A 72,089-nucleotide genomic window follows, 5' to 3' on the forward strand; every position below is an offset into this window, starting at 1 on the left:
CAAATGGACAAACGGAACGAGTCAATCAAGATCTAGAGACTTTTCTTCGGTTGTATCTCTCTCCTTCACAGGACAACTGGGTGGAGTTGTTGCCTTGGGCGGAGTTTGCCCATAACCATTTGTTTCATTCTTCCACTGGGGAATCACCATTTTTCGTCAACTACGGGTTCCATCCCCGTGTTCCGGAATTTCCAAGCCTTCCGATAATAGAGGTTCCTGCTGTAGCGTCCACTCTACGACACTTTGGACAAATTTGGAGAAAGGTTCATGCTAATCTTAAGCAGGTTTCTGTTCGGTACAAGTTCTTTGCAGATAAGAAACGGCAAGCCGCACCTCAATATAAAGTTGGGGACAGGGTATGGCTGTCCACACGGAATCTCCGGTTGAAGGTGCCCACCATGAAATTCGCTCCAAGGTTCATCGGTCCTTACCCTGTGCTACAAGTCTTAAATCCTGTGGTCTGTAAACTGGGTTTGCCTGCCCATCTTCACATACCTAACGCCTTCCATGTTTCTCTACTCCGTCCCCTCATACTGAATCGATTCCACTCAGCACTCCCAAGGCCAACGTCCGTAGTGGCAGAAGCTGGAGCGGAGTTTGAAATCAAAGCTATTCTGGACTCTCGTTATCTTCATAAAAAATTACAGTACTTGGTGGACTGGAAGGGTTATGGACCTGAGGAGAGAAGTTGGATTGGGGCTACTGAAGTAACGGCTCCTCGTCTGATTCGGATCTTCCACTCCAGACATCCGACTAAGCCCGGGAAGTGTCCAGGGGCCACTCCTGGAGGAGGGGGTACTGTCACGAACCTCGGGCAGCGGCGACCGCGCTTGTCCCTGCGGGTGGCCTGGTCTGCCCGGCGCCTCTCTTCCCCTGTCAGTCTCCGGCTTCAGCGGCGGGTCGGCGCTGCTCTCCGGCGGCTTCCCGGAAGCAAGGGCGCCGCCATCACAAGCAAGGGCAAGGAGGCGGAGCAGGTCTGACGTCACCTGCCTGCTCCGCCAATCAGGCTAGGGCGGGGAATTTAAAATCAGATACCAGGCAGAGATCCGATGCCTGAGTATCTTCGTTTCTCCTGTGGAAGCTATGATCCAGAGCTCCCTCGTCCCTGCAAGCATCCTGTGCTTCCAAGCATCCTGTCCCTGCAAGCATCCTGTGCTTCCAAGCATCCTGTCCCTGCAAGCATCCTGTGCCTACAAGCAACCTGTGCTTCCAAGCATCCTGTGCCTACAAGCACCTCCGTGCCTCCAGTTACCTCCGTGTCTCCAAGCACCTCGTGCCTCCAAGCACCTCCGTGCCTCCAAGCACCTCCGTGCCTCCAAGCACCTCGTGCCTCCAAGCACCTCGTGCCTCCAAGCACCTCCGCGCCTCAAGCACCTCCGTGCCTCCAGTTACCTCCGTGCCTCCAGTTACCTCCGTGCCTCCAGTTACCTCCGTGCCTCCAAGCACCTCCGTGCCTCCAAGCACCTCGTGCCTCCAAGCACCTCGTGCCTCCAAGCACCTCCGCGCCTCAAGCACCTCCGTGCCTCCAGTTACCTCCGTGCCTCCAGTTACCTCCGTGCCTCCAGTTACCTCCGTGCCTCCAAGCACCTCCGTGCCTCCAAGCACCTCGTGCCTCCAAGCACCCCGTGCCTCCAAGCACCTCCGCGCCTCAAAGCACCTCCGTGCCTCCAGTTACCTCCGTGTCTCCAAGCACCTCGTGCCTCCAAGCACCTCGTCCCTCCAAACACCTCGGTGTCTCCAAACACCTCCGTGCCTCCAAGCACCTCCGTGCCTCCAAACACCTCCGTGCCTCCAAGGGTCTCCCAGCACTCCCTGTACTCCCAGTACCTCAGTGCCTTCAATACCACAGTGTCTCCAATATCTCAGTACCCCAGCCTTCATTATTTCTACAAGTCTTGTCTTACAGGAGACCTACAAGAATTCCTCTGGGCCTCCCGCCTGCCGTCTTAGTTCTGCATGAGGAAGACCTACATCCGGCCATCTCTACTACGACCCAGTGGCGGTTCCTCTTCCCGGTCATCGGAAGAAGCCCCGAGTCCACAACACTCCCAAACCAGGTCAGTGATACTTTCTTACTAGAGATAACATATAATGTGACATGTACTGTGCGTGGCTGCTGTGTTCCGTTATATATAGTATATGTACCTCCCTCCCATTCACCCACTCCCCCTGCTGTCAGAGGACCATGTGTGACACTGCAGCACCAGCACAGAAGCCCCTGCTGCACTTACAATGGACAGGTATGGAGGTTCCCCAGTGTCTGTGTTTACAGTGGAGACCCAGGACCACCAGTCTCCCCACTGTCCTCCTCCCATAAGAAAGAGGGCATCCAGGGGCAGGACGCTGATTCAGCTGGTCCTGGTGGCACTTACTCTACTGGCACTGTGCGGCGCAGCATCCCAGATCTACTACTTAAGGAGGATGCAGAGCAATCTAGATGCCGCTCAGGAAATGGTAAGTGTGTTCTTTCTATAGTGTTGGGGCAACTCAACGGGTGTTTGGTGATGAAGCTGTTAAGATTGTCCCTCTGTTATCCGAATTGTTGAACGTGTACTAAAAGGAGAAGGGGAGGTCTGCAAGTAGTAAGGAGAGAGTGAGAGAGAGGGAGAGAGAGAGAGAGAGAGAGAGAGAGAGAGAGAGAGAGAGAGAGAGAGAGAGAGAGAGAGAGAGAGATGTGGAGAGAAAGGGAGAGGGAAAGAGAGAGAGAGAGAGAGAGAGAGAGAGAGAGAGAGAGAGAGATATGGAGAGAAGGAGAGGGAAAGAAAGAAAGAGAGAGAGAGAGATGTGGAGAGAAAGGGAGAGGGAAAGAGAGAGAGAGAGAGAGAGAGAGAGATAGAGATATGGAGAGAAGGAGAGGGAAAGAGAGAAAGAGAGAGAGAGAGAGAGAGAGAGAGAGAGATGGAGAGAAGGAGGGGGGGAGAGACAGAGAGAGAGAGAGAGAGATGTGGAGAGAAAGGGAGAGGGAAAGAAAGAGAGAGAGAGAGAGAGATGGAGAGAAGGAGGGGGGGAGAGACAGAGAGAGAGAGAGAGATGTGGAGAGAAAGGGAGAGGGAAAGAGAGAGAGAGAGAGATGTGGAGAGAAAGGGAGAGGGAAAGAAAGAAAGAAAGAAAGAAAGAAAGAAAGAAAGAAAGAAAGAAAGAAAGAAAGAAAGAAAGAAAGAAAGAAAGAAAGAAAGAAAGAAAGAAAGAGAGAAAGAAAGAAAGAAAGAGAGAAGGAGAGGGGGAGAGAGAGGGAAGGAGAGGAAAGAGGAAAAGAATGAATGAGGGGTGCAGAGGGAGTTGTGGAGTGAGAGAGAGGGAGACAGAGGGAGGGACAGGGAAAGAGAGAGAGAGAGAGGGAAAGAGAGGGAGAGAGAAAGAGAGGGGGAGAGAGGGAAATCAGTTTTACCCATTGCTACAGAGAGTTAAGAGATTAGCCACATATTAATATACCAGTAAAAACCTCCTTCACATACAGTACATGCTGTGTTGTCAGTTTGTGCATAGGTTCATAAACCCAGTCCTCAGAATCCCAAACAGTTCACATTTTCCAGGACACCTAGCAGGTGCACAGGTGTGTACATTGGGGGTTATCCCGAGTTGATCGCAGCTGTGCTAAATTTAGCACAGCTACGATCATTCACACTGACATGCGGGGAGATGCCCAGCACAGGGCTAGGTCCGCCCCGCATGTCAGTCCGCCCCCCCCCCCCCCCACGCAGAAGTGCAAAGGCATCGCACAGCGGCGATGCCTTTGCACTTCAAGAGTGGCTCCCAACCAGCGCAGCTTTAGCGTGCTGTCCGGGAGCTACTCGTCACTCCCCGGCCCGCAGCGGCTGCGTGTGACGTCACGCAGCCGCCGTGGCCCACCCCCCCAACTGTCCTGCCACACCTGCGTCTAGCCCCCTCCAACCCAGCGACCGCCTCTGCCTCAGAAGTGATCGGTAGGCAATGACGGCTGGCACCCGCCGGTGCACTGCGGCGCCGGTGCATGCGCAGTTCCGACCTGATCGCTGCGCTGCGAGAAACTGTAGCGAGCAATCGGGTCGGAATAACCACCATTACGCGCTAACACATTTTAAAAGATCCACAGGTGCAGCTAATTATTTCACTTGTTATTATGTGATGAGACCTGGAAAACACAAACTCTCTGGGGTCCTGAGAACTGAGGGGTTTATGATGTCTGTATTTACTAAGACTTGGAGAGAGATAAAGTACCAGCCATTTTGCTCCTAACTGACATTTTTCAAACACAGCCTGTAACATGGCACTTGGGATCTGATTGGATGGTACTTTATCTCCGTCTACGTGGATGTAGTTACGAGACCGGCGTTTGGAATCCTGGCGGTCAGCATAGAATGTCGTCACGGGGCAGAGTGCTATTCTCACTCGTGGGTGTCCACTACACCCATGGAGTGGGAATAGAACCTGTGACGAGCCCGCAAGGGGCTTCGCTGCACTCGCCTCGCTGTCGGCATTCTGGCAGTTGGAATCCTGGCATCGGTATGCTGACCACTGGGATCCCGAACACCGGTCTCACATACCCAGCGCTGTCTACTTTATCGCTTTCCAAGACTTAGTACATTGGGGGTCATTCCGACCCGATCGCTTGCTGCAGTGTGGAAATGCGCATGTGCCGGCACCACAGTGCACCGGTGCATGCCAGCCGTCCTTGCCTAGCGATCGCCTCTGAGGCAGAGGCGGTCGCTGGGCGTGAGGGGGATGGACAGCGGCGATAAGCTGCCATTTAGGGGGCACGGTCTGGCCAACGCAGGCGTGGCCGGACCGTTGGGGGGGCGGGCAGCTGCAGCAGCGTGACGTCACACGCAGCCGCTGCCATCCAGGGCAGCAAAGAGGTTCTCCTGGCCAGCCGCAGGGGCTGCGCTGGCTGGGAGTAACTCCTGAGATGCAAAAGCATCGCCGCTGTGCAATGCTTTTGCATTTCTGCGGGGGGGGGGGGAGGGGGGCACTGACATGCAGAGGGGACTAGCCCTGTGCTGGGCGTCCCCCCACATGTCTGAGTGCCTGATCGTAAATTTAGCACAGCTACGATCAACTCGGAATGACCCCCATAGACCCCTAAGTGTGAGAACCAATGAATTTGTGGATGGCGTTCCAACAGACAAAAAAAAAAAAATTGCGGCACAGTAATTTGTCCTTGCTCCACCGTCTGAGCTGTTGCTATACGTTATGGAACTTTCAGAGATACAGGCCCACAACTTGCATAGATTTTTTTCGCTGTATAGGATTTTTGCTCTTTAGTTACACACGTGTCATGTCTAAGCATTGTCTTCCTGTGTTGTTTTTTTCTAATTTTTGGGTTAAAAGGCAGCTTTAGACTTTTTGGGTGCTAAGCCGTCCTATCCCAAGTAATAGAACCTCTTCAGGAGGGGATGCGTTTGGAATTCCGGCGAGTGGGATGCCAGTGGTCATGTCACTGACGCTGGAATCCTAACACTCAGACTCAGGAGACCGACGCCAGGACATCAAAGGTGAGTATCGGGGTGGAGGTTAGGCCCTGGGGGGGGAGGGTTAGGTTTAGGCACTAGGGGAGAGGTTAAGGTAAGGCATTAGGGGGTGATTATCTATAGCCGACACTCCTGGAGGGTTAGCCGTAGCCGACACTCCCGGAGCGCTAGTGGTAGGGGATGGGTGAGGGCTAAAATACTTACCCCCATCCGGTGTCGGGATTCCCACTGTCAGGATGCCGCAGTCGGTCATGTGACCATCAGATCTCTGCCACCAGCATTTCATACCTAACCCTGCAGGAGATCTCCACCAACCTGACAGTAAAACTGGCATATAATAGCTGATTGGAAAACTCATTCTCGCTACCAATGTGACAGAGCATAAATAAATAAATAAATAAATAGATTAAGGATCTTTACATCTGTACAGGACGCAGCCCCAAGGCAATTCAAGAATGTAATGGGATCTGTTGCCTAGGACAGAAAATACACCTAATTAAAGGTTTTAAAGTCATGTAGTTTAAGATTTATTTGTAACTTGCCACTCTAGAGTAAATTACATCCAGTATAAGTGTGAATTGGCCTAATTTTGAAAATAGCAGCTTCAGGGCCTTATTCTGGTTTGTTTCCAAACTAAAAAAGCACACTAATGGGCAAAACCATGTTGCACTGCAGGTCAGCTGACACTATTACAGCCATTCACAGATACATATTTTTCACATGACTGCAGTGTCCAATCCTGGTGCAGAGTACCCTATATAAACCATTCCCAGGCACATGTGCTTTGCCAGTTCAACTTGTCTCCTAGGAGATTCCTGGCACCTGTATCTACAACGCCAATCCCTTGCAGTTTCCAAATTGATAGCACCTAAAGGATGCTATTCAATTTCAGAGGTGAACGCTGTTTTGCAAGAATCACAGACAGACGATTTTCGTCCATCTGCGCTTGCGCCACGATCGTATTGAGCGTGCACAGGCTTTCAGTATTCGACCACATCCCGAAATTATACGATCACATAGTTATTGACAGGCGGTGGACGATGCTACACATGCTGGACGGCCTTGTCCTGTGATGGGCAGCCCCCGGCATGCTTTTATCGGTAGCAGTTGTTACTATTTTAGCAAAAACTGCTACCAACCCTGAATAACCCCCAAAGTTCCAATCTACAATCTCTGGCAGTTTCCATCTGCAAGTATGTACAGCCATGGACAAAAGTTTTGAGAATGAAATTTAAAAAGTTTTCACAAAGTTTGCTGCTTCAGTATTTTTAGTACTTTTTGTCAGATGTTACTGTGGTATATTGAAGTAAATGTGCAAGAATTTCATAAGTGGCAAAGGCTTTTATTGACAATTAAATTAAGTTTATGCAAAGAGTCAATATTTGCAGTGTTCACCCTTCTTTTTCAAGACCTCTGCAATTCGCCCTGGCATGCTGTCATTCAACTTCCGGGACACATACTGACTAATGGCCACCCATTCTCACCTAATCAATGCTTGGAGTTTGTCAGAATTTGTGGGTTTTTGTTTGTCCACCCGTCTCTTGAGAATTGACCACAAGTTCTCAATGGGATTAAGGTCTGAGGAGTTTCCTGGCCATGGACCCAAAATGTGGATCTTTTGTTCCCCGAGCCACTTAGTTATCACTTTTGCCTTATGGCAAGGTGCTCCATCATACTGGAAAAGGCATTGTTTGTCACCAAACTGTTCTTGGATGGTTGGGAGACGTTGCTCATGGAGGATGTTTTGGTACCATTCTTAATTCAAGGCTATGTTCTTAGGCAAAATTGTGAGGGAGCCTTCTCCATTGTCTGAGAAGCAACCCCACACATGAATGATCTCAGGATGCTTTACTGTTGGCAAGACACAGGACTGATGGTAGCGCTCACTTTTCCTTCTCCAGACAAGCATTTTTCCAGCTGCCCCAAACAATGTGAAAGGGGATTCAACAGAGAAAATGACTTTACCCCAGTCCTCAGCTGTCCAATCCAAGTACCTTTTGCAGAATATCCATCTGTCCCTTGTGTTTTTCCTGGAGAGAAGTGGCTTCATTGCTGTCTTTCTTGATACCAGGCCATGCTCCAAAAGTCTTCCCATCACTGTGCATGCAGATGCTCTCACATCTGCCTGCTGCCATTCCTGAGCAAGCTCTGCACTGGTGCTGCCCCGATCCCCCAGCTGAAATAACTTTAGGAGATGGTCCTGGCGCTTGCTGGATGTTCTTGGATGGCCTGAAGCCTTCTTCACAACTATTGAACCTCTCTCCTTGAAGTACTTGACGATCTGATAAATGGTTGATTTAGGTGCAATAAAAACTGAGGCAACAAACTTTGTGAAAACTAGGTGCAATCTTACTAGCAGCAATATCCTTGCCTGTGAAGCCCTTTTAAAGGTATGATGACTGCACCTGTTTCCTTGCAGGTAACCATGGTTAACAGAGGAAGAACAATGATTTCAAGCACCACCTTCCTTTAAAAGCTTCCAGTCTGTTATTCTAACTGAGGGCCTAATTTAGACCTGATTGCAAAAGCAAAATCTTTCTCTAATGGGCAAAACCATGTGCACTGCAGGTGTGGCAGATATAACATTTGCAGAGAGAGTTAGATTTTAGAGGGTTATTTTGTTTCTGTGCAGGGTAAATACTGTCTGCTTTAGTGTTATACTGCAATTTATATTTCAGTTTGAACACACCCCACCCAAATCTAACTCTCTCTGCACATGTTATATCTGCCCCACCTGCAGTGCACATGGTTTTGCCCATTAGAGAAAAATGTTGCTGTTGCGATCAGGTCTGAATTAGGCCCTCAATCAGCATGACAGAGTGATCTCCAGCCTTGTCCTCATTAACACTGTCACCTGTGTTAATGAGAGAATCACTGACATGATGTCAGCTGGTCCTTTTGTGGCAGGCTGAAATGCAGTGGAAATGTTGTTTTGGGGATTATGGGGCTAATTTAGTAAGGATAGCAGATGCTGTTAATCAGCAGAATTTGCTATCCTTTTGGTCGCATGCTGGGAGACGCCCATCGCTGGGCAAGGCCGCCGAGCATGCTGACCAGCGCCTCCCCACCTTCAACAAGCAGAAAATAAGAATTTACTCACCGGTAATTCTATTTCTCGTAGTCCGTAGTGGATGCTGGGAACTCCGTAAGGACCATGGGGAATAGACGGGCTCCGCAGGAGACTGGGCACTCTAAAAGAAAGATTAGGTACTATCTGGTGTGCACTGGCTCCTCCCTCTATGCCCCTCCTCCAGACCTCAGTTAAGGAAACTGTGCCCGGAAGAGCTGACACAACAAGGAAAGGGTTTGGAATCCAGGGTAAGACTCATACCAGCCACACCAATCACACCGTACAACTCGTGATACTATACCCAGTTAACAGTATGAACAATAACTGAGCCTCAGTAACAGATGGCTCATAACAATAACCCTTTAGTTAGGCAATAACTATATACAAGTATTGCAGACAATCCGCACTTGGGACGGGCGCCCAGCATCCACTACGGACTACGAGAAATAGAATTACCGGTGAGTAAATTCTTATTTTCTCTGACGTCCTAGTGGATGCTGGGAACTCCGTAAGGACCATGGGGATTATACCAAAGCTCCCAAACGGGCGGGAGAGTGCGGATGACTCTGCAGCACCGAATGAGCAAACTCAAGGTCCTCCTCAGCCAGGGTATCAAACTTGTAGAACTTAGCAAATGTGTTTGACCCCGACCAAGTAGCAGCTCGGCAAAGCTGTAAAGCCGAGACCCCTCGGGCAGCCGCCCAAGAAGAGCCCACCTTCCTTGTGGAATGGGCTTTCACCATTTTGGATGCGGCAATCCAGCCGCAGAGTGAACCAGCTGAATTGTGCTATAGATCCAGCGAACAATAGTCTGCTTCGAAGCAGGAGCGCCAACCTTGTTGGCTGCATACAGAATAAACAGCGAGTCAGACTTTCTGACTCCTGCCTTTCTGGAAACATACATTTTCAAAGCCCGGACTACGTCCAGCAACTTGGAATCCTCCAAGTCCCTAGTAGCCGCAGGCACCATAATAGACTGGTTCAAATGAAACGATGATACCACCCTAGGAAGAAATTGGGGACGAGTCCTCAATTCTGCCCTGTCCATATGGAAGATCAGATAAGGGTTTTTACATGACAAAACCGCCAATACTGACACACGCCTAGCCGAAGCTAAGGCCAATAGCATGACCACTTTCCACGTGAGATATTTTAGCTCCATGGTCTTAAGTGGCTCAAACCAGTGGGATTTAAGGAAATCCAACACAACGTTAAGATCCCAAGGTGCCACCGGTGGCACAAAAGGAGGCTGAATATGCAGCACCCCCAGAACAACGTCTGAACTTCAGGCAGTGAAGCCAGTTCATTTTTAGAGAAAATGTATAGGGCCGAAATCTTGACCTTTATGGATCCTAATTTTAGGCCCATAGTCACTCCTGACTGTAGGAAGTGCAGGAATGGACCCCGCTGGAATTCCTCTGTAGGGCCTTCCCGGCCTCACACCAAGCAACCTATTTTCGCCATATACAGTGAAAAAGTCTTGAATAACCTCATCCGGAATGCCCTTTTCCGCTAGGATCCGGCGTTCAACCGCCATGCCGTCAAATGCAGCCGCGGTAAATTTTGGAACAGACATGGCCCCTGTTGCAACATGTCCTGTCTGGGAGGCAGAAGCCCTGAGTCCTCTGAGAGCATTTCCTGCAGCTCCGGGTACCGAGTCCTTCTTGGCTAATTCGGAGCAAAGAATATTGTTTTCACTCCTCCTTTTATTACAATTCTCAGCCCTTGGGTATGAGAGGAAGAGGAGGGAATACAGAGACCGACTGGAACACCCACGGTGTTACTAGTGCGACCACAGCTATCACCTGAGGGTCCCTTGACCCGGCGTAAAACCTTTTTTAGCTTTTTATTGAGGTGGGACGCCTTCTAGTCCACCTTAGGCAGTTCCCATCAATTTGCAAACTGCGTGAAGACTTCCTGATGAAGTCCCCACTTTCCCGGGTGGAGGTCGTGCCTGCTGAGGAAGTCTGCTTCCCAGATGTCCACTCCCGGAACGAACACTGCTGACAGTGCGCTTACTTGATTCTCCGCCCAGCGAAGAATTCTGGTGGCTTCTACCCTCGCCACCCTGCTCCTTGTGCCGCCTTGGCGGTTATATGAACCCCTGCGGTCTGACTGGATCAGAACCGGTTGGTCGCGAAGCAGGATCTCCGCTTGACTTAGGGCGTTGTATATGGCCCTTAGTTCCAGGATATTGATGTGAAGGCAAGTCAGTTGACTTGACCACAATCCTTGGAAATTTCTTCCCTGTGTAACTGCCCCCCACCCTCGGAGGCTTGCATCCGTGGTCACCAGGATCCAGTCCTGAATGCCGAATCTGCGGCCCTCGAGAAGGTGAGCACTCTGCAGCCACCACAGGAGAGACACCCTGGGCCTGGGGGATAGGGTGATTAACCGATGCATCTGAAGAGGTGATCCGGACCTCTTGTCCAGTAAGTCCCATTGGAAGGTCCTCGCATGGAACCTGCCTAAGGGGATGGCCTCGTATGATGCCACCATCCTTCCCAGGACTCGAGTGCAGTGATGCACTGACACCTGTTTTGGTTTTAATAGATTCCTGACCAGTGTCATGAGCTCCTGAGCTCTCTCTATCGGGAGATAACCCTTTTCTGGTCTGTGTCTAGGATCGTGCCTAGGAGAGGCAGATGAGCTGTAGGAACCAACTGCGACTTTGGAATATATAGAATCCAGCCGTGTTGCTGTTACACTTCCAGAGAAAGTGATACGCTGTTCAGCAACTGCTCTCTTGATCTCGCTTTTATGAGGAGATCGTCCAAGTACGTGATAATAGTGACACCTTGCTTCCGCAGGAGCACAATCATATCCGCCATTACCATGGTGAATATTCTCGGGGCCGTGGAGAGACCAAACGGCAACATCTGAAATTGGTAATGACAATCCCGTACCGCAATTCTGAGGTACGCCTAATGAGGTGGATAAATGGGGACCTGAAGGTATGCATCCCTTATGTCCCGATTCACAATAAAGTCTCCCCCTTTTTAGGCTTGCACTGACCGCTCTTAGCGATTCCATCTTGAACTTGAACCTTCTCAGGTATATGTTCAGGGATTTTTAATTCAATATGGGTCTGACCGAACCGTCTGGTTTCGGGATTACAACATGGTCTAATAATAACACCCTCTTGTTGAAGGAGGGGACCCTTGACCACCACCTGTTAAAGATACAGTTTGTGAATTGCAGATAACACTGGCTCCCTCTCTTGGGGGGAAGCCCGCAGGGCCGTCGGTGAGGGGGCATCTTCTCACAGTCCAGCTTGTATCCCTGAGACACAATATCTATTGCCCAGTGATCGAACAGGGAGTGAACCCACTTGTGGCTGAACATACGAAGGCGTGTCCCCACCGGGCCTAGCTCCGCCTGTGGAGCCCCAGCGACATTGGTGGATTTTTGTAGGGGCCGGGGAGGACTTCTGTTCCTGGGAACTAGCTGCCCGGCTCTGACAAGAAAGGACGCCCCTCAGACTTTCTTGCTTCTTTATACGAAAGGCTGCATTTAATAATGTCGTGCTTTCTTAGGCTGTGCAGGAATATAAGGCAAACTAGCAGAATTACCAGCTATAGCTGTGGAGACCAGGCCCGAGAACCCTTCTCCACACAATCCTCAGCCTTCCATATGCCTCTTAAGTCGGCATCATCTGTCCAATGCATATTCTACAGGACACGTCAAGCAGAGATCGACATAGCTTTGACTCTAGGACCCAGTATACTCATGTCTCTTTGGGCATGCTTTATAACTATATATCTATCACTTAAGACCGCATCTTTAATATATTTATATTGCATACTAGGGTCTCATCTCTGCTGATAAGGTACCTGTCCACGCTGCCACAGTGCTATAAACCCATGCCGACACAATCGCCGGTCTGGGTAGTATACTAGAATGTGCACGCTATCTGCAGGATCCCTGAGAATAGCAAGTGCTACCATCTGTGCAAACAGGACACCCCAGGGGAAGATTCTCAACATATCCTGGCCCTAGTGGGGAAAGGATACAGCCTGAAAATTCTCTTGTGGGAAGCTGCCGTCTCTTGTCTGGAGATTTCCGCTCTTTTTCCTCATGAGAGGAGGGAAATTTACCTCAGCATTCTTCCCCTTAAACATGTGTACTCTCGTGTCAGGGACAGATGAGTCATCAGTGATATGCAAATCATCTATTATTTCAATAATCATATATTGAATACCTTATAGCCATCTTGGCTGTAACTTTGCATTATCGTAGTCGACAGTGGAGTTAAACTCCATGTCGATACCAGTGTTTGTTATTATGGATAGTGAGCATTGAGAGACTCTGAAGGTCTCTGTGACATAGGGACAGACATGGGTAGATTTCCTGTCTGTTCCCTAACCTTTTGTGCAATAAATTCACCTTAGCACTTACACATATCCAAACAGGTGTCGGCATTGTCGACGGAGACACCCTCTCACACACATATCCGCTCTATCACCTTCTTAGAGGAGCCTTTTACCTCAGACATGTCGACACACGCGTACCGACACACCACACACACAGGGGATGCTCTATTTGAGGACAGTTCCCCCACAAGGCCCTTTGGAGAGACAGAGAGAGAGTATGCCAGCACACACCACAGCGCTATATAACCCAGGGATTACACTACAACTCAGTCTTTACCCAGTTGCTGCTGTATATACAAATTTTGCGCCTAAATTTATGTGCCCCCCCCCCTCTCTTTTAACCCTTTGTGTACCAGGATACTGCCGGGGAGAGCCTGGGGAGCTTCCTTCCAGCGGAGCTGTGAAGAGAAAATGGCGCTGGTGTGCTGAGGAAGAAGGCCCCGCCCCCTCAGCGGCGGGCTTCTGTCCTGTTTCTGACTAAAAATGGCGGGGGGTTTACACATGTACAGTTTTCCAGACTGTATTATGTGTATATATTGCCAAAAGGTATACTTATTGCTGCCCAGGGCACCCCCCCACCAGCGCCCTGCACCCTACAGTGACCGGAGTGTGTGGTGTGCAGTGGGAGCAATGGCGCACAGCTGCAGTGCTGTGCGCTACCTTAATGAAGACCGGAGTCTTCTGCCGCCGATTTTATCTCCTTCTTCTGTCTTCTTGCTCTGCAAGGGGGACGGTGGCGCGGCTCCGGGAACGGACGATCGAGGTCAGGCCCTGTGTTCGAACCCTCTGGAGCTAATGGTGTCCAGTAGCCTAAGAAGCACAAGCTAGCTGCACGCAGGTAGGTTTGCTTCTCTCCCCTCAGTCCCACGTAGCAGTGAGTCTGTTGCCAGCAGATCTCACTGAAAATAAAAAACCTAACAAATACTTTCTTTCTAGCAAGCTCAGGAGAGCCCACTAGGAGCACCCAGCTCTGGCCGGGCACAGATTCTAACTGAGGTCTGGAGGAGGGGCATAGGAGGAGGAGCCAGTGCACACCAGATAGTACCTAATCTTTCTTTTAGAGTGCCCAGTCTCCTGCGGAGCCCGTCTATTCCCCATGGTCCTTACGGAGTTCCCAGCATCCACTAGGACGTCAGAGAAATTGCGTTCGCTTCGCAATTTCTACTTGTCAGCAGAAACTAAGGATGGCTCCTGCAGGCAGGAGTCCTGGCGCCATCTTACCCATCGCAGCGGCTGCGTGTGATGTCACGCAGCCGCCATGATCACGCCCCCGTTCGCGCAGCGCCGTCCACCATTCACATCACCCCGTCCCCGCAGCGCTCCGTCTCCTCCCTGGAAAAGGAGCGTTGCCGCCCCCCCTCCTGACCTGCGACCGCCTCTGCCTGATTTTCTGTGCCCCCACAGAAAATGCGGGCGCAGGACGGGCTCTGCACATGTGCCCGCATCTTTTCAGGAAAAATTCCAGTTGGATGGCACACTGCGATCCAGCCTGAATTAGCCCCTATGTTCATTGTCCTGGCAAAGAGGGGCTATGCAATTAATTGCAATTCATCTGATTACTCTTCATGACATTCTGGAATATGTGTAAATTGCTATCATAAAAACTGAGGCAACAAACTTTGTGAAAACTAATACCTGTGTCATTCTCAAAACTTTTGGCCATTGCTGTACATCTCCACTCTGCAAACCAGAGCAATTCTCGCATTGCTATCTCCTAGCTGCCATCAGCAATTTCCCATAACCAGTGTGCTGTCTGCTTCCTGCAATATATCCAGCACTTCCAATACAGGGGCCTGATTCAGGTTTGTTAGCAAAGTAAAAAAGCACACAACTGGTCAAAATCATGCTGCACTGCATGTGGGGCAGATGTAACATGTGCAGAGAGATTTAGATTTGGGTGGGTTATATTGTTTCTGAGCAGGCTGCTTTTGCATGTAGCCCACAAACGTTAGACAGCTTTATTTTTACACTGCAATTTAGATTTCAGTTTGAACACACCCCACCCAAATCTAACTCTCTCTGCACATGTTACATCTGCCCCACCTGCAGCGCACATGGGGCCTAATTCAGATCTTTTCGCTCGCTACTGTTTTTCACTGTGCAGCGATCAGGTAACTACTGTGCATGCGTATGGAAAAACGTAGGCGTGTCGAGGTGTTTGCAGGGCGGGTGTCTGACGTCAATTCCGGGCTCGAATAGGCTGAAGTGATCGCAGCAGCTGAGTAAGGTCAGAGCTCCTCAGAAACTGCACAAGCTGTTTTTGTACAGGGCGGCTGCCTATAGGTGGCGTCTATCTGTTCGCAGCGCTGCAAAAATTAGCTAGCGAGCGAACAGATCTGAATTAGGCCCATAGTTTTGCCCATTAGAGAAAATGTTTGCTGTTGTGATCAGGTCTGAATTAGGTCCTGACTTACAACCAGAATTACCAACTACAATCTGCAATACTTCTCTATTACTTCAATCAGCACTTCAGTCATTACCAGTCTGCTTCTAAGCCTCCTACATGCAGTCTCCTCACTTCGGCCCTCATTCAGAGTTGATCGTTCGCTAGCTACTTTTTGCAGCCGTGCAAACGCATAGTCGCCGCCCACGGGGGAGTGTATTTTCGCTTTGCAAGTGTGCGTATGCATGTGCAGCCGAGCGGGACGAATGGATTCGTCACTAGAAGCATTGCCCAGCAACGATGCTGTTTGTACCCGTACGACGCGCGTGCGTATTGCTGTGCATACGCATGCGCAGTAGTAACCTGATCGCTGCGCTGCGAAAATCAGCAGTGTGCAATCAACTCGGAATGACCCCCTTCATGTCACCTGTGCTCACTGCTGCTGACTGTCCAGGATGTGCAGTTGCTATTGCAGACACGTGTTCCAGCGTGTTATAACTGAATCATCCTGTTCTCCACATTTCCTGCATTATCATTCAGCACTGCTACTACAGGCTGCTACTCTGACAGCTTCCAGTGTGCATTCCCCAACATTACCTGCAGTAGAAGAGGGCCCAGATTTATCAAGCCTTGGAGAGTGATAAATTGAAAGGTGATAAAGTACCAGCCAATCAGCTCATGTCTGTCATGTTACAGGCTGCTTTTGAAAAAATGACAGCTAGGAGCTGATTGGTTGGTGCTTTATCACTGTGCAATTATCACTCTCCAAGGCTTGATTAATCTGGGCCTAGATTTGATATTCTTCAGCACTGCCATCATCCGCTCAGAGGTGGCCTTGCTGTGAGTGAAAAATGTGAAGTTATAATGTCAGATGAGGAGGCAGAGCCACGAGGAAGAGGAAGTAACTGACAGCTCAGAACGTCGGTAAAACAATAGGGCAGCTTTGTGGTCATGACAAGGATTAGGAGGAAGTAGTTCTTCACCATTAGCATCCTTAGGACATTCCAGATTAGCTCTACAGTGCTTAGCACAGCAGCGGTGAATAGATGCTGTGCACATGCGCACAGCGTCTATTCACAGGACACAGAGGGAGAGAGGGCATGCCAGCGGCTCAGAGAGCGCTGGGCATATCCCCTCAGTGACAAAAACAAGGGGCAGGTCTCGTGATCGTGGGTCCTCCCGTGAAGCCAGAGTCCCTTTACATAGGCCACACCCATTTTCAGGCGCGCGCACAACGTTGTCCCTCATTCCACTGATCAAATGTCGGATGGTATGCCAATGTCAATCTTGCTGTGGCTTTGGGGCACTGCGAGCGAGATCACAGACAGAGATTGGCACATGTGTAGTACAGATACTGTGCATGTGCCAATCGGTAAACATCGGAGTTGTGCGTTAACCATCGGGATTACATAGAACTCTGAAACAGGCCCTTACTGCGCAAATATATGCTTTTAAAATAGCAATACATTTTTTAATCTTAAAATTTCAGTTTGCTGTCTGTTAACTATAAAGTCCTGTATGACATCATCCACCCATTTCCTGTGCTTTTTCTCATTATGAAGTCGTAATCCTGTAGTGACTCAGCGTCCAGTATGACAGTATGTGTGGGAGGTTTGCATTGTCCAGAGTCACAGTATATAAGAGGTTTTGCAATGTACAGTATATGTGATAGGTTTGCGGTGTACGGTATTGTATTATGTGTGAGAGGTTTACAGTGTACAGTATCACAGTATAAGAGGTCAGGGGAAAATGCAGGATTTTTAGGGGGACGGTCTTTATGTATATAGAGAGAGAGAGAGAGAGAGAGAGAGAGAGAGAGAGAGAGAGAGAGGGGTGGGGGCATGGGGAGAAACCATACCTCCCAACTGTCCGGATTTTCGCAGGACAGTCCCGCTGTCCCACCCGCGGGCCGCAGTGTCCCGCGGTGGGGGGGGGGGGGGGGGCAGTTGGGAGGCTCTGTCTGTCGCTGCCCTGCTTAGCAGAGCAGCGGTGAATAGACGCTGTGCGCATGCGCACAGCGTCTATTCACTGAAGTCAGAGGGAGAGGGGGCATGCCAGTGGCTCACAGAGCGCTGGGCATGCCCCCTCAGTGACGAAAACGGGGGTGTGGCTCGCGATCGCGGGTCCTACCGATAGCCACACCCCTTTTCCTTAGGCCACGTCCCTTTTTCGGGAGCGCGCTCGCCGCGCGTGTGTCCCACTTTATACAGAAGAAATGTTGGGAGGTATGGGAGAAACAGAGGGGGGCATGGGGAGAGAGGGGACATGAAGGGGGAGAGAGGGAGGGTGAATGAGGGGGCATTGGGGGACAGAGTGAGGGAGGGAGGCATGGGGAGAGGAAGTGGGGCATGGAAAGGGAGAGGCATACAGAGAGAGGAGGGCATGGAGAGAAAAAGGGGCATGGTGCGAGAGGGGGCATTGGGAGGGAGAGAGAAAGAGAGGGAGGCATGCTAGAGAGGGGCATGGAGAGAGAGACAGGTATGGGGAGGGAGATAGACAGGGGGAAAGGGCATGGGCAGAGAGAGTGAGGGAGAGAAGCATGGGGGGAGAAAGATTTCAGCAGCAGCCTGATTATGGCCCTCATTCCGAGTTGTTCGCTCGCTAGCCGCTTTTCGCAGCAGTGCACACGCTCAGCCGCCGCCCTCTGGGAGTGTATCTTAGCTTAGCTGAATTGCGAACAAAGTTTTTCGCAATATTGCGAAAGATTTTTCTTAGCAGTTTCTGAGTAGCTCGAGACTTACTCTGCCACTGCGATCAGTTCAGTGGTTGTCGTTCCTGGTTTGACGTCACAAACACACCCAGCGTTCGCCCAGACACTCCTCCGTTTCTCCAGACACTCCCGCGTTTTTCCCAGAAACGGCAAAGTTTTTTCACACACACCCATAAAACGCCCAGTTTCCGCCCAGAAACACCCGATCTCCAGAACGATGAAGAAACCTTGTACTGCCGTGAGTAAAATACCAAATTTACTTGGCGCAGGCGCAGTGCGAACATTGCGCATGCGCAGTTTGCGACTTATCGCACCGATGCAGTGTACAGTATCACAGTATATGTGACAGATTTACAGTGTACAGTATCACAGTATTTGTGAGAGGTATGCAGTGTACAGTGTTGCGGTATGTGTGAGAGATTTGCAGTGTACAGTATCACGGTATATGTGAGAGATTTGCAGTGCACAGTATCACGGTATATGTGAGAGGTTTGCAGTGTACAGTATCACAGTATATGTAAGAGGTTTGCAGTGTACAGTATATGTGAGAGGTTTGGACTCTACAGTATCACAGTATATGTGAGAGGTTTGCAGTGTACAGTATCGCAGTATATGTGAGAGGTTTGCAGTGTACAGTATCACAGTACATGTGAGATGTTTGCAGTGTATAGTATCACAGTACATGTGAGATGTTTGCAGTGTACAGTATCACAGTATATGTGAGAGGTTTGAAGTGTACAGTATCACAGTATATGTGAGAGGTTTGCAGTGTACAGTATCGCAGTATATGTGAGAGGTTTGCAGTGTACAGTATCGGAGTATATGTGAGAGGTTTGCAGTGTACAGTATCACAGTATATGTGAGAGGTTTGCAGTGTACAGTATCGCAGTATATGTGAGAGGTTTGCAGTGTACAGTATCGGAGTATATGTGAGAGGTTTGCTGTGTACAGTATTACAGTATATGTGAGAGGTTTGCAGTGTACAGTATCACAGTATCTGTGAGAGGTTTGATGTGTACAGTATCACAGTATATGTGAGAGGTTTGCAGTGTACAGTATCACAGTATATGTGAGAGGTTTGAAGTGTACAGTATCACAGTATATGTGAGAGGTTTGCAGTGTACAGTATCGCAGTATATGTGAGAGGTTTGCAGTGTACAGTATCGGAGTATATGTGAGAGGTTTGCTGTGTACAGTATTACAGTATATGTGAGAGGTTTGCAGTGTATAGTATTGCAGTATATGTGAGAGGTTTGCAGTGTACAGTATCACAGTATATGTGAGAGGTTTGCAGTGTACAGTATCACAGTATATGTGAGAGGTTTGCAGTGTACAGTATCACAGTACATGTGAGAGGTTTGCAGTGTACAGTATTGCAGTATATGTGAGAGGTTTGCAGTGTATAGTATCACAGTATATGTGAGAGGTTTTCAGTGTATAGTATCGCAGTACATGTGAGAGGTTTGCAGTGTACAGTATCGCAGTATATGTGAGAGGTTTGCAGTGTATAGTATCACAGTATATGTGAGAGGTTTTCAGTGTATTGTATCGCAGTATATGTGAGAGGTATGCAGTGTACAGTATTGCAGTATATGTGAGAGGTTTTTGCAGTGTACAGTATTGCAGTATATGTGAGAGGTTTGCAGTGTACAGTATCGCAGTACATGTGAGAGGTTTGCATGTACAGTATCACAGTATATGTGAGAGGTTTGCAGTGTATAGTATAGCAGTATATGTGAGATGTTTTCAGTGTATAGTATTGCAGTATATGTGAGAGGTTTGCAGTGTACAGTATCACAGTATATGTGAGCGGTTTGCAGTGTACAGTATCACAGTATATGTGTGAGGTTTGCATGTACAGTATCACAGTACATGTGAGAGGTTTGCAGTGTACAGTATCACAGTACATGTGAGAGGTTTGCGGTGTACAGTATCGCAGTATATGTGAGAGGTTTGCAGTGTACAGTATCACAGTATATGTGAGAGGTTTGCTGTATACAGTATTACAGTATATGTGAGAGGTTTGCAGTGTACAGTATCACAGTATATGTGAGATGTTTGCAGTGTATAGTATTGCAGTATATGTGAGAGGTTTGCAGTGTACAGTATCACAGTATATGTGAGAGGTTTGCAGTGTACAGTATCACAGTATATGTGAGATGTTTGCAGTGTATAGTATTGCAGTATATGTGAGAGGTTTGCAGTGTACAGTATCACAGTATATGTGAGAGGTTTGCAGTGTACAGTATCACAGTACATGTGAGAGGTTTGCAGTGTACAGTATCACAGTATATGTGAGATGTTTGCAGTGTATAGTATTGCAGTATATGTGAGATGTTTGCAGTGTATAGTATTGCAGTATATGTGAGAGGTTTGCAGTGTACAGTATCACAGTATATGTGAGAGGTTTGCAGTGTACAGTATCGCAGTATATGTGAGAGGTTTGCAGTGTATAGTATCACAGTATATGTGAGAGGTTTGCAGTGTACAGTATCACAGTATATGTGAGATGTTTGCAGTGTACAGTATCACAGTACATGTGAGAAGTTTGCAGTGTACAGTATCGCAGTATATGTGAGAGGTTTGCAGTGTACAGTATCACAGTACATGTGAGAGGTTTGCAGTGTACAGTATCACAGTATATGTGAGAGGTTTGCAGTGTATAGTATTTCAGTATATGTGAGAGGTTTGCAGTGTACAGTATCACAGTATATGTGAGAGGTTTGCAGTGTACAGTATCACAGTACATGTGAGATGTTTGCAGTGTACAGTATCACAGTATATGTGAGAGGTTTGCAGTGTACCGTATCACAGTACATGTGAGAGGTTTGCAGTGTACAGTATCACAGTATATGTGAGAGGTTTGCAGTGTACAGTATCACAGTATATGTGAGATGTTTGCAGTGTACAGTATCACAGTACATGTGAGAAGTTCGCAGTGTACAGTATCGCAGTATATGTGAGAGGTTTGCAGTGTACAGTATCACAGTACATGTGAGAGGTTTGCAGTGTACAGTATCACAGTATATGTGAGAGGTTTGCAGTGTATAGTATTGCAGTATATGTGAGAGGTTTGCAGTGTACAGCATCACAGTACATGTGAGAGGTTTGCAGTGTACAGTATCACATTATATGTGAGAGGTTTGCAGTCTATAGTATTGCAGTATATGTGAGAGGTTTGCAGTGTACAGTATCACAGTACATGTGAGAGGTTTGCAGTGTACAGTATCACAGTATTTCAGTGATTTTTGCTTTCAAGTTTATGTAGCTTTTACATTGTTAATGTGAGACTATGAGATTCAAAGCAGCAGATACTGGCCCTCATTCCGAGTTGATCGCTCGCAAGGCGAATTTAGCAGAGTTGCTCATGCTAAGCCGCCGCCTACTGGGATTGTATCTTAGCTTCTTAAAATTGCGAACGATGTATTCGCAATATTGCGATTACAAACTACTTAGCAGTTTCAGAGTAGCTTCAGACTTACTGGGCATCTGCGATCAGTTCAGTGCTTGTCGTTCCTGGTTTGACGTCATAAACACACCCAGCGTTCGCCCAGACACTCCCCCGTTTCTCCGGCCACTCCTGCGTTTTTTCCGGAAACGGTAGCGTTTTTATCCACACGCCCCTAAAACGCCCTGTTTCCGCCCAGTAACACCCATTTCCTGTCAATCACACTACGATCGCCGGAGCGAAGAAAAAGCTGTGAGTAAAAATACTATCTTCATTGTAAAATTACTTGGCGCAGTCGCAGTGCGAATATTGCGCATGCGTACTAAGCGGAATTTCACTGCGATGCGATGAAAATTACCGAGCGAACGACTCGGAATGAGGGCCACTGTACGTCACAATGGAATCCTTTCAAACTAACCTTATCTTATCTCTTTCAGATTAACACACATTTCCATGAACAGAAGATGATCCTTAAACCAGGTATAAACCATACTTGCCTACTTACCGGCATTGTAAGTGTAGGGGGGCTACTATGATGCGATTTAGCGCAAATCGCGTCATCATCCTGGGGGTGAGCAGATGAGGAGGGGGGGGAAGGGGTGCGGGCCTGGGGGGTGGGATGCGGGAGACTTGCCCACTTCCCCGGGGGGCTGGGAGTGTCGCACCGTTTTCCGGAGCCTCTCAGCTATTCCAGGACAGTAGGCAAGTATGGTATAAACTTAATAACTATAAGAAAGTAAAATGGGTTTAAATAATGCATGGTAGAGTTAATGCTTGTCCATAGGTGCCCGCATATTTGCGCAAATGTGTGCTAAGAACTTCAATTATACTCCATGTTAATTGTGAGGGTTTATATAAATTATTTTTACTATCAGTGTTCTTAGTGCTAAGAGTGTGCATCTGCATCTCTCTTCCTCCACATTGGAATATTGACTGTTTTTATTTATTGAAAGGTAGAAAGTCCTTTTTCTCGTTCTTCAGTCTTGGCTTTTGAAAAACGAGTATTCTTTATACAGTAATCCTGACATCAGATCACAACCACAGCAGATTGCCAACATTTACAACCTTGAAACTGGCATTTGACGACGCTGGAGAAATGTGTAACAGTCATACATGTTCTTATTGTGTATGTGTATGTATGAATTAACAAATGTGTTCAGCTGTTTATATTATATGGGGGGGGGGGGGGGGGCTGGACTGCGCACCCTGACTCTAAGCATAGCAAGAGGTGCTACCATGCTGAGACTTTTACTGCCACACAGAAAAGAGAGAAAATGCAGGTGCACACTCTAATATATAAGTACTAATATAATTGTTAATCAGAACAATTATAACAAACTCTGAAATTTAACATAGAGTAAAACTGAGTTTCTTACCATCATTTTGGCCATCTACCATGACCAGGTGACATTATCAGGAGAGTTCCTAACATTTCTGAGGTTCAAGTCCAGAGCATGGGACCCCCCTGGGTCAGCACAACCCAACCGCCCAAAGGAGCACACTACGAAGTAGCAGTTATGAAGGGAATTCAATTAGCTGTGGTAAATTACTGCATCTAATTGTCCGCCAGTGACTAATTCAATTACCCCTGATAAGCCGACAGCCTCTGGGATTTCTTCTTACAAATCCCCAATATTTAACTTGTTTTCACGTCCACGAATACAAAAACACATAGATTCTGAAACTTATACCTGATATATGTGTTTTTCGGACACAAATGGGTCAGCGCACCTGCAAAAAATGGGGCCACAATTGAATAGACTGATACCACTACCGGGCTTAACATAGCGGTAATTGAATTACCCCTATGTATTAGTAAGTGTTACATTAATAAAAAGTAGCAGCTGAGCGCTAGAAGTGTTCAAAAGTTGAGAAGTAGAAGTTAAGGTGTTAAGTGTTACATAAATCAAAAGCAGTTTGAAAAGGTGTTAACATTAGTGTTACATTTAAGTGTTACAATAATGATGCCCTGAAGCCACATACATTTTGTCTTTTTTCTGTACAACTGGAGGGCGGAAATTTAATTGGGTGTGAGGTTTAGCGATTTAAAAACCTTTTCGTACCTCACGCCCAATTTGGAATTACTGCAGGTATGTGCACTCCCAATACCCGCGGTATCCAGTTATTTAAACAAAATGTTGCAGGCCTTTTAAAGCTAAAAATCCAGTGATGCATGTAAAAAAAAATACTCACCTGCCTGGAGCTCTCCAGTGGTCTCACCTCCATTTTGTACACTGGGGAGGGGGCTTCTGGGAGGCTCTGAAGCAGCTTGGAGGCTCAAAGGCTGCCGGTAGATGCAGTTTGCCAGTGGCCAAATCTGGGGGGGGGGGAGTACACACACACGGGGGTGGGATAGAGGTGGGGGGGGGGGGGTCACACAGATTCTAGACTAGTTAAGCTATTTGGAAACTTCCAATGGCTTAATTGGTCCTCAGAGGGGGTGCCGCCGAGGTACCAGAGCAAGTACCGGTGATTTTTCCTAAAATTAATGACACCGGACGCAAGGTCTCCTAGTCCCCACCCGGTGCCTAGCAATAGGCAGATGCCGGGTACAAGGTGTCCTGGTCCCCGCCCAGCACCTAGCAACTGTACTCCTAGCAATGGGGACGCCACAGGCAGACTGGGTTTCCACGTTGCTTAGGAAATAGGTTACGTGTAGCAGGGCAGTAGTACTTATTTTGCAATTGGGGTTTTGATTGGTTGGAGGGCATTTATATGCACTTCCAGTTCACTCCCCAAATCACTGGTGATAGTTCCTGCTCTGGTGAGAACCTGTCAGCCTGTGAACACCCGTGATTCTGAGATCCTGTCTGACTGTTTTCCTGATCGGATCTAGCTAGCCTTGTATTCAGGTTTTGGTGTGGAATTTCCACACAGACATTTTCTTTGCCTATATTTCTTTATTGTCTCCACCTTGTGCATTGTTGCATTTACATTTGATTAAATTGCTTATTACATCCTGTGCATTGTTACATTTACAAATAATTTGTGTTATGTGTATTCAATCCTGTGCATTGTTGCATTTGCAAGATCATCTGGGTTCATTTATCTGTGCATTGTCACACTCACGTGCAGTCCCTATATACCCCCCATCTGTGCCTTAGCATTGTGGTAAGGTTGTGTCTGGTGAACGTCTCACTGTACTGCATTTACCCCTGCCCAGCCTCCGATAATCGCCTTGTCCATACTGAAGTCCTGGGGGCATCTGAGTATGAGGAGGACTTATTCCACCCTGGAAAGATGGTTGCTATAGGTGAAGTCTAGCTTGCAGGAGGCTAAAAGACTGCTGTGCAGTGGGTAATTGCGTGAGCGTCCCAAGGCACTGCCTATAAACCTACAGAACTGAGTGTTAGCATAACACATTGTCATTGTGGCAATTGAATAGCAAAACCCTGAGGTTATGGGGAAAACCCTGTACTAAAAGTTTTTTTTTTACATTTCCCACCCTTAATTTAATTCCCCCACATATATTGTATAGAGTTCTTTTAATAGAAGGCATAACTGCCAACAGCTAAGCGGAGTGACCAAATCCACAATGGCCTCAGCCTGAATGGTCCTTGTGTAGCTCGGATGAGTGAGAGGCTTGGTTGATTTTTTTCCCTGAATTTCCAGCCTGGTATAGAGGCAGCTGTGGGTGTACATTCCTACTTTGGAGATAAATTTCATACAGATGTTAGTTTGCATACTGTTGGAGCTGTAGCAGATAACAGTGATATGTGGTGAGGTGAATGGCTGGGGAGGCACACATGGGGATGGGTGTGAATACTCACTGTAACTCTCCCCTCACTACACAAAGCTACAGTGTCCACTGAGTCTCCTACCTGCATCCCAGTGTCTTCTCTTGCTGCTGCTGACTGAGCTCTAACTACATTGCACTTCCTGGTCACATGACACAAGTGTCCATCAGTGCACAAGGCCCGGCCCCACACTCAGAGGCATGCTTCTATTTGCCCCCTTTCTGTGCAGTGTTACTGCCTGTGGCGTGGCCCTACCCCCAGCTCTGCACAGAAGTGTCTGACTGTAGCACAGAGGCCACATCTCTTGTCTCCCTGCAGGTCCATGGATCCCCACACAGCTGCTGAGTGTTAGCTATAAAAAGGATTACACTAAACAAGGAAGATGTTTATGTTATAAATATCTTCTGTGTATTATTCTATTCATCTTTATATAAAGTTTGACAGGGTGTATGACAGCGTGGGGTCTGCCTCCCTTGTCTACCATGACTGCACGTCCGCGCCAAATCAATATGTTTCTTTTATTATGCATAAATAATCAGCTCAGCAGTTTCCAAATTATTTGTAAATACCAACCATTTATTTCTTTATTTTCCAGATGGTCGCCCCATTCCCTCTGCTCATGTTACGGGTATGTATGCGGAATAGATAAAGTGTTTAAGTTGGTTTTAAAAAGTAGCAGTGATGATGGGATGGTCGTAATATTGGTGGGTTAGAAAAAACAAAGGGCTGTTTTAAGTTATCACACATGTTCATGACTATTCATTATTCTGGTTGACCAAAAATTAGGGACCCTCCCTAATCCAGCCAACAACACCATTGCACCCACTATTTTTATTATGTTTTTAAACTTTTTTTTATTTTTATTCAGGGGTAATTCCAGATTAATTGGCAGTGTTATGACTAGCAGTCAGTTGGCCAATTTCAATTAAATGCAAAATTGAGGTAATTTACAGCGATTGCAGTTTTTGCAAACTTCACAGCCTTTTCTGCAGCAAGAACTGACTTTTTGTGGGTATGCACGCTCCCACAAGTCACCTATTCAATTACAAATTTGCAAAAATGGGATTACCGTCAAAATTGCTGCCGGCAATGAAAAGGGAAAAATGGGTAAATCTGCCTGTATCCTCCCAAGAAAAGCTAAACTAACATCACATATAACTCCCTAGACAACACCAGAGTGAAGGCACTGAGGCATTTAGCTGTCAGTAGTAAATGCTAAATAGTAGCAGTAAAAAAGAGGGTGCGATAATCTCACCCAATGATGTTACTAGTAGAGATGCGTGCGGACCCCCGTATTTTGGTTGTAATTCTAATTTCATCCTTGTGTTTTGGTTTTGCAAAACCACCCTCAAGTGTTTTGGGTTAGATTCGGATTTCGGTTTGGTTTTAAAATTGGTAAAAAAAAAGCGATAATCACTGATAAAAATCAGTAATTCTGCTCATATCATGAAAATTTTTGCAATTCAAAACCTGAAATTCAATTTAAAATCTGAATTCCGAACTGTGGGAAGATCTGAACCAGCATTCGGTTCAGAGCAGATCTTCTTGGGAGATCCATACCGGGTTTTGGGTCGGATCTACAAAATTTGTGTGGATTTGGATTCCTAGAGAACCAAACAGCACGTCTCTAGTTACTAGTGGATTAGGCATTCAAAATAGTTTAGATATTTGATCCCCAAAATACTAGCTGGATATGAGCTTGGCTGGGAGGACTGGGGGTATTTTTTGGGTTTATCATGTTTTATTACATTTAAAATATTGGGCTGTAGACTAAGGTCAGTATGACACATTCAATAAGAGTGCATCTCAGCTACATAAGTTCCACCAAACCCAAGAAACCAATTGGCAGTTAGCTTTCATGCCAAGTGCATGTTAGACAATGTTACGAGGTGTCTTATTGGTTGATAAGGGTAAATACTTCTTTGACACCTAAATATTGTTTGGTAATATATTAATTTCTTTAATTCTGATCATGAAATAGAAATGTTATACCTATTTAACATAAGACTCTGTAACTAAAACAACAGAACTTACAATGACAGTCAATTCTAAAAGACTAGTAAAGGTCTAGTAAAGCTAACATTTTTAAGTTGTTGTTCTTTGGTATAACTTTCCCTTAGTAAGCTATAGTAATTATTGATGCATATTCCCCTATCATTATATCTCTTTCCAGGTCTAACAGTTGCAGACTACTCTTCCAGCGTTCCTCTACAGTGGGAGCCCACCAGAGGTCTGGCTTTCCTCCATGACGTAGGATACAGCAACGGGTCACTTCTCTGCAAGACGAGTGGACTATATTTTGTGTACTCCAAGCTGCAACTGGGCTTATCAAATTGCCCCCAAACCTCTGACACTTCAACATTTATTCATGGGGTGTACACGAGAAGTACTGACAAACCACTGATGGAGGACAGGAGAAGGTTCTGTGACACTGAGGGGTCTCCCTTATGGAAGGGAAGCAGCTTTATCGGGGCCGCTTTCATGTTGGAAAAAGGAGATGAAGTCTATGTCAGGATGTCTCACAAAAATCTCATACGCGTCGATAGGGACACTGTGACCTTCTTTGGACTTTTTGGGCTTTAGAGAACTCAAAAGAATTGCTTTCTCCAGCAACTGGGTCACAAAACATGGAAAAGAGTTACTCACCCGTAAAGTAAAATGTCCTCTTGATGAGACTAAAAAACAAAAAAAAATTTTTACTTAAACTTTAAAATCAGATTTCCTCAAGCGAGCAAGACCTTGCATCTTCCATCGTTCGGCGAGTCTGCTCTGCGTCATTGGAGGATATGTTTAGACAGAAGCAATGAAATTAATTTTACTTTTTTGGGGCCATTGTTTTGTTAAATCCATCTGATATTTTTGCCGGTATGTACCCCGTCTTTGCCCTGCCTCTTTTTATAAAAGATTTCAGAAATTGGATATTCAAGATGCTCTTTGATAACAAAGCGTTGATAATAAATATGTTGTGTTTTTTTTTACGTTCTAGAGGTAACTTATGACATTGGGACTTTATTTATTATGAGATGCAGTTAGTTTATCAACAGTCCCTAAATGTAGCATTTTATTCACATTACAGAGTAGCCGCATACAAAGTCGCTTATTGTGTCTGATTCATGTCCGGCTGTTGTATCGGCGCATGCTGCAAAGTAACGATGTTCGGTAATTAGTGCATGTGCTGGACCCATACTGATCATGTGCAATATGGGTCTGCAACGTGACGTCGGACGTGGATCGTCAGCAAACTGACAGTGATTGACAGTTTGATGCCATTTGGAGGCGTCGCTGGCCTCTGTTCCTCAAAATGGAGGCGTGTCACCACCACCATTGCGGGGGAGGGACGAGGCCAGAATCTACGTCCAGGGATGGAGATTTCCTGGCCTCTTTGTGTTGCTGTGGTGGCTATCCCAATGGGTCATGCGGCCATCTGATGAGTCGCAGATGAGCCGTTTCTGTGTCCCAGGATGCAGTTCGGATCAGTAATGTAGCAGCATGTGTGGCGCCCCCTGCTGCATTACCATATTAGTGCGGTCGCTGCTCCTTCCATGTAAGTAACAGCATGGAGTGTTCCTCCAACCACACCTGAATTAGGCCCAAAGTGTACTGGGTGCTATGGATTAGTACTTTTTGTGACAGAGGAATTAGTATAAAGTCGCAGACTGAGTACAGTAATACATGGCGCAATGTAGCTTCACATTTTTTCTCAGGTTAGCCTCCAGGCAGCACACAGCGGCGGCGCACTGTCAGCGCCAGTGTCCAGGCTACCCGTGCATTGTAATTAAAAAAATGTGATGAGATGCATGACGCGGCTTAGTCGTAAAGTCCGTGGCTCGCCAAATGCGAACTGAGGACCCTTATGTGACCCTGGGGAAACCATGTTACCGTGGTTGACGCCTTTACAAAAAACAACTGGGACAGCACGGACGGTGTAATGGTTAGCTTTGTTGCCTCACAGCACTGAGGTCATGAGTTTGATTCCCACCACTGTGTGGAGTTTGTATATTCTCCCCGTGCTTGCGTAGGTTTCCTCCAGGTACTCCAGTTTCCTCCCATAATCCAAAAATATACTGGAAGGTTAATTAATCCTAATGTGTATGAGTATGCGTATATGTGTAATATAGATTGTAAGCTCCACTGGGGCAGGGACCGATGTGAATGGCCAGATACGGTAATATATGTAAAGCGCTGCTGAATGTGTGCGCACTATATAAAGAACTGGTAATAAGTAAATAACTGTGTGATTGTTTGAATAAACACTTTTTTCTTCACCAAAACTAGAGTGTGGTCATCCTTACCTTAAATGGGGGTAAGTGCTTGTATGACTTATATTGCGGCTCTTGCTCTGCTATACTGTGTATATGTGATAGCCCCAGGCTCTGAGAGGGCGAGAGTGGGTACTGATTACACGGGCCTGTTGAGGAGCCCTTCGGGGGGCCTGGCCCAGCTGCTAAGGGCAGGCAAAAATTCCCCTTTGCAGTTCACAATATGAGGCATCACGCATAGTATTATTATTATTATTATTATTATCCTTTATTTATATGGCGCCATAAGGGTTCTGCAGCGCCCAATTACAGAGTACATATGCACATAATCAAAACAGAAAAACAATGACTTACAGTTGAAGACAATATAGGACAAGTACAGGGTAACTAAGCATAACTACACCTGTAAACGACATAGAGATAAGTTCCAAGGTGGCCAAAAAACTAAAGTAAGACAAAGGATAAGCACATGAGGGAAGAGGGCCCTACTCGTGAGAGCTTACATTCTGAGGGGAGGGGTAGACAGACATGGGTGACACAGATGGGGTACATAGAGAGTGTGGAACAGAGGGTTAGGATGAGATTTGGCTGGGTTTGGTAAAGAAGTGGGTCTTAAGAGCCCGTTTGAAGTTTTGTAGAGAGGTGGAGAGTCTGAGGGGGAGAGGTAAAGAATTCCAGAGAAAGGGATAGTAATGTAGCTTGGTTTTTTTTTAAAGAGGGCACAGCCACGCCTCCTAGATTTGTCCACACCCCCCTCAGCAGCTAAACCTCGTGGATGTGCAAATGGTCATGCCTGCAAACATACAAACTTTAGGTATCCGGACTCCAGGTCGACAACAAAAAGGTCAACACACCTTAGGTCGACGCCAATTGGTTGACACACCTTAGGTCGACATGGGCAAAAGGTCGACATGGACAAAATGTCGACAGGAACAAGGTCGACATGGAAAAAGGTCGACATGAGTTTTTTATGTTTTTTTTCTTTTTTCGAACCTTTTCATACTTAACGATCCACGTGGACTACGATTGGAACGGTAATCTGTGCCGAGCGGAGCGGAGCGAAGGCACCATGCCCGAAGCATGGCGAGCGAAGCGAGCCATGCGAGGGGACGCGATGCACTAATTGGGGTTCCCGGTCACTCTACAAAGAAAACGACACCAAAAAAACATAAAAAACTCATGTCGACCTTTTTCCATGTCGACCTTGTTCCTGACGACATTTTGTCCATGTCGACCTTTTGTCCATGTCGACCTAAGGTGTGTCGACCAATTGGCGTCAACCTAAGGTGTGTCAACCTTTTTGTTGTCGACCCTGAGTCCCAGACCCCAAACTTTATCTGAATGCAGAAAGCCTTGGTCCTATCCCTGGCAAATTAAATAGCTACATAATGTGATTTATACAGAGGGGAAACAAAAGCTAGACATTAGTATAACTATTGCTGGAAGGGTGACTGACTTATGAATCATAATTGGGCCAAAGAGTAGTGAACCTCCCCCCCCCCTCTTCCTTTCTCTATTCTATGTAAAACTCATTTGTCTATTACCGCAAAGCAAGTAAAAGTTAACTATAGAACTGAAAAAGCCACAAGAGAAGAGCAAGCAGCAGGCCAGCCCTTCCTACTACAGCTAGACCCAGACGCTGCATCCTTTTGTGGCTGCACTTAGCTCAATGTTCTGCAAATGTGCCTGCTTCATCTAAACAATGCACTGTCAGCCATCACACAGGCAGGAAGCTGTGACAATAGCTAAACTAGAGATCACTTGTATATAAAAGACAAATGAATAACGGTGTTATATATGCATACTAAACTTCCCACGGGCTGTTAGAAATTAGGGGTCTGCTTACCAATGGCAGGAAATGGGAGTATTTGTAGGATTAAAGGTTCTGTCTGTTTACCAAAGTCCCCTATTTGTAAAAAGACTATTTAACAATTAATATTTGCAGGATATCTCCTAAACAGACACATTTTCAAGGGGTACCCACAATTGTTATCAGCGGCACCGACAGCTGGGCCGGGCCCAGGCACTCAGAGGAGGCATGGCCAATGCAGGGAGGTGTGGCCAGAAACGTTTCTGTACCGGGTGATCAGCATGATTAGCAGGGGGTGGTGGGGACGGCTGCTAGAGGGGGGTGGGGCTGCAGGGGCGATCGCTCACCTCCCTGCCCATCACACTGGAGAAGGGGGGCAGCGGGCCCCTCCAACAGGCCCGAGTAAAGGGTACCCGCCTCCACCCCTCCCGGCGCCTCTAATTGTTATGCATCCCTTGGTCCATTTGCTGCGGTCCCCTGTTATCCGGCCCCTCCATTTTAGACTACAAAAGCAGTCCCCATATAAACCTACGGGGGCTGCTTTCTTACTGAATTTCTTGCTTGGTCCGTGCCAGCCAACGCCATCTGTAGATGGCATTAGCCATTGTAAACTATAGGCTAGTGATTGCAGAAAGCACCATTTGCACATGTGTAGACAGCAAAACGCACGTGCGCAGTAGTGAGGCAGCCCCCAGGAAGTGAATTGCAATCACTTTACTTTTACACAATGGAGGGACTCTCCTCCTCCATGGCGCCATTTTCCCAGTGACATTCGACGAGTTGGCACATGTGCACAAGAGAGCATGGTTCTGGTACGGTGCCAGAGCCTTTGCAATCACAGCACAATTCCATCTTCCTGAAGATGCCATGGGCAGGTGCCACAGCAGCGGGGAAGGGACTCTGGATGCAAGATGTGCAGTGTGGGTCCTCCCCTAGACTCTGGGGCCATTGGTGGGCTGCGTCCTTTTGACGTCAGGATCAGTCATCAAAATTCCTACCTGTGTTTAAGCAACAGTTGTCCTTTAAGAAGACTACAGATTGTAGACACACAGGATCCGGTCTTTATGTCAACAGCACTTAGGTCTATACTCATTAGGTCGGCCCCTATTGGTCGACATGGCAAAGGTCAACGCTTTAAAAGGTTGACATGAGATTTCACTTTTTTCCCCTCATTTTTTGAACTTTTTCATACTTTACGATCCACATGGACTATGGTTGGGAATAGTAACCTGTGCCGAGTGCAGCGGTAGCGGAACGAGTGGACACGGTGCAGTAATTGGGGTTCTCGGTCACATTATGAAGAAAACGGCACCAAAAAGAAATAAAACACTCATGTTGACCTTTTTCCATGTCAACATATTCCATGTCGACCTAATGACAGTGTCGACCTATTTCATGTGTTGCCCTAGTCATTGTCGACCCTATGATCCACACCCAGATACACACAGAGGAATGAGTGGCATGCTCCCAACATGGGAGGTCTTCAACGTGGTGACACGTCCTCGGCTCACTGGTGGCATAGCCAAGCCACGGGAAGAAAATGGCAATGGCACTGGTGATTGTTTTCTTCGTTTTTATAAATGATACATTTTGGATCTGGTATTGATATCTTCAGATTGTGATAAAAGAAGAGGGTGGTGGTACAAGTATTGCTAAGAAACTTGCTAAGTAGGCTTCCAAATGTGAAGGCAAGAGAAAGCTGGTGAATTCTATCCAGCTATAGCAGGGTCACAAGGACAAATTAAGGTCTGTGGGGGCCCCTGGGCAACAAACTTGGGGGGGGGGGGGGGCATGCCGTCAGCCTAAAGCTGCACCACAGGGGCTATAGGGGTCCAGGAAACCCAGACACGTTACCACCACCACCACCACTGGTCAGCCTGCGCCCACTGAGGTCTCTGGAGCAATAAGTAAAATGGTGCCTCACACAGCTCCATTACGTCAGTATCCCAGCCAGGACATTACTAGAACTTTGTGGGCCCCACAGCAAAATCTTGAAAGGGCCCACTCCCATAGGAACCAAGAGGAGAAAAAAAAGTCCACACATTTGCCAATACTGTACATGAAAAAAACACATTGACCCCAAGGATCAACACCTTGGCACATATCTGAATACCAGTTATTTAGTCAGCCAGCTGCAGTGTTCCTCACAGAGTAGGGGGAATGGTTCTAAATTGCACATCCTCCAGTAATAAAAGGTGCTATGCTGCTGAGAATAAAGAAGTATACGCAGACAAAGCAGTATACACAGATGCACTAAACGATCATTTCAATATAATAAAATATAATATATCATAAGAGGTTGTTGGTATATCGTTAGTCAATGATCCCGGCCTGCCCACCAATCGTCCAGGTCACCTCTTGTCGAGGAGGTCCCTAACACTATGGGGCATTGGATGTAGTTCAAATAGCATACCCCACTTATTCCAAATCGCATAGCACAGATTGTATAAGCTCAAATGGGTGTAATATGGTATGACAGCAACTGTGTGTGGGCTCCATTACTCTCTCTGCACATGTTACATCTGCCCCCACCTGCAGTGCAGCATGGTTTTGCCCAATTGCTAACTTTTTTGGTTTGCTGACAACTCTGAGTAACCCCCATAGTGCACAGGTACGGAGACTGCAGACCCAGGGGCATTTTAAGAGAGGAGGGGGCTCGTGTGCAGACTCCGGTTGGCCCCTCTCTTCTCCACAGTCCTGTAGGCTCTGGCATTGTGCAGGAGTCTACTGCACATGTGCAGGTTTTCGGAAACATGGTCCGCAGACAAATTTCGAACTGCACGTGTGCGGCTGCATTTCTCTTCCGTCCTAGAGGATGCTGGGGACTCTGAAAGGACCATGGGGTATAGATGGGCTCCGCAGGAGATAGGGCACCTAAACAGAACTTTGACTATGGGTGTGCACTGGCTCCTCCCTCTATGCCCCTCCTCCAGACCTCAGTTAGATCTTGTGCCCAGAGGAGAATGGGTGCACTGCAGAGAGCTCTCCAGAGTTTTCTGTTGAAAAATAATTTTGTTAGGTTTTTTATTTTCAGGGAGTCCTGTTGGCAACAGGCTCCCTGCATCGTGGGACCGAGGAGAGAGAAGCAGAGCTGGCTTGTCAAGTTGGGCACTGCTTCTTAGGCTACTGGACACCATTAGCTTCAGAGGGAGTTGGAACACAGGTCTCACCTGGGGTTCGTCCCGGAGCCGCACCGCCGTCCTCCTCACAGATGCCGAAGATAGAAGCCGGATGAGAAGGCAGAAGACATCTTAGGCGGCAGAAGACATCAGATCTTCATGAGGTAAGGCGCGCAGCGGTAAGCTGCGCGCCATTGCTCCCAGTCACACACACAGAGCAGCACTGAAGGGTGCAGGGTGCAGGGGGGGCGGGGGGCGCCCTGGGCAGCAATATTCCTCACTTTTGGGCAAATTCAGATAGATTAGGCTGCGGAGGCAGTAAATCTAAGATCCCCCGCCATTTTAATAGAAAAGTCACTGGGACCGAAGCCTGCTGTCGGGTGGGCGGGGCTTGATCCTCAGCACTAACCAGCGCCATTTTCTCCACAGAAGCTGCATGCATGAACGCTGGCTCCCTGGTCTCTCCCCTGCTGAACTTCACAGGCTGGAAAAAAGAGGAGGGGGGCTCATTAGCGACGCAGTGAGTGGGAATTGGTATATTATATACAAAAAAGCGCTATCTGGTTATATTTTTTCCAGTGTTTTTAAGCGCTGGTGTGTGCTGGCATACTCTCTCTCTGTCTCTCCTAAGGGCCTGGTTGGGGTTTTGTCCCCTTATAGGTTAATCCCTGTGTGTGTGTGGGGTGTCGGTACATGTGTGTCGACATGTTTGAGGCGGAAGGCTTCTCCAAGGAGGAGGTGGAGCAAAAGAGTGGTGTGTCCCCGTCGGTTGTGCCGACTCCGGATTGGATGGACATGTGGCATATGTTGAGTGCAAGTGTGGGATCTTTACATAAAAGGCTTAATAAGGCTGAATTAGGGGGGACATCAGGGGGTCAATCCTCGGATTGGACCGACTAACAGGGCCCGTCGGGGTCTCAAAAGCGTCCCTTAACACAAGACACTACTACCGACACGGATTCTGACTCCAGTGTCGACTACGACGAAGTATAATTGCACCCTAGGGTGACCAAAACCATTCAGTGTATGATTGTGGCAATAAGGGATGTGTTACATATTGAGGATGAACCCTCGGTCCCCGACAAAAGGGTACACATGTTTAAGGGAAAGAAACATATTATTAATTTTCCTGCATCTCATGAATTAAATGATTTCTTTGGAAAAGCTTGGGAGACTCCGGAAAAGAGACCGCAGATCCCCAAAAGAATTTATATGGCATACCCCTTCCCAAAGCAGGACAGGGAGATTTGGGAATCATCCCCCACTGTGGACAAGGCCCTGACGCGCTTGTCCAAGAAAGTGGCGCTACCGTCTCCTGACACAGCGGCCCTTAAGGACCCTGCAGATCGCAGGCAAGAAACGACCTTAAAGTGTATTTATTCTCATGCGGGTGCTGTGCCAAGACCGACAATTGCGTCGGCATGAGTGTGTAGCGCAATTGCAGCTTGGACAGATGAGCTGACAGATCAATTTGATAATATGGATAAGGATACTATATTCTTAACTCTAGCCCACATAAAAGACGCAGTCTTATTTATGAGGGATGCTCAAAGGGACATTGGATTGCTAGCTTCTAGGGCCAATGCCATGTCTATCTCAGCGAGAAGATCCTTATGGACTCGCCAATGGACGGGTGATGCAGATTCCAAAAAACATATGGAAGTACTACCCTATAAGGGTGATGTATTGTTTGGGGATGGGCTGACGGACCTGGTTTCCACAGCTACAGCAGGTAAATCAAATTTTTTACCATATATTCCCCAACAGCAAAAGAAAGTAACACCCTATCAGATGCAGTCCTTTCGGTCGCACAAGTCCAGAAGAGGTCGGGAATCCTCTTTCCTTGCCAGAGGTAAGGGCAGAGGCAAAAGAGCACCTGCTTCGGCAGGTGCCCAGGAACAAAAGTCCTCGCCGGCTGCTCCAAAACCCACAGCATGACGCTGGGGCTCCCCTGAGGGAGTCCGCACCGGTGGGGACACGTCTTCGACTTTTCAGTCAGGCCTGGGTCAGTTCAGACCTAAATCCCTGGGTGTTGGAAATAGTTTCCCAGGGTTACAAATTGGAATTCGAGGAGGTGCCCCCGCGTCGATTTTTCAAATCGGCCCTACCAGCTTCCACATCGGAAAGGGATATAGTGTTAGCTGCAATTCAAACGCTGTGTATACAGCAAGTGATAATCAAGGTTCCCCTGCACCAGCAGGGAAGAGGTTACTACTCAACCCTATTTGTGGTCCCGAAACCGGACGGTTCGGTCAGACCTATTTTGAATCTGAAATCCCTAAACCTGTACATAAAAAGATTCAAATTCAAAATGGAATCACTCAGAGCGATAATAGCCAACATGGAGGAGGGGGAGTTTATGGTGTCTCTGGACATAAAGGATGCGTACCTTCATGTCCCCATTTATGCCCCCCATCAGGAATACCTGAGATTCGCTGTACAGGATTGTCATTACCAATTTCAGACGTTGCCGTTTGGACTTTCCACGGCCCCGAGGATTTTCACCAAGATAATGGCGGAAATGATGGTGGTCCTGCGCAAGCATGGAGTCACAATTATCCCATACTTAAACGATCTCCTGATAAAAGCGAGATCAAGGGAGCAATTGCTGAGCAGTGTGGTGCTCTCTCTGAGAGTGCTCCAGCAACACGGTTGGATTCTAAATCTACCGAAGTCACAGTTGATTCCGACAACTCGACTACCGTTCCTAGGTATGATACTGGATACGGAACAAATGAAGGTCTTCCTCCCAATAGAGAAAGCCCAGGACATCCAGAATATGGTCAGAGACCTGCTAAAACCGAAAAGGGTGTCAGTTCACCAATGCACGCGAGTTCTGGGAAAAATGGTGGCGGCCTACGAGGCCATTCCCTTCGGAAGGTTCCATGCAAGGAATTTTCAATGGGACCTTCTGGACAAGTGGTCCGGGTCCCATCTGCACTTACATCGGAAAATAACTCTGTCCCCAGGGGCCAGGGTGTCTCTCCTGTGGTGGTTGCAAAGTGCTCACCTGCTGGAGGGTCGCAGGTTCGGAATTCAGGATTGGATCCTGGTTACCACGGACGCGAGCCTCCGAGGATGGGGAGTGGTCACACAGGGAAAAAAATTTCAGGGGCTTTGGTCAGACCAGGAGTCCTGTCTACACATCAATGTGTTGGAACTCAGGGCCATTTACAACGGCCTTCGACAAGCGGAGAGTCTTCTTCGAAACCTACCGGTTCTGATTCAATCAGACAATGTCACAGCAGTGGCTCATGTGAACCGCCAAGGCGGGACAAGAAGCAGAGTCGCGATGGCGGAAGCCACAAGGATTCTTCGCTGGGCGGAAAATCATGTAAGCGCTCTGTCGGCTGTCTTCATTCCGGGAGAGGACAACTGGGAAGCAGACTTCCTCAGCAGACACGATCTCCATCCAGGAGAGTGGGGTCTTCATCAAGAAGTCTTTGCAGACATAACACGTCTTTGGGGAACTCCTCAAATAGACATGATGGCGTCACGCCTCAACAAAAAGCTTCGGAGGTACTGTGCCAGGTCTCGGGACCCTCAGGCAGTGGCAATAGATGCTCTGATAACACCGTGGCTGTTCAAATCGGTCTACGTGTTTCCTCTTCTTCCTCTCATCACAAAAGTGTTGAGGATCATAAGGCAAAGAAACGTACAGACAATACTCGTTGTCCCAGACTGGCCTCGAAGGGCCTGGAACTCAGATCTACAAGAGATGCTCACAGGAGATCCCTGGCCTCTTCCTCTGAGGGAAGACCTGTTGCAACAGGGGCCCTGTGTATTTCAAGACTTACCGCGGCTACGTTTGACGGCATGGCGGTTGAACGCCGAATCCTAGCGAAAAAGGGGATTCCGGAACAGGTCAACCCTACTTTAATAAAGGCTAGGAAGGAGGTGACGGTTAAGCATTATCACCGTATCTGGTGAAAGTATGTGTCTTGGTGTGAGACCAAGAATGCACCTACGGAAGATTTTCATCTGGGTCGTTTTCTCCACTTCCTACAGACAGGAGTGGATATGGGCCTGAAATTAGGCTCTGTTAAGGTACAGATTTCGTCCCTCTCGATTTTCTTTCAGAAGGAATTGGCTTCTCTTCCAGAAGTCCAGACATTCGTAAAGGGAGTGCTGCATATCCAGCCCCCTTTTGTGCCTCCAGTGGCACCATGGGACCTGAACGTGGTGTTGCAGTACCTAAAATCACACTGGTTTGAACCGCTTAACAAGGTTGAGTTGAAATTTCTTAACTGGAAGGTGGTCATGCTGTTGGCCTTGGCATCAGCAAGGCGAGTGTCTGAATTGGCGGCTTTGTCACACAAGAGCCCTGCTTGATTTTTCATGTGGATCGAGCTGAATTGAGGACACGTCCGCAATTTTTGCTTAAAGTGGTTTCTTTGTTCCATATGAATCAACCTATTGTGGTGCCTGTGGCTACAAGTGACCTGGAGGATTCCAGATCCCTGGATGTAGTCAGGGCCTTAAAGATTTATGTAGCCAGAACGGCTAAAATTAGGAAAACAGAGGCTCTGTTTGTCCTGTATGCTGCTAATAAGTTTGGCGCACCTGCTTCGAAGCAGACTATTGCTCGCTGGATCTGTAATACGATTCAGCAGGCTCATTCTACGGCTGGATTGCCGGTACCAAATTCGGTTAAAGCCCATTCCACTAGGAAGATGGGCTCTTCTTGGGCGGCTGCCCGAGGCATCTCGGCATTACAGCTTTGCCGAGCGGCGACTTGGTCGGGGTCAAACACTTTTGCAAAATTCTACAAGTTTGATACCCTGGCTGATGAGGACCTAGCGTTTGCTCAGTCGGTGCTGCAGAGTCATACGCACTCTCCCGCCCGATTGGATGCTTTGGTATAAACCCCATGGTCCTTACGGAGCCCCCAGCATCCTCTAGGACGTAAGAGAAAATAAGATTTTAAACCTACCGGTAAATCTATTTCTCCTAGTCCGTAGAGGATGCTGGGCGCTCGTCCCAGTGCGGAAACTCTGCAAGACTTGTATATAGTTGTTGCTTACATAAGGGTTATGTTACAGTTGGAATAGGTCTTGGACCGTTACTGTCGTTTGTTCATACTGTTAACTGGTTATGTATGTTCCAGGTTACATGGTATGATTGGTGTGGGCTGGTATGAATCTTGCCCTTGGATTGCTAAATCCTGCCTTGTATTGTCCATCTCCTCTGGGCACAGTTCTCTAACTGAGGACTGGAGGAGGGGCATAGAGGGAGGAGCCAGTGCACACCCATAGTCAAAGTTCTTTTTAGGTGCCCTATCTCCTGCGGAGCCCGTCTATACCCCATGGTCCTTACGGAGTCCCCAGCATCCTCTACGGACTAGGAGAAATAGATTTACCGGTAGGTTTAAAATCTTATTTTTTGGGGGAGATTTTTGCCGTGGCTGCAGCACTCGTCGCGGGACTCCGAAAAGGTAAATATTCAAAGAACATGGGTGCAGTGTGACATACTGTAGTACTGTACATCACGGAAGCTCGAACAGCCGCACATTTTTACTGGCCGATATATTTATACCAAGAAGTTACGGTAAGTACTGTGGAAACTGCCGATTTGAATAGTTATTATATACAGTATTAGAGATGAGCGGGTTCGGTTTCTCTGAATCCGAACCCGCCCGAACTTCATGTTTTTTTTCACGGGTCCGAGCGACTCGGATCTTCCCGCCTTGCTCGGTTAACCCGAGCGCGCCCGAACGTCATCATGACGCTGTCGGATTCTCGCGAGGCTCGGATTCTATCGCGAGACTCGGATTCTATATAAGGAGCCGCGCGTCGCCGCCATTTTCACACGTGCATTGAGATTGATAGGGAGAGGACGTGGCTGGCGTCCTCTCCATTTAGATTAGGGTTGAGAGAGAGAGAGAGAGATTGACCTGAGGCTGTGATACTGTAGAAGAGAGTGCAGAGTTTAGTGACTGACGACCACAGTGACCACCAGACAGTGCAGTTGTTTGTTTTATTTAATATATCCGTTCTCTGCCTGAAAAAAACGATACACACAGTGACTCAGTCACATACCATATCTGTGTGCACTGCTCAGCCCAGTGTGCTGCATCAATGTATATATATATATATATCTGACTGTGCTCAGCTCACACAGCTTATAATTGTGGGGGAGACTGGGGAGCACTGCAGTGCCAGTTATAGGTTATAGCAGGAGCCAGGAGTACATAATATTATATTAAAATTAAACAGTGCACACTTTTGCTGCAGGAGTGCCACTGCCAGTGTGACTAGTGACCAGTGACCTGACCACCAGTATATATAATATTAGTAGTATACTATCTCTTTATCAACCAGTCTATATTAGCAGCAGACACAGTACAGTGCGGTAGTTCACGGCTGTGGCTACCTCTGTGTCGGCACTCGGCAGCCCGTCCATAATTGTATATACCACCTAACCGTGGTTTTTTTTTCTTTCTTTATAGTCATACTAGTTACGAGTATACTATCTCTTTATCAACCAGTCTATATTAGCAGCAGACACAGTACAGTGCGGTAGTTCACTGCTGTGGCTACCTCTGTGTCGGCACTCGGCAGCCCGTCCATAATTGTATATACCACCTAACCGTGGTTTTTTTTTCTTTCTTTATACATACATACTAGTTACGAGTATACTATCTCTTTATCAACCAGTCTATATTAGCAGCAGACACAGTACAGTGCGGTAGTTCACGGCTGTGGCTACCTCTGTGTCGGCACTCGGCAGCCCGTCCATAATTGTATATACCACCTAACCGTGGTTTTTTTTTCTTTCTTTATACATACATACTAGTTACGAGTATACTATCTCTTTATCAACCAGTCTATATATTAGCAGCAGACACAGTACAGTGCGGTAGTTCACGGCTGTGGCTACCTCTGTGTCGGCACTCGGCAGCCCGTCCATAATTGTATATACCACCTAACCGTGTTTTTTTTTTCTTTCTTTATACATACATACTAGTTACGAGTATACTATCTCTTTATCAACCAGTCTATATATTAGCAGCAGACACAGTACAGTGCGGTAGTTCACGGCTGTGGCTACCTCTGTGTCGGCACTCGGCAGCCCGTCCATAATTGTATATACCACCTAACCGTGGTTTTTTTTTCTTTCTTTATACATACATACTAGTTACGAGTATACTATCTCTTTATCAACCAGTCTATATTAGCAGCAGACACAGTACAGTGCGGTAGTTCACGGCTGTGGCTACCTCTGTGTCGGCACTCGGCAGCCCGTCCATAATTGTATATACCACCTAACCGTGGTTTTTTTTTCTTTCTTTATACATACATACTAGTTACGAGTATACTATCTCTTTATCAACCAGTCTATATTAGCAGCAGACACAGTACAGTGCGGTAGTTCACGGCTGTGGCTACCTCTGTGTCGGCACTCGGCAGCCCGTCCATAATTGTATATACCACCTAACCGTGGTTTTTTTTTCTTTCTTTATACATACATACTAGTTACGAGTATACTATCTCTTTATCAACCAGTCTATATATTAGCAGCAGACACAGTACAGTGCGGTAGTTCACGGCTGTGGCTACCTCTGTGTCGGCACTCGGCAGCCCGTCCATAATTGTATATACCACCTAACCGTGGTTTTTTTTTCTTTCTTTATAGTCATACTAGTTACGAGTATACTATCTCTTTATCAACCAGTCTATATTAGCAGCAGACACAGTACAGTGCGGTAGTTCACGGCTGTGGCTACCTCTGTGTCGGCACTCGGCAGCCCGTCCATAATTGTATATACCACCTAACCGTGGTTTTTTTTTCTTTCTTTATACATACATACTAGTTACGAGTATACTATCTCTTTATCAACCAGTCTATATATTAGCAGCAGACACAGTACAGTGCGGTAGTTCACGGCTGTGGCTACCTCTGTGTCGGCACTCGGCAGCCCGTCCATAATTGTATATACCACCTAACCGTGGTTTTTTTTTCTTTCTTTATACATACATACTAGTTACGAGTATACTATCTCTTTATCAACCAGTCTATATATTAGCAGCAGACACAGTACAGTGCGGTAGTTCACGGCTGTGGCTACCTCTGTGTCGGCACTCGGCAGCCCGTCCATAATTGTATATACCACCTAACCGTGGTTTTTTTTTCTTTCTTTATACATACATACTAGTTACGAGTATACTATCTCTTTATCAACCAGTCTATATATTAGCAGCAGACACAGTACAGTGCGGTAGTTCACGGCTGTGGCTACCTCTGTGTCGGCACTCGGCAGCCCGTCCATAATTGTATATACCACCTAACCGTGGTTTTTTTTTCTTTCTTTATACATACATACTAGTTACGAGTATACTATCTCTTTATCAACCAGTCTATATATTAGCAGCAGACACAGTACAGTGCGGTAGTTCACGGCTGTGGCTACCTCTGTGTCGGCACTCGGCAGCCCGTCCATAATTGTATACTAGTATCCAATCCATCCATCTCCATTGTTTACCTGAGGTGCCTTTTAGTTGTGCCTATTAAAATATGGAGAACAAAAATGTTGAGGTTCCAAAATTAGGGAAAGATCAAGATCCACTTCCACCTCGTGCTGAAGCTGCTGCCACTAGTCATGGCCGAGACGATGAAATGCCAGCAACGTCGTCTGCCAAGGCCGATGCCCAATGTCATAGTACAGAGCATGTCAAATCCAAAACACCAAATATCAGTAAAAAAAGGACTCCAAAACCTAAAATAAAATTGTCGGAGGAGAAGCGTAAACTTGCCAATATGCCATTTACCACACGGAGTGGCAAGGAACGGCTGAGGCCCTGGCCTATGTTCATGGCTAGTGGTTCAGCTTCACATGAGGATGGAAGCACTCAGCCTCTCGCTAGAAAAATGAAAAGACTAAAGCTGGCAAAAGCAGTAGCACCGCAAAGAACTGTGCGTTCTTCGAAATCCCAAATCCACAAGGAGAGTCCGACTCCAATTGTGTCGGTTGCGATGCCTGACCTTCCCAACACTGGACGTGAAGAGCATGCGCCTTCCACCATTTGCACGCCCCCTGCAAGTGATGGAAGGAGCACCCGCAGTCCAGTTCCTGATAGTCAGATTGAAGATGTCAGTGTTGAAGTACACCAGGATGAGGAGGATATGGGTGTTGCTGGCGCTGGGGAGGAAATTGACCAGGAGGATTCTGATGGTGAGGTGGTTTGTTTAAGTCAGGCACCCGGGGAGACACCTGTTGTCCGTGGTAGGAATATGGCCGTTGACATGCCTGGTGAAAATACCAAAAAAATCAGCTCTTCGGTGTGGAAGTATTTCACCAGAAATGCGGACAACAGGTGTCAAGCCGTGTGTTCCCTTTGTCAAGCTGTAATAAGTAGGGGTAAGGACGTTAACCACCTCGGAACATCCTCCCTTATACGTCACCTGCAGCGCATTCATAATAAGTCAGTGACAAGTTCAAAAACTTTGGGTGACAGCGGAAGCAGTCCACTGACCAGTAAATCCCTTCCTCTTGTAACCAAGCTCACGCAAACCACCCCACCAACTCCCTCAGTGTCAATTTCCTCCTTCCCCAGGAATGCCAATAGTCCTGCAGGCAATGTCACTGGCAATTCTGACGAGTCCTCTCCTGCCTGGGATTCCTCCGATGCATCCTTGCGTGTAACGCCTACTGCTGCTGGCGCTGCTGTTGTTGCTGCTGGGAGTCGATGGTCATCCCAGAGGGGAAGTCGTAAGCCCACTTGTACTACTTCCAGTAAGCAATTGACTGTTCAACAGTCCTTTGCGAGGAAGATGAAATATCACAGCAGTCATCCTGCTGCAAAGCGGATAACTGAGGCCTTGACAACTATGTTGGTGTTAGACGTGCGTCCGGTATCCGCCGTTAGTTCACAGGGAACTAGACAATTTATTGAGGCAGTGTGCCCCCGTTACCAAATACCATCTAGGTTCCACTTCTCTAGGCAGGCGATACCGAGAATGTACACGGACGTCAGAAAAAGACTCACCAGTGTCCTAAAAAATGCAGTTGTACCCAATGTCCACTTAACCACGGACATGTGGACAAGTGGAGCAGGGCAGGGTCAGGACTATATGACTGTGACAGCCCACTGGGTAGATGTATGGACTCCCGCCGCAAGAACAGCAGCGGCGGCACCAGTAGCAGCATCTCGCAAACGCCAACTCTTTCCTAGGCAGGCTACGCTTTGTATCACCGCTTTCCAGAATACGCACACAGCTGAAAACCTCTTACGGCAACTGAGGAAGATCATCGCGGAATGGCTTACCCCAATTGGACTCTCCTGTGGATTTGTGGCATCGGACAACGCCAGCAATATTGTGTGTGCATTAAATATGGGCAAATTCCAGCACGTCCCATGTTTTGCACATACCTTGAATTTGGTGGTGCAGAATTTTTTAAAAAACGACAGGGGCGTGCAAGAGATGCTGTCGGTGGCCAGAAGAATTGCGGGACACTTTCGGCGTACAGGCACCACGTACAGAAGACTGGAGCACCACCAAAAACTACTGAACCTGCCCTGCCATCATCTGAAGCAAGAAGTGGTAACGAGGTGGAATTCAACCCTCTATATGCTTCAGAGGTTGGAGGAGCAGCAAAAGGCCATTCAAGCCTATACAATTGAGCACGATATAGTAGGTGGAATGCACCTGTCTCAAGCGCAGTGGAGAATGATTTCAACGTTGTGCAAGGTTCTGATGCCCTTTGAACTTGCCACACGTGAAGTCAGTTCAGACACTGCCAGCCTGAGTCAGGTCATTCCCCTCATCAGGCTTTTGCAGAAGAAGCTGGAGACATTGAAGGAGGAGCTAACACGGAGCGATTCCGCTAGGCATGTGGGACTTGTGGATGGAGCCCTTAATTCGCTTAACAAGGATTCACGGGTGGTCAATCTGTTGAAATCAGAGCACTACATTTTGGCCACCGTGCTCGATCCTAGATTTAAAGCCTACCTTGGATCTCTCTTTCCGGCAGACACAAGTCTGCTGGGGTTGAAAGACCTGCTGGTGACAAAATTGTCAAGTCAAGCGGAACGCGACCTGTCAACATCTCCTCCTTCACATTCTCCCGCAACTGGGGGTGCGAGGAAAAGGCTCAGAATTCCGAGCCCACCCGCTGGCGGTGATGCAGGGCAGTCTGGAGCGACTGCTGATGCTGACATCTGGTCCGGACTGAAGGACCTGACAACGATTACGGACATGTCGTCTACTGTCACTGCATATGATTCTCTCAACATTGATAGAATGGTGGAGGATTATATGAGTGACCGCATCCAAGTAGGCACGTCACACAGTCCGTACTTATACTGGCAGGAAAAAGAGGCAATTTGGAGGCCCTTGCACAAACTGGCTTTATTCTACCTAAGTTGCCCTCCCACAAGTGTGTACTCCGAAAGAGTGTTTAGTGCCGCCGCTCACCTTGTCAGCAATCGGCGTACGAGGTTACATCCAGAAAATGTGGAGAAGATGATGTTCATTAAAATGAATTATAATCAATTCCTCCGCGGAGACATTGACCAGCAGCAATTGCCTCCACAAAGTACACAGGGAGCTGAGATGGTGGATTCCAGTGGGGACGAATTGATAATCTGTGAGGAGGGGGATGTACACGGTGATATATCGGAGGGTGATGATGAGGTGGACATCTTGCCTCTGTAGAGCCAGTTTGTGCAAGGAGAGATTAATTGCTTCTTTTTTGGGGGGGGTCCAAACCAACCCGTCATATCAGTCACAGTCGTGTGGCAGACCCTGTCACTGAAATGATGGGTTGGTTAAAGTGTGCATGTCCTGTTTTGTTTATACAACATAAGGGTGGGTGGGAGGGCCCAAGGACAATTCCATCTTGCACCTCTTTTTTCTTTTCTTTTTCTTTGCGTCATGTGCTGTTTGGGGAGGGTTTTTTGGAAGGGACATCCTGCGTGACACTGCAGTGCCACTCCTAGATGGGCCCGGTGTTTGTGTCGGCCACTAGGGTCGCTTATCTTACTCACACAGCTACCTCATTGCGCCTCTTTTTTTCTTTGCGTCATGTGCTGTTTGGGGAGGGTTTTTTGGAAGGGACATCCTGCGTGACACTGCAGTGACACTCCTAGATGGGCCCGGTGTTTGTGTCGGCCACTAGGGTCGCTTATCTTACTCACACAGCTACCTCATTGCGCCTCTTTTTTTCTTTGCGTCATGTGCTGTTTGGGGAGGGTTTTTTGGAAGGGACATCCTGCGTGACACTGCAGTGCCACTCCTAGATGGGCCCGGTGTTTGTGTCGGCCACTAGGGTCGCTAATCTTACTCACACAGCTACCTCATTGCGCCTCTTTTTTTCTTTGCGTCATGTGCTGTTTGGGGAGGGTTTTTTGGAAGGGCCATCCTGCGTGACACTGCAGTGCCACTCCTAGATGGGCCCGGTGTTTGTGTCGGCCACTAGGGTCGCTTATCTTACTCACACAGCGACCTCGGTGCAAATTTTAGGACTAAAAATAATATTGTGAGGTGTGAGGTATTCAGAATAGACTGAAAATGAGTGGAAATTATGGTTTTTGAGGTTAATAATACTTTGGGATCAAAATGACCGCCAAATTCTATGATTTAAGATGTTTTTTAGGTTTTTTGGAAAAAAACACCCGAATCCAAAACACACCCGAATCCGACAAAAAAAATTCGGTGAGGTTTTGCCAAAACGCGGTCGAACCCAAAACACGGCCGCGGAACCGAACCCAAAACCAAAACACAAAACCCGAAAAATTTCCGGCGCTCATCTCTATACAGTATGTGTATGGCTTTGGCACACCTACAGTATACTACATTCATCACTGGCCTATGAACCCCCTTCTCTTCATCCCCCCCCCCCTTTCAATAGCAGTCCCATTGCTCCCGTGCCCTTTCCCTCCAAATCTCTCATATAGGAGGGGGGCTCCCATAGCAGTGTTATTGCCCCCCCCCCCCCCCCCCCCTTCTCTACATATTTTGCTATACTCTCCTCTCCTCCTCTACGGTAGTCTCATCCTCTAGCTCTTACAGTACCTTCTGCTGTGTGGCTGCAGCCGTTTAACGCGCTCTATCTCCAGTTACTCCAGAGTCCTCTCTCCTCTGTAGCTGAGCTGACGGAAGAGCACGTGCAGTCTGGCCGATGTGCATGGGACTTGTGTGAGTGCGGCACTACCTTCTCAGTAGAAATGTGCAGGTTCAGATTTACCCGATTCTCAAAACAGCATCTTATTGGCCCTCGGATGTCACATGTTTTGGATAGCCATTAAGAAAAAAATGGATAAATCAGAACTTGCGTTAATTTTGGCATTAGGAACCGAGTAAATCAGAACCCGCACATCTCTACTCTTGAGTCCTGACATCCCCTTGGATCATTAAGGGAGCGATCTGCCGATGCACCCGCTTGTAATGGAACAACCACTGAGGGACGGCAAGTGGAAAACCACGGAGCAGCTATGCAGCAAGAATAATGGAAGAGGCAACAGGCAGGTTCTCCTTGTTGCTGGTGGCCCAATCCATGCATGACTGGGTGCAGGGGGAGCGGTGGGACAAGGAGGCAGTCCAGGCCCCATAGCAGCCACATCCTCTGCCCCCACGGTAGTCACTCCACTGATTCCAGCTGCTGCGGGTGGCTTTATGTCAGTCTCGCTGAATTTTACTTCCCGCGAGACTGATTGTGCTGTGCACCACTGTATGTCCACCGCATCTGAATAGGTGGGGAACGGAGCCACAGCAGGTGTCCGACTTGGGGGTACTGTGTGTGGGGGACCATAATGTGTGCGGGCCCTGGGGTGTCCGCCCCTGTTGCCCCTCCTTTAATCTGGCCCTGCAGTGTTATTTTGAGGTATAGATCTGGAAAAATTAGGAAGAAAAGGGCACTCACCAGACTTCACAGTTCCCAGGGATGCATCCGCGATGCGAGGAGCCTGGGCGCTAGTTGGATCCAGTTTGATCCAGCCGGCGGTGGCAAAGACAGGAGAAGCAGCCAGTGGGAGGCCATGCAGCGTGAAAGCGGGAGCCGTGACTGCGGGGAGAGGGAGGACTGAAGCTAGGCAGCGTGACAACTTGTCAGGTAAGTTAAAGTATGCAAAGGGGGGGTTTCTTCACAAGGGGAGGGACGATCTACAATAGGGGGGTGGTTTGTACAGAGCGTGGTATCTTCAAAAATGTTTTTTTTTTTACACTAGGGGGATCTGCAAGGGGTGGAGGATCTGCACAGAGGGGATTATTGTACAGGGGGCTATAATGCAGGGGACTGGAAGGGCGGTATCTGCTATGTGTGGGACTTGCATGGAGGAGGGTATTGTACAGGGGGCTATTATGCAGCGGAGTGGTAGGGGGCTATCTATCTGCACAAGGAGGGGTGTCTGCAAAGGGGGGGATTTGCACAGAGGGGGGTTATTTGATGTTGTCATAATTAATGCTATTTTTAAATGTGAGCGTTATTAACTTATTATTGGTGTTATTTGACGCCAGTAGATCACCGGTAAGTAAGTGAACAAAAAGTAGATCCCAGGTCCCAAAAGTCCGGCCACCGCTGACTTACAGCATCACAGTATAGCATATGAGGTCAGATGTTAAAAGATCTGGTATGCTGTACTGTTGCTGTTATGCTGCTATATATAAGTATATGATTAAATAATCTCTATAAAACGCTAATCACAATTTGTTAGCAGTATATAGATAAAGGTTAATAATATTCAGACAAGGAGACTTGAGGCATTATTCGGCTAGTTATCCTAGGACAGTGAAATCTTTAGTTTGGTCTTTCTGTAAAGAGTTAATAACGTGTGTTAATAATGTATTTCATTTTCTCTACACGAGATGTTACGTTCTACACAAAAGAAAGCTTCTGAAAGACTCTAGTGGATAGACTTTATCATTACATGCTAGATTATAAGTAGTTTTTCACTAGTAGGGATCACAGTTCAAATGAGAGAAAACAGTAAAAAAAAAAAAAAAAACCTGTATTATTGGTAAATACTATTTAAAGTTTTTATTTTTTATTTTTTGTAAATAATGAAAACTCTCATTTTAACATGAAAGCGAGTTAAAAAATTTGAGCCACAAACTCAAATCCGGGTTACATTGAAGAATGAACCATGAAGTTGTTCATGGCCGTCCAACTGGAAAATGTTGAAGCAGTTCAACACTTTGAGCAGCTCTAATTTCTATCTAACTTTGTACCAAGCTTACCTTTCACTCAGGGGTGGGGAACCTTTTTTCTACCAAGGGCCATTTGGATATTTATAAAATACTTCGGGGGCCATACAAAAATTATCAACTTAAAAAATAGCCTTCCCCCAGTAGATATGCCCCAGTAGTTATGCCCCTAGTAGATATAACCCAGTCAGTTGTTATGCCCCATTAGATATGGGCCCAGTCAGTTTTTATGCCCCATTAAATTTGCCCCATTAGATATGCGCCCTAGTAGCGCCGCTTACACACACACACACACATTAAAAGAAAAAATAAACACAATACTCACCAGCCCTGCTCCTGCTTCTGGACTGTTGCCCTCTGCCTGGCTGCCCGCTCCTCAGAACTATGGGAGAGACGTCATGACATCTCTCCCATAGCACAGCAGCACACTGCCAGAGCCATAAGCTGGAGCTCAGGAGTGAGCTCCAGCCTCCGGCTGCTGCTGAGGGGAAGAAGCTGGGCGCCCGCTAGTAACAAAATCTCAGCGGGCGCCCGACATCTCCCTCGGTTAGGTGAGCCTGGCTGGGCTGGATCAAGTGGCTCTGTGGGCCTTATAAGGCCCACGGGCCTGAGGTTCCCCACCCCTGCCTTAACTCATAAAGCAAGAGAAGCAGTGAAGGGCCGGGCCATGGGGCAGGGTGACATATGCCCACAGGGCCGATATACTTCTTTGGAATTTGGGCCAGCAACACGGAGGCAGGCAGAGGGTGCTCCCCAGCCAGCCAGCATTCCATGCCTTCCTCCTGGCAGTAACCTATGCCCAGTCCTCAGTCCAATGTGCACAGTTCCGAGTGCTAGCAGTCAGTATCCGCAGTAATGTTGCGGCTGCACTGCTGGGCACTAGCAGTGTTGATTGGAGGATGGCGCTGGCCCTCCACTAATCACAGCCATAGGAATATCTAAACACTGATTGGTGGATAGCTGGTGCTATCTACCAATCAGGGAAAACTGTAGTGTATGTGCACTCGCACAGAGCTGAGCTGCTACCAGAGACTAAGGGGGCAATTCAGAGATGGATGCTGCTGCGCGTCTGTATGCAGCGGCCGCGTCCATCTGATCTGTGCACGTGCACCGGCCACAGTGCATGTGTACGAGCCTTCTCCTTGCGGCCGCATCCCGGAGGCCGCATCCTTACGTCCAACATCTCCGCTGCCTCCAGATCTGAATGCGGCCCATTACCTGTGTATGGGAATATAGTGCTGCTGACAGTTAATATACTGAAGGTGAGAGTCTGCTTGTCACTATCTGGAGATGGGCTGGGTTTTCTTAAATGAGAAAAACATCTCTTTTCCAGGTTATATAAATGTGGTCAGGAGAAACCCACCATTAGTAGAGAAACCCACCATTAGTAGAGAAACCCACCATTAGTAGAGAAACCCACCATTAGTAGATTCTATGGGGAGTCAGTGCATTCAGGAAACAGGTAAATTAGGAGAAATGGGGCGGATGTAATAGATTGCGAGACAGCCGGAGCTCCGAGATTCTGGCCGAAATTGTATGTTTTTTTTAAAGCAGCAAACATTTACAAGGCAAAACCAGATTGGATTTGCCTTGTCAATGTTTGATGCTTTAATAAAACTTACAAGATCATCTGGAATCTCGGAGCTCCGGCTGTCTTACAATCCATTACATCCGGCCCAATGTCTCTTAATTTATCTCACTTTATATATCATTTCTGACAAGCATTAGTTACAAAAACCCTTGAATATCTTAAAGACACAGGCCCTCATTCCGAGTCGTTCGCTCGGTATATTTCATCGCATCGCAGTGAAATTCCGCTTAGTACGCATGCGCATTATTCGCACTGCGACTGCGCCAAGTAATTTAACAATGAAGATAGTATTTTTACTCACGGCTTTTTCTTCGCTCCGGCGATCGTAATGTGATTGACAGGAAATGGGTGTTACTGGGCGGAAACACGGCGTTTCATGGGCGTGTGGTTAAAAACGCTACCGTTTCCGGAAAAAACGCAGGAGTGGCCGGAGAAACGGAGGAGTGTCTGGGCGAACGCTGGGTGTGTTTATGACGTCAAACCAGGAACGACAAGCACTGAACTGATCGCAGATGCCGAGTAAGTCTGAAGCTACTCTGAAACTGCTAAGTAGTTTGTAATCGCAATATTGCGAATACATCGGTCGCAATTTTAAGAAGCTAAGATTCACTCCCAGTAGGCGGCGGCTTAGCGTGTGTAACTCTGCTAAAATCGCCTTGCGAGCGATCAACTCGGAATGAGGGCCACAATTTTGATTATTAATAACCTATCAGAAAACAAACGGGAACAAGGATGAATACCGGTGACAACTAATGACACTGAGAACCTAATAACAACCCTAAATGTCTGTCTGTCTGTCTGAGCTCCAGGAATGGATGAGTGCCAGCTGGCTGAGACTGAATCCTGATAAAACATAGGTTTTATGATAGGACAACATCAAAGGACAAGACTACAGCATAATCAACCAACCGGACTAACACTTGGGGGTACAGAATTACAAAACATGGATCATGTGTGGAATCTTGGTGTAGTCCTGGATGGTGGCTTGACACTTAAACATCAGGTGTCAGCCACAATCAAATCCTCATAGTTTCCAAATGGAAACGAGGTCTGGATGAGCCATATTGGGCATGTGCAGACAGAATGACAGCGGTATTTAACTGGAGATGGCGGCACAACTGTTTATGACTTCTGACGAGAAGGCAGGGAAACTGGTCGGTCCACCCACCTGCAGGAAAAAGGCCACATCGCCACTGAAAATGGACTCTTGGAAAGACTGCATCATCGGTGAGCACCAGCAGGCGGAGCAGCATCTGTGGGGATGTTTTGAAGTGGTGGGATCGGCATTTGAATTAGCATATCTATATGAAATTACCTGGCCAGGCTTACAAGAGAACCAAAGTAAGAACAATTGCAACTACCATTTATATCTATGGTATTGCTAAACTAAGGCCCATACACACTAGAGGACTTGAAAGATGTGAAAGATGAACAATTTGGAAGATGTGCGATTTCCCTTGAACTTCCTGGCGTCCCCGACAAACGATATTGTGTGTACTCACTGACCGTTTCACAAACGATCTGAACGACGAATGATCTGCTGGGAATCATTAGTGAAGCAGGTTTTGGTGCCGTATTTATGGTGGCCAGTGCACACATCAGTTCCATATCTTTAAAATTGGTCAAATCTCTCCTATTGAACATCGTTCGTTGCGTACACACTAGAGATGAGCGCCTGAAATTTTTCGGGTTTTGTGTTTTGGTTTTGGGTTCGGTTCCGCGGCCGTGTTTTGGGTTCGAACGCGTTTTGGCAAAACCTCACCTAATTTTTTTTGTCGGATTCGGGTGTGTTTTGGATTCGGGTGTTTTTTTCCAAAAACACTAAAAAACAGCTTAAATCATAGAATTTGGGGGTCATTTTGATCCCAAAGTATTATTAACCTCAAAAACCATAATTTACACTCATTTTCAGTCTATTCTGAATACCTCACACCTCACAATATTATTTTTAGTCCTAAAATTTGCACCGAGGTCGCTGTGTGAGTAAGATAAGCGACCCTAGTGGCCGACACAAACACCGGGCCCATCTAGGAGTGGCACTGCAGTGTCACGCAGGATGTCCCTTCCAAAAAACCCTCCCCAAACAGCACATGACGCAAAGAAAAAAAGAGGCGCAATGAGGTAGCTGTGTGAGTAAGATTAGCGACCCTAGTGGCCGACACAAACACCGGGCCCATCTAGGAGTGGCACTGCAGTGTCACGCAGGATGGCCCTTCCAAAAAACCCTCCCCAAACAGCACATGACGCAAAGAAAAAAAGAGGCGCAATGAGGTAGCTGTGTGAGTAAGATTAGCGACCCTAGTGGCCGACACAAACACCGGGCCCATCTAGGAGTGGCACTGCAGTGTCACGCAGGATGGCCCTTCCAAAAAACCCTCCCCAAACAGCACATGACGCAAAGAAAAAAAGAGGCGCAATGAGGTAGCTGACTGTGTGAGTAAGATTAGCGACCCTAGTGGCCGACACAAACACCGGGCCCATCTAGGAGTGGCACTGCAGTGTCACGCAGGATGTCCCTTCCAAAAAACCCTCCCCAAACAGCACATGACGCAAAGAAAAAAAGAGGCGCAATGAGGTAGCTGTGTGAGTAAGATAAGCGACCCTAGTGGCCGACACAAACACCGGGCCCATCTAGGAGTGGCACTGCAGTGTCACGCAGGATGTCCCTTCCAAAAAACCCTCCCCAATCAGCACATGATGCAAAGAAAAAGAAAAGAAAAAAGAGGTGCAAGATGGAATTATCCTTGGGCCCTCCCACCCACCCTTATGTTGTATAAACAAAACAGGACATGCACACTTTAACCAACCCATCATTTCAGTGACAGGGTCTGCCACACGACTGTGACTGATATGACGGGTTGGTTTGGACCCCCCCCAAAAAAGAAGCAATTAATCTCTCCTTGCACAAACTGGCTCTACAGAGGCAAGATGTCCACCTCATCTTCACCCTCCGATATATCACCGTGTACATCCCCCTCCTCACAGATTATCAATTCGTCCCCACTGGAATCCACCATCTCAGCTCCCTGTGTACTTTGTGGAGGCAATTGCTGCTGGTCAATGTCTCCGCGGAGGAATTGATTATAATTCATTTTAATGAACATCATCTTCTCCACATTTTCTGGATGTAACCTCGTACGCCGATTGCTGACAAGGTGAGCGGCGGCACTAAACACTCTTTCGGAGTACACACTTGTGGGAGGGCAACTTAGGTAGAATAAAGCCAGTTTGTGCAAGGGCCTCCAAATTGCCTCTTTTTCCTGCCAGTATAAGTACGGACTGTGTGACGTGCCTACTTGGATGCGGTCACTCATATAATCCTCCACCATTCTATCAATGTTGAGAGAATCATATGCAGTGACAGTAGACGACATGTCCGTAATCGTTGTCAGGTCCTTCAGTCCGGACCAGATGTCAGCATCAGCAGTCGCTCCAGACTGCCCTGCATCACCACCAGCGGGTGGGCTCGGAATTCTGAGCCTTTTCCTCGCACCCCCAGTTGCGGGAGAATGTGAAGGAGGAGATGTTGACAGGTCGCGTTCCGCTTGACTTGACAATTTTGTCACCAGCAGGTCTTTCAACCCCAGCAGACCTGTGTCTGCCGGAAAGAGAGATCCAAGGTAGGCTTTAAATCTAGGATCGAGCACGGTGGCCAAAATGTAGTGCTCTGATTTCAACAGATTGACCACCCGTGAATCCTTGTTAAGCGAATTAAGGGCTGCATCCACAAGTCCCACATGCCTAGCGGAATCGCTCCGTGTTAGCTCCTTCTTCAATGCCTCCAGCTTCTTCTGCAAAAGCCTGATGAGGGGAATGACCTGACTCAGGCTGGCAGTGTCTGAACTGACTTCACGTGTGGCAAGTTCAAAGGGCATCAGAACCTTGCACAACGTTGAAATCATTCTCCACTGCACTTGAGACAGGTGCATTCCATCTCCTATATCGTGCTCAATTGTATAGGCTTGAATGGCCTTTTGCTGCTCCTCCAACCTCTGAAGCATATAGAGGGTTGAATTCCACCTCGTTACCACTTCTTGCTTCAGATGATGGCAGGGCAGGTTCAGTAGTTTTTGGTGGTGCTCCAGTCTTCTGTACGTGGTGCCTGTACGCCGAAAGTGTCCCGCAATTTTTCTGGCCACCGACAGCATCTCTTGCACGCCCCTGTCGTTTTTTAAAAAATTCTGCACCACCAAATTCAAGGTATGTGCAAAACATGGGACGTGCTGGAATTTGCCCATATTTAATGCACACACAATATTGCTGGCGTTGTCCGATGCCACAAATCCACAGGAGAGTCCAATTGGGGTAAGCCATTCCGCGATGATCTTCCTCAGTTGCCGTAAGAGGTTTTCAGCTGTGTGCGTATTCTGGAAAGCGGTGATACAAAGCGTAGCCTGCCTAGGAAAGAGTTGGCGTTTGCGAGATGCTGCTACTGGTGCCGCCGCTGCTGTTCTTGCGGCGGGAGTCCATACATCTACCCAGTGGGCTGTCACAGTCATATAGTCCTGACCCTGCCCTGCTCCACTTGTCCACATGTCCGTGGTTAAGTGGACATTGGGTACAACTGCATTTTTTAGGACACTGGTGAGTCTTTTTCTGACGTCCGTGTACATTCTCGGTATCGCCTGCCTAGAGAAGTGGAACCTAGATGGTATTTGGTAACGGGGGCACACTGCCTCAATAAATTGTCTAGTTCCCTGTGAACTGACAATGCTAAATTCCTTTGTCGTATAACAATCCTTTATGAAGTCTAAGAACACTGTACGCTGTTTACTTAAGAAGTACCGTAATGGTACGCTATTTGCGTAACGATCGCTCAGCAGTAAGCGAGACGCTCAAGCGTCACGTTCGCTCACGGCCCAGTGATCACAGGACACGTTATTGGCTATGACTAGGGGAATGATTCGCTGTAGCGTAGCGTGCGCTCGAGACCACGAGGAGGTCACCAGCGATGCAGACGCTCACAACACTATACCTTTATGATAAAACCTTATACCAATGAAATACACTGAATACCTTAATGTGAGTACAGGGTGTAAGTGCAACCTTGTGTAACCTGACTAACTACAAAGCTGCTTGAGCGTCACCGACGCTCAAGTGAACACTTAACACTATAGGAAATACACAGATGCTGGTTTAGGTTCCAAAGCCTATTAACTGTATTATATCTAATATACTTGTAAAAGGGGATAACAGTACAAATGATACACTACAATATAACAGAGACTTCCTAACCACAGAACTAAACAATAAATACAAAAAGACAATACTACACTGACCTAAATGCAATACAATACAATACTATCTAATACAATACAATACTAGCCTAGTCTAGGGGAGATATGAGAGAACAGAACAGAGAGAGAGAGAGAGAGAGAGAGAGATGAGATGAGAGAAATTGGCTCACAGAAAGACAATGATTACGGAGAGAAACTTACGCACAAAGGGTATGATCGCCTGCGCCTCGATATCCAGCTCCCGGCTATCAGCAGATAACCGTTGATGAGAGAGTGAGAGCTGGATGTGGTCGGCCTGCCTATTTATGCCCCACACACAATGCAATCTCCTGGTCCTACAATCCCATTGTCCATTGGCCGAAGGAATTCGGCCCTGCATCATAACAAAAGGTCATAGGGTGATTCATACAGGTGGGCTGTGACGATTTCCAACAGCTCAGGTGGGTGGGAAACTGGGTTTCCCGCCGCATACCTGAGTATGTGTAAATAATAGAAATGGACATAAACTTCTTATGTCCATAATTATTCGCACGAGCGATTAATACGCTCCAAACCAACACCGGAATATTGCTAATTAAATACTCTTCCGATGGGTACCAAACACTGCTGTATGATTCCTGTTAGACCCTTCGTACGATATAAAGAGGGATTCCTCAGCTCTGGGACATTGTATTTTAACCAAACTTTCAGAATCTATCAAAGGGACCATGATCTATAAACTACATTAATTGTGAAAATATGTAACGAATGAGTCGCACGCTACGACTATATAAACTCTACCGTAAATACGCATACCGCGCCTGCGAGTGCACGCTATTGCGGGTATGCGCCTCCACGGGAGAGCGTACGCACGCGCAGCGCGGACCAGTGTGCGGTGCAAATATGGCAACGTGCATTGAGACATTTTTTTCTGACTTTGACAGTCCACCCTTTGGCAGTCAATAATAACTGCCACAAAACATTTAAGGAGAAAAATGTAAGTCAGGGGTTAATTGATTTCCATGGTTGGGTAGGGGAGAAGAGTGGAGTAGGTGTGAAGAGGGTATGACCTAGTGAGAAAGTAGAAGCATGTGTGTATGAGTCCATGTTTGGAGGGTCATGTATCATCGTGCCGTACGTGTGGTAAATCAAGCTTCGAGGTATTGCGAAGTATACATTTGAATTCCTTCTTATCCTGTGGTACAGGTCTGTGGATGGGCTGTCAAACTCTACCGAGCTCATTTCGGCTGTGGTTGTAACAAAATGGGGATGCACATTTTAGTTGATGATACATGAATGGGGGAGGTATGTGGTTGCTGATATCTGTGCCTGTATTCCCTATCGACTATGTGTGTCGTTACCTGAGGGTTGTAGAGATGAAGATAAAGAACACTTACGAAAAATGCAATGATATTCTGTGTCAGGGAAATGTACATCTGTTGTTGAAGTTGTGTTCGGTATCTGTTGAGAGTCGTCTTCTTTGCGCTGTTTTGCTCCTTAGGCATGAGCAACAAGCTTTGTCAGTGCCATCAGATTTACAAAAATGTTGGGCTAGCGTGAGTTTAAAAATACTAGGGAAACTGGGGATCCATGGCAAAGTTCATCAAGTGTCCATATTTAAAGTTGTCAAATCTTCTTCTTTGGTCAATCCGTTGTCTGTATACATCTCGTCTCGTCAGCTTCCTCGTCCAAGGGGGTCTTTGTATCTGGGAGAAAAGCAGAAAAACAGGTGAAAGAAACGGACCGTATAATCGCATTTTTATCACATTCTGGTTTCTATCATTGTGTCATAAATCAAATCCAGGTTAATTACGGTTTCCTCACTCCTCAAGCTCATCACTTTTGTACTTTGTTTGCACCTCATTAAAGCCTGCCCGCATCTAAATATCAATCCAATCGATATAATGACACCCAAGATACATAGTAGAAACTTTCCAACATCCATTATGACTCCTTGAGCCCAGTCTCCTAAACCGGAGAACCAATTTCGCGGGTTCAACCATGACACCCAACCAGTCAGCTCATTACCTACAGCAGCAAGGGTGAGATTGTGTTTTCGACGAAATTCCCACTTCAATTGGAGAATATCGTCCATCTTTTGGTCTATGACCTCTACCGGATCCTCGGTGCTATTTGTGATATACGTGCAACACTTTATGCCGTACTGTGTTGCCAATGTAACACAATATCCGCCTGTTACTGCTGTAAGATAATTAAGAACCATCCTATGCTGAACTAGTTCTGTTTTGTAAGCTTGAAGTTCTCTTCCAGTGTATCTAAACGTGTCATCATACATTTCAGTGATATTATCTAACAAATTGGCGAGTGCGGAAATGTATCTATAATTCATCACTCCTCGAGCGGTACGAGTGAAATCTAACGCTACCAGAACCTGAATCCCGGTGGATTCATGGATAAGATCAGAGGCCGGATGCTCTAACCTTTCTGACAGTTGTCTTTTAACTCGGTGCTCGTAATGAGTGTGAGTATAAGGAGCTTGGGCACCACGGTGTATGTCCTTCATTTTGTCATGTGTAACAGTCATCACTTCAGGCAATACTTTTCCAATATAACACAATCCTTCAGAGTTTGGGGCAAGCCACTTGTACGCCTTTCTCCCGCATATGAAATATGCATCATCGGGGAGAACATATGGGACGGAGAAGGACATGACCATGTTACAAACCTTCCAGGTGAAATCTCCTGACCCTAATTCTTCCATCTGCCTAATGCACGTATCGGTTTGTACGATATGTGCACAGTATCCTGGTGATACCTCTCCAACTCTAGTAATCCTACTTCCTAAGGTATATCGATACCGGAAAGATTTTCCTCTACTGGCTATGTGGCGTACGAGCTCTGTATCTGTAGGCATTCTATCTGCTCTGTGTGAAAAGGTCATGGTAAGGTTGCTCCATGACACTTCCCAATTTCCCGGCTTACGGGGATTGGAGATGTTAAAACATAAGAGGGACCTATCCACATGGTATTGGTGGAGCTTCAAACTAGGAGGGCTGGAGATGTTAAACCTCCGATCCACCGGTCTCCCACCACTTAGCTCAAGTACCTCCCCTAACGTTAAAGGAAATGGTACTAGCCCTGATTTGCTGTGACCCTGAGGTACTTGAGAGCATACCCAACAATCTGTCTCATTTAACACGCTACCCACTAAGGAGTGATAGTCACTCAATGGATGCCGGTCCACATGGATATTAAAACTAGATTGGCATTTCTTTATGCATCCATCTTCAACCAGATTATCACAGAGCCTACAGATACAATTTTCTTCAGCTAACAATCCATCACAATTTCTTCTATCGGATCGTTTTCTGATACTCGCCTTTGCTTGTTGGTTTGGTTGATCTTGGAAAACTACGCCTCCATCATCATAATCGGAACCCATTCCAGAACCTCTCTCGACCTCTATGGTACTCTCGCCGGAACAGACTGCTCTGGTCAACATCATGGTTAACATCAAAATCCGGATCACAGTCTCTTGGGGCAAGTCCATCTTTGAGGAGGAAATGGAGAAGAATGAGAAGGGGGAAAAAGAAGTTTCAAGGAAGAGGGGATGGGAAGTGGAGAAAAACAATAAAAGGGAGAGGGGAGTCGACAACTGCTTTCGGTCTTCAAGGCTCAGGTGCCGCCTCAGTCCTCCTGGAACAGACACTCCAGTGATACAACCTCTACCGTCTGTTCCTTATCACGGGACTTCTCTGGATCAGCAACCTTTTTGCAGTGGGACGAATGGACCCAAGTCTCTCTCTCAGCAACCTTCAATGCTGTGGTGCTAGTCAATAAGACCTGGTATGGTCCTTCCCATCTATCAATAAGACAACCTGAGCGTAGAAAATTTCGTATCATTACATAATCCCCAGGTTCAATGTCATGACAATTACTATCTGGTAAATCAGGAATCACCAACTTCAGATTATCATTTTGATTCCTCAACTGTTTACTCATGTTAATCAAGTACTTTACAGTTACTTCATTGTTACATTTCAAATCATCCTGAGGGTTAATCATGACGTGCGGTTGTCGACCAAACAAGATTTCAAAAGGAGACAGATTAAGAGGGGACCTGGGAGTGGTTCTGATGCTATACAAAACAATGGGTAAAGCTTCTGGCCACGTTAATCCTGTCTCTGTCATTACTTTACTCAATTTATTTTTAATAGTGCTGTTCACTCTTTCGACCTTCGCGCTCGCCTGTGGACGGTACGGAGTGTGCAGCTTGCTATCAATACCCATTAATTTACACATTCCTTGAAAGACATCACCTGTAAAATGGGTACCCCTATCACTTTCAATGATTCTAGGGATACCATATCTACATACAAATTCCTGCACAATTTTCTTAGCTGTAAACATAGCGGTATTTGTAGCTGCTGGAAAAGCTTCGACCCAATTCGAGAAAACATCTATACAGACAAGTACATATTTCAAATTTCGACATGGGGGTAATTGAATGAAGTCAATTTGTATTACCTGAAAAGGGCCGCCGGCAGGTGGGATATGGGATGGTTCTGTAGGTATTGCTTTTCCAATATTCTTTCTCAGACAGGTAAGGCATGACATTGCTCTTTTACCCGCATGAGAGGAGAATCCTGGGGCGCACCAGTATGCTCTTACCAATTTGCACATCCCCTCCTTGCCTAGATGAGTCAGCCCGTGAGCTGCTTCAGCCAGACATGGAAGGTATGCTCTGGGGGCCACTGGTTTACCATGTCCATCCGTCCAGAGCCCTGAGGACTCCTGGCCATATCCCTTTGCCTTCCAGACTGCTCTTTCCTGTGTGGAACACAAATTCTGCATCTCACACAACTTCTGTGTGTTGATGGTATTAAATACCATCAACTGTGTGGTGTTTGTCCGTGTGGGGGTAGCAGCTGCAAGCTTTGCGGCTTCGTCTGCTCGGCTGTTACCAAGGGATACTGGGTCTTGGCTATATGTATGTGCTTTACATTTGATAACAGCCACTCTGTCGGGTTCCTGTATCGCTGTTAGAAGCCTTTTTATGTGAGCTGCATGCGCTATCGGTGTACCAGCTGCCGTCATGAAATTTCTGAGACGCCATAGCGCTCCGAAATCATGTACTACCCCGAACGCGTATCTAGAATCGGTGTAGATATTGGCAGACTTACCCTTAGCCAATTCACATGCTCTGGATAGGGCGACCAGTTCAGCAACCTGGGCTGAGTGAGGTGGGCCTAGCGGTTCCGCTTCTATGGTGTCTTGGTCATCTACGACTGCGTATCCAGTACACAAGTCTCCCGAGTCTGACTGTCTGTGACAACTACCGTCCGTGTAGAACGTGAGTTCTGCATCTTCCAGTGGATTGTCACTGATGTCAGGCCTTGCGGTAAAATTTTGGGTCAAATATTCCATACAATCATGTGTATCTTCCTTTGCATTAAATCCTCCTTCCCCATCACTCTCACCTTCCACCCTTTGTGTCTGACCAGGCACACCTGGGAGAAATGTTGCAGGGTTTAATGCACTGCATCTTCTTATGGTGATGTTAACTGGGGCCATTAATGCCAATTCCCATCTCGTAAACCTTGCTGATGAGACGTGTCTGGTTTGGGCAGAATTCAATAAGGCAGATACCGCATGCGGTGTATGGATTGTGAGGTTGTGGCCTAGCACGACATCTTCGCTTTTTGTTACTAGCAATGCTATCGCCGCAACACTACGCAAGCATGTGGGGAGGGATCGCGCTACCGTATCTAGCTGAGCGCTGTAGTATGCAATTGGCCTGCTGGCATCACCGTGTTTTTGTGTTAGTACACCTGCTGCGCACCCAGCACTTTCTGTTCCGTATAGTTCAAAGGGTTTCCCATAGTCTGGCATACCTAGTGCTGGTGCCTGCGTTAGGCACTGTTTGAGTCTCTCAAATGCTGTTTCAGATTCGTCTGTATGCGAAATCCGATCAGGTTTGTTTGAAGAGACCATTTCCTGCAAAGGTAGCGCCAATATGGAAAACCCTGGGATCCAATTACGGCAATACCCACACATTCCTAGAAACGTCCTGATCTGTTGTTGGGTTTGTGGCAGTGTCATGTCTCTAATGGCTTGGATTCTATCAGCGGTCAGGTGTCTCAGTCCTTGTGTTAGACAGTGTCCCAAATATTTTACCTTAGCTTGGCATAATTGCAACTTGTCTTTGGAAACCTTGTGACCTGTGTCTGAAAGATGAAACAGGAGCTGTTTCGTATCCTTCAGGGAAGCTTCCAATGAATCAGAACACAGTAGTAGATCATCCACGTACTGTATCAACACTGATCCACTCTCCGGTTGGAAAGACTGTAAACAATCATGCAAAGCCTGAGAAAATATACTTGGACTGTCTATGAAACCTTGGGGTAACCGAGTCCACGTGTATTGGACTCCTCTGTATGTGAATGCAAACAAATATTGGCTGTCAGGGTGCAGAGGTACCGAAAAGAAAGCGGAGCAGAGGTCAATAACAGTGAAAAATTTGGCAGTGGGAGGAATTTGCATTAGGATGACAGCTGGATTTGGCACTACGGGGAACTGACTCTCAACTATTTTGTTAATCCCCCTTAGATCTTGCACTAGCCTGTAACCCCTCCCCCCACTCTTTTTAACAGGGAAGATGGGACTATTTGCTGTGCTGGACGTTCTTACTAGAATGCCCTGTTGTAGCAAGCGCTCTATTACGGGAAAAACTCCTAACTCCACCTCTGGCTTCAGAGGATACTGTGGGATTTTTGGAGCTATCCTACCATCTTTTACTTGTACAACTACTGGAGCTACATTTGCCATTAATCCAGTGTCCTGTCCATCTTTTGTCCAAAGTGACTCTGGTATCTGAGATGTCATCTCTTCTACTTGGGATGGATTCCTATTTGTCATAATGGAATGTGACATTAATTTTGATGGGGAGTCTAACATGTCTCGTACTTCCTGAGCGTGATTCTCAGGGATGTCCAAGAATACACCTTCAGGAGTACAATAAATGACGCAACCCATTTTACATAGTAAGTCTCTTCCCAGGAGATTAGTTGGTGCCGATGCAGCCAGCAAAAAGGAATGCTTGGTATGCAAAGGCCCTATTGTAATCTCGGCTGGTTTGCTAACAGGGTAGTGCTGGACTACTCCTGTTACTCCCATGGCTGGAATTGTCCTACCAGTGGTTCTCATGCCCACTGTCGAATTTATCACTGACTTGGCCGCCCCTGTGTCTACAAGAAAGTTTAAAGTTTTACCAGCCACATTGATTGCAATCTCTGGTTCGCTTCCAAGACTGGCAATCAACTTAACTGGCTGCAGATTACAGGTATGGCCACACCCCTATTGGGTATGCTGACCTCCCTGAATCCCATTGGCAGCAACTACTTGTGGGGGAGTTAGCTGGGAACTACCAGAGGCATGCCAATCTCTGTTCGGGGGATATCTTTTTGTTTCCCCTGTATGTGGCTCAAAACTCCGCCTCTGTGGACCCTGCTCCCAATGTCGTGTGTTGTGTTGTTGTCTAGGGGGTTGAAAAGATCTTTGTACATTCTTTGCTCTACATTCTCGTGCAAAGTGTCCCGGTCTGTTACAAGAAAAACATGTTATTACACTTGCCTTACCCACAGGATTCGGTGGTACATACGCAGGCTGCCTTGTGGTCAGTGCCTGTATACTTACGGACATCAACTTATCACTTTGCGACTCTCTGTGCCTAGTGATGTTTCTGTCGTGATCAATAGCAGCCTCTCTCAAGCCGGACACTGACAGACCTCGCCAGCATGGTTGCGTGGTCTGAACCCTAGTCTTTAATGTTTCCTTTAAACCATCCATCAGTACAGATACTGCTACTTCTCGATGGTTTGGGTTGGTCTTAATGTCTTCTATACCAGTGTACTTTGCCATTTCTAATAGTGCCCGGTGAAAATATTCTGTTGCCGTTTCGGACTCCTTTTGCTTAATGGAAAATATTTTATTCCATTTAACAACGGCTGGGAAATACTCTTTTAGCTGTAAATTTATCCTTTTTACATTATCCTTGTTGTACACGTCTGTAAGCGGTACATCTTTATCCAATGCACAATCAGCTAAAAATTGAGTTGCGTCAACATTGGAAGGTAAACAAGCTCTTAGCAGTATCTGCCAATCCTTGTTGTTGGGTTCTACAGTGTTACCTAAATCCCTGATGTATTTTTGGCTAGCAACTAAATCCTTCCTGGGGTCAGGAAATTCGGACACTATTGTTCTTAATTCCATTCGGGAAAATGGAGTGTACATGGCAATGTTCCTTATGGGAGTGGCTCCAGACACATCTGTTTTTCCATTGGGAACTGCTATTACCCTTACAGGAGCAATTCTAACAGCCTCTTCCTGTGTAGATTCTACTGCTTGTTGTGGTACAATTGTTTCAGTGTAGTGCATGGTGCCGTACTTACCCGTTGACACGACCTCACCTATCCCTCCGCTAGGGGCTTTCACTAATCTCGTGGGTGTCGCTGTGCCTACTGTGGTTTCTGCTATGGTGGCTGCAAGAGAGAGAGCTGAAATTGTTGCTGAATCGTCTTCTTGATCACACTCCTGAGGAAGGTTCAAAACAGGGTACATCTTGCACGGGTTAATACTTGCATGAGTTATTTGGTTAACATCATTAACATTTACAGTGTTACTAAGAGTTTGTGTTTTACAACCCAGTGCGTTTCTCTCCGCAATCAACTTCTCTCCTGCAATGTATGGTGGAGGAGGAGCTGTGGCAATCAACTTCCTGACTGCCCCAGATCCCGCCGCCAGAGCCAAACCTCTCTGTATCTCACCTTCCTGGTGCCATAACTGTAAACAATCATGATGTTGAATTCGTCTCTTTGTTGAGTTTACGAGACATATCCTCCTCCTTAAATTTTGTAACACTTCTGGACTGAAGCTACCTATTCTTGGGAATTTGTCCCTGTCTTGTACAGTCATTCTCTCCCATTCATCACATAAAACCTCTGTGTGACTACCGTATTTTTCACACATCACATATCGTGCCGACCCAACTGGTCGGTTCTCTGAATCAACCCGAACCGAGGTTGATCGCCCCCTACCTGAACAAATGGCCCCCATAATCTGCAGGCGTTGCTTATTCCTCCTTGGATCTTTATCTCAAGGTTTTCAGCGAACCCTTACAAACAAACCAAGATGTCCTTGGGCAGGCCGGCGGTGGTGGTTTATCAAGTACCCCACTTACTTCTCGCCCACGTTGGCCAGTACTGCAATCACTGTAACCAGAGCTGCTGTACCCAACCTAGGGCCCCTGTGAACCTTTATTTACTGGGGCGCGTTCCCCAGCAAGTATCGGTTGTTGGATAGTTCCTGAGTGACCAGCGAACTTCCCTTCCAAAAATAAAAAATTACACAAATCACGTCAGAATGTACAAATAGCGTTTGTGACCACTTTACTCTAATGGTATTAGGTCAGATTACTAACTACTGCACACAATTACGTGCGGTCCAATCGTTCAGTACACGAGCACTACTTGTCATGTACTGAAAGATCAATGGAATCGATGTTTCCGGCCGCGATTCCTTCAGCAAGAGCTTGTATGGCCTATATGGGTTCTGCACCAACACCCCAGGCGTTGTGCCACTGGACTTTTATAGCGGACCTCTTTGTCTATTTTACCTGTTACCTTATGACCTCCTGGTCTGTTACCTTATGACCTCCTGGTCTTGTTACCTTATGACCTCCTGGTCTTGTTACCTTATGGTCCGCTATAATCTAATGCTCAAATATTATTTAACCAGGGATGCCTCCCTAGCCACCGTATATGTCACTTACACGTATGTCCCTTGACGAGTACCCGGCTTTCCTTTTGGTTCCACCTTAAAGTTATATAAACTTTTGTATACAAAACACACTCACTCAACACATGTACACTTTTGTTTCTATATCTATTTCTGCGCAGAAATTGTCTTTAGGCCAAAAGTGTTACCAATTAGGAGCAGGATCTGTTAAACTAAATTTCAGATTTTCCCAAAAATAGATTTGCGTTATTTACCGCATCGCGTTATCTACCGCTGTGCGTTAATTATCGCCTTTGCGTTACTTCACTTTATCACAGCTTGAGCTACGTGGGCGTAACCGGACGCTACGTTGCGTAATGAACGCTGTGTGCGTCTGCCTTTGGATTGCGTACGCTAGTCTTTGTTAGCGACACGTGTACGCAATGCAAAGGATCCACCGTAACACAATATATACTTTTATCAATGTAAATGATCCCTGATCATCTACCGCAATCCACACTGACTGCCTTGTATCTCAGACAAACCGTGTGTTGTTCTATACTTTAACTATTACCTCTACTATTAAATAACAGCAAATCTCTTTTTAGCACTTTCTATCAACTATAAAATTGGCAAACAGGAATAGTGATATACGAAAATGAAACAGAAATGCAGATATATGCGTGCGTACGCAAGACAAAAGAAAAATAAACAGTTTTAAAAAAACACAAGCGTTTTGTTCTTACTTCCGGTTCCCGGATTCCTTCAGCACTCTTTATCTAAGCGAAGCAGACGCTTATCCCGCCAGCACTATGAGACAATCTCCCACCCTTTGCTGGGGGATAATGTCTGCTGATCTACCTAGTGCAGATGTGAGAAGTATAGGACGAGTTCCCAATTGACAATGCTAAATTCCTTTGTCGTATAACAACCCTTTATGAAGTCTAAGAACACTGTACGCTGTTTACTTAAGAAGTACCGTAATGGTACGCTATTTGCGTAACGATCGCTCAGCAGTAAGCGAGACGCTCAAGCGTCACGTTCGCTCACGGCCCAGTGATCACAGGACACGTTATTGGCTATGACTAGGGGAATGATTCGCTGTAGCGTAGCGTGCGCTCGAGACCACGAGGAGGTCACCAGCGATGCAGACGCTCACAACACTATACCTTTATGATAAAACCTTATACCAATGAAATACACTGAATACCTTAATGTGAGTACAGGGTGTAAGTGCAACCTTGTGTAACCTGACTAACTACAAAGCTGCTTGAGCGTCACCGACGCTCAAGTGAACACTTAACACTATAGGAAATACACAGATGCTGGTTTAGGTTCCAAAGCCTATTAACTGTATTATATCTAATATACTTGTAAAAGGGGATAACAGTACAAATGATACACTACAATATAACAGAGACTTCCTAACCACAGAACTAAACAATAAATACAAAAAGACAATACTACACTGACCTAAATGCAATACAATACAATACTATCTAATACAATACAATACTAGCCTAGTCTAGGGGAGATATGAGAGAACAGAACAGAGAGAGAGAGAGAGAGAGAGAGAGAGATGAGATGAGAGAAATTGGCTCACAGAAAGACAATGATTACGGAGAGAAACTTACGCACAAAGGGTATGATCGCCTGCGCCTCGATATCCAGCTCCCGGCTATCAGCAGATAACCGTTGATGAGAGAGTGAGAGCTGGATGTGGTCGGCCTGCCTATTTATGCCCCACACACAATGCAATCTCCTGGTCCTACAATCCCATTGTCCATTGGCCGAAGGAATTCGGCCCTGCATCATAACAAAAGGTCATAGGGTGATTCATACAGGTGGGCTGTGACGATTTCCAACAGCTCAGGTGGGTGGGAAACTGGGTTTCCCGCCGCATACCTGAGTATGTGTAAATAATAGAAATGGACATAAACTTCTTATGTCCATAATTATTCGCACGAGCGATTAATACGCTCCAAACCAACACCGGAATATTGCTAATTAAATACTCTTCCGATGGGTACCAAACACTGCTGTATGATTCCTGTTAGACCCTTCGTACGATATAAAGAGGGATTCCTCAGCTCTGGGACATTGTATTTTAACCAAACTTTCAGAATCTATCAAAGGGACCATGATCTATAAACTACATTAATTGTGAAAATATGTAACGAATGAGTCGCACGCTACGACTATATAAACTCTACCGTAAATACGCATACCGCGCCTGCGAGTGCACGCTATTGCGGGTATGCGCCTCCACGGGAGAGCGTACGCACGCGCAGCGCGGACCAGTGTGCGGTGCAAATATGGCAACGTGCATTGAGACATTTTTTTCTGACTTTGACAGAACTAACGGCGGATACCGGACGCACGTCTAACACCAACATAGTTGTCAAGGACTCAGTTATCCGCTTTGCAGTAGGATGACTGCTGTGATATTTCATCTTCCTCGCAAAGGACTGTTGAACAGTCAATTGCTTACTGGAAGTAGTACAAGTGGGCTTACGACTTCCCCTCTGGGATGACCATCGACTCCCAGCGGCAACAACAGCAGCGCCAGCAGCAGTAGGCGTTACACGCAAGGATGCATCGGAGGAATCCCAGGCAGGAGAGGACTCGTCAGACTTGCCAGTGACATGGCCTGCAGGACTATTGGCATTCCTGGGGAAGGAGGAAATTGACACTGAGGGAGTTGGTGGGGTGGTTTGCGTGAGCTTGGTTACAAGAGGAAGGGATTTACTGGTCAGTGGACTGCTTCCGCTGTCACCCAAAGTTTTTGAACTTGTCACTGACTTATTATGAATGCGCTGCAGGTGACGTATAAGGGAGGATGTTCCGAGGTGGTTAACGTCCTTACCCCTACTTATTACAGCTTGACAAAGGGAACACACGGCTTGACACCTGTTGTCCGCATTTCTGGTGAAATACCTCCACACCGAAGAGCTGATTTTTTTGGTATTTTCACCTGGCATGTCAACGGCCATATTCCTCCCACGGACAACAGGTGTCTCCCCGGGTGCCTGACTTAAACAAACCACCTCACCATCAGAATCCTTCTGGTCAATTTCCTCCCCAGCGCCAGCAACACCCATATCCTCCTCATCCTGGTGTACTTCAACACTGACATCTTCAATCTGACTATCAGGAACTGGACTGCGGGTGCTCCTTCCAGCACTTGCAGGGGGCATGCAAATAGTGGAAGGCGCATGCTCTTCACGTCCAGTGTTGGGAAGGTCAGGCATCGCAACCGACACAATTGGACTCTCCTTGTGGATTTGGGATTTCAAAGAACGCACAGTTCTTTGCGGTGCTTTTGCCAGCTTGAGTCTTTTCAGTTTTCTAGCGAGAGGCTGAGTGCTTCCATCCTCATGTGAAGCTGAACCACTAGCCATGAACATAGGCCAGGGCCTCAGCCGTTCCTTGCCACTCCGTGTGGTAAATGGCATACTGGCAAGTTTACGCTTCTCCTCCGACAATTTTATTTTAGGTTTTGGAGTCCTTTTTTTTCTGATATTTGGTGTTTTGGATTTGACATGCTCTGTACTATGACATTGGGCATCGGCCTTGGCAGACGACGTTGCTGGCATTTCATCGTCTCGGCCATGACTAGTGGCAGCAGCTTCAGCACGAGGTGGAAGTGGATCTTGATCTTTCCCTAATTTTGGAACCTCAACTTTTTTGTTCTCCATATTTTATAGGCAGAACTAAAAGGCACCTCAGGTAAACAATGGAGATGGATGGATTGGATACTAGTATACAATTATGGACGGACTGCCACGGTTAGGTGGTATAAAAAAACCACGGTTAGGTGGTATATATTGTAATACAATTATGGATGGACGGACTGCCTGCCGAGTGCCGACACAGAGGTAGCCACAGCCGTGAACTACCGCACTGTACACTGGTTGATAAAGAGATAGTAGTATACTCGTAACAACTAGTATGACTGACTATGACGGTATAAAGAATGAAAAAAAAACCACGGTTAGGTGGTATATATTGTAATACAATTATGGATGGACGGACTGCCTGCCGAGTTCCGACACAGAGGTAGCCACAGCCGTGAACTACCGCACTGTACACTGGTTGATAAAGAGATAGTAGTATACTCGTAACAACTAGTATGACTGACTATGACGGTATAAAGAATGAAAAAAAAACCACGGTTAGGTGGTATATATTATAATACAATTATGGATGGACGGACTGCCTGCCGACTGCCGACACAGAGGTAGCCACAGCCGTGAACTACCGCACTGTACACTGGTTGATAAAGAGATAGTAGTATACTCGTAACAACTAGTATGACACTATGACGGTATAAAGAATGAAAAAAAAACCACGGTTAGGTGGTATATATTATAATACAATTATGGATGGACGGACTGCCTGCCGACTGCCGACACAGAGGTAGCCACAGCCGTGAACTACCGCACTGTACACTGGTTGATAAAGAGATAGTAGTATACTCGTAACAACTAGTATGACACTATGACGGTATAAAGAATGAAAAAAAAACCACGGTTAGGTGGTATATATTATAATAATACAATTATGGATGGACGGACTGCCTGCCGAGTTCCGACACAGAGGTAGCCACAGCCGTGAACTACCGCACTGTACACTGGTTGATAAAGAGATAGTAGTATACTCGTAACAACTAGTATGACTGACTATGACGGTATAAAGAATGAAAAAAAAACCACGGTTAGGTGGTATATATTGTAATACAATTATGGATGGACGGACTGCCTGCCGAGTTCCGACACAGAGGTAGCCACAGCCGTGAACTACCGCACTGTACACTGGTTGATAAAGAGATAGTAGTATACTCGTAACAACTAGTATGACACTATGACGGTATAAAGAATGAAAAAAAAAACACGGTTAGGTGGTATATATTATAATACAATTATGGATGGACGGACTGCCTGCCGACTGCCGACACAGAGGTAGCCACAGCCGTGAACTACCGCACTGTACACTGGTTGATAAAGAGATAGTAGTATACTCGTAACAACTAGTATGACACTATGACGGTATAAAGAATGAAAAAAAAACCACGGTTAGGTGGTATATATTATAATACAATTATGGATGGACGGACTGCCTGCCGAGTGCCGACACAGAGGTAGCCACAGCCGTGAACTACCGCACTGTACACTGGTTGATAAAGAGATAGTAGTATACTCGTAACAACTAGTATGACTGACTATGACGGTATAAAGAATGAAAAAAAAACCACGGTTAGGTGGTATATATTATAATACAATTATGGATGGACGGACTGCCTGCCGACTGCCGACACAGAGGTAGCCACAGCCGTGAACTACCGCACTGTACACTGGTTGATAAAGAGATAGTAGTATACTCGTAACAACTAGTATGACACTATGACGGTATAAAGAATGAAAAAAAAACCACGGTTAGGTGGTATATATTATAATACAATTATGGATGGACGGACTGCCTGCCGACTGCCGACACAGAGGTAGCCACAGCCGTGAACTACCGCACTGTACACTGGTTGATAAAGAGATAGTAGTATACTCGTAACAACTAGTATGACACTATGACGGTATAAAGAATGAAAAAAAAACCACGGTTAGGTGGTATATATTATAATACAATTATGGATGGACGGACTGCCTGCCGACTGCCGACACAGAGGTAGCCACAGCCGTGAACTACCGCACTGTACTGTGTCTGCTGCTAATATAGACTGGTTGATAAAGAGATAGTATACAACAATATACTACTATACTGGTGGTCAGGCACTGGTCACCACTAGTCACACTGGCAGTGGCACTCCTGCAGCAAAAGTGTGCACTGTTTAATTTTAAATTAATATAATATTATGTACTCCTGGCTCCTGCTATAACAACCTGCAGTGCTCCCCAGTCTCCCCCACAATTATTATAAGCTTTTATACATTGATGTGCAGCACACTGGGCTGAGCTGAGTGCACACAGACTGAGTCACACTGTGTGACTGCTGTGTATCGTTTTTTTTCAGGCAGAGAACGGATATAGCAGAGAACG

At 46.8% G+C, this 72,089-nt stretch overlaps 1 protein-coding gene across 1 annotated transcript; it reads left to right on the forward strand.

Moving 5' to 3' along the window:
• The first annotated feature begins 2,184 nt into the window (after window positions 1-2,184).
• On the forward strand, window positions 2,185-29,401 carry LOC134936117 (tumor necrosis factor ligand superfamily member 6-like). Its single transcript, XM_063931026.1, has 4 exons — window positions 2,185-2,454; window positions 21,869-21,911; window positions 25,764-25,796; window positions 27,342-29,401. Exons 1-4 carry the CDS (start codon window positions 2,233-2,235, stop codon window positions 27,749-27,751), a joined length of 708 nt encoding a protein of 235 aa, XP_063787096.1. The 5' UTR covers window positions 2,185-2,232; the 3' UTR covers window positions 27,752-29,401.
• The last annotated feature ends 42,688 nt before the right edge of the window (window positions 29,402-72,089 follow it).

This window comes from Pseudophryne corroboree, chromosome 6, assembly GCF_028390025.1.
Source record: "Pseudophryne corroboree isolate aPseCor3 chromosome 6, aPseCor3.hap2, whole genome shotgun sequence".
Lineage (NCBI taxonomy): Eukaryota > Metazoa > Chordata > Amphibia > Anura > Myobatrachidae > Pseudophryne > Pseudophryne corroboree.

What these genes read in the sequence shown, in the direction of transcription:
- LOC134936117 (XM_063931026.1), top strand. Translation starts at nt 2,233, where the DNA reads ATGGACAGGTATGGAGGTTCCCCAGTGTCTGTGTTTACAGTGGAGACC. An exon ending in TAGATGCCGCTCAGGAAATG is followed by an intron (nt 2,455 to 21,868) that starts GTAAGTGTGTTC and finishes TATCTCTTTCAG; the next exon opens with ATTAACACACATTTCCATGA. An exon ending in GAAGATGATCCTTAAACCAG is followed by an intron (nt 21,912 to 25,763) that starts GTATAAACCATA and finishes TTTATTTTCCAG; the next exon opens with ATGGTCGCCCCATTCCCTCT.